Source organism: Orcinus orca, chromosome 5 (genome assembly GCF_937001465.1).
Source record: "Orcinus orca chromosome 5, mOrcOrc1.1, whole genome shotgun sequence".
NCBI lineage: Eukaryota > Metazoa > Chordata > Mammalia > Artiodactyla > Delphinidae > Orcinus > Orcinus orca.
Genome location: NC_064563.1, coordinates 103,246,396 through 103,318,484, shown reverse-complemented (window position 1 = coordinate 103,318,484; position 72,089 = coordinate 103,246,396). Strand labels below are relative to the sequence as shown.

General features: G+C 37.0%; 1 protein-coding gene and 3 pseudogenes across 1 annotated transcript in view; all 4 read left to right on the top strand.

Annotated features, from left to right (window-relative positions):
• The first annotated feature begins 23,702 nt into the window (after positions 1-23,702).
• LOC125964419 (olfactory receptor 5H2-like) lies at positions 23,703-26,354 on the top strand (annotated as a pseudogene).
• A 9,836-nt stretch (positions 26,355-36,190) lies between these two features.
• On the top strand, positions 36,191-37,189 carry LOC101276340 (olfactory receptor 5H8-like; annotated as a pseudogene).
• A 7,024-nt stretch (positions 37,190-44,213) lies between these two features.
• On the top strand, positions 44,214-45,285 carry LOC101276096 (olfactory receptor 5H1-like; annotated as a pseudogene).
• A 25,015-nt stretch (positions 45,286-70,300) lies between these two features.
• Positions 70,301-72,089, top strand: part of LOC101288480 (olfactory receptor 5K1-like) — a 2,264-nt gene continuing 475 nt past the window's right edge. The window contains 1 exon segment of the mRNA XM_012534068.3: positions 70,301-72,089. This exon segment is cut by the window's right edge and continues 309 nt beyond it. Coding sequence (XP_012389522.2) covers positions 71,636-72,089 — 454 coding nt within the window. The 5' untranslated portion in view covers positions 70,301-71,635.

Below are 72,089 nucleotides of genomic sequence, written 5' to 3'. Positions count from 1 at the left end.
ATTGGGTCTGTTTTATGATATGGCCTAAAAGATAACTAGGCTTAAAATTTTTGGTCTTTGGCCTAAGTGCAGTAGAAAAAAATTTACAAGTTTTAAGTGGAGACAGGAATGGATGGATGTATTAGTTTACTATGGCTGCTATAACTAACACCACAGACTAGACGGCTTAAGCAACAGAAATTTATCTTTCACAGTTCAGAGGCTGGAAGTCCAAGATCAAAGTGTCAACAGAGATTGGTTTCTGCTGAGGCCTCTCTCCTTGGCTTTCCAATGGCTGCCATCTCACTGTCTTCACATGGTCTTTCCCCTGTGTACAGGCATAGCTGATGTTTCTTTGTGTCTTCAAATTTTCCCTTCTTATAAAGACACTGGTCTGATTGGACTAGGACTCACCCTAATGGCCTTATTTTAACTTAATCACTTCTTGACAAGCCCTGTCTCTAAATGGAGTCATATTCTGAGGTACTGGAGGCAAGGACTTCTATTTATGATTTTTTTGGAGACAGAGTTCAGGCCAGGACAGTGGTAGGAATGAATGTGGGTAGTGACATAACAAACTCTACATTTTATCAGATTGGTCTTGGGGCAATGTAGAGAATGAATTGGATGAGTGTATTAGTGGATACAGATGGATTACTTAGGAGGTTTTTTAATAATCCATGCAAAACTTGGTTGTACCTATAGAGAATGTGAGAAGTGGATGAATATGAGAGATGCTAGGAGATGAAATTTACAACTTGACAATGGCTGATGCATGGAATCAGAGGGGGAGTTCAGTGTCAAGGATTTTTCTGTTATATGGTTTGCATAACTGATGGTTTAGTGGTGTTACTTCTCAAGATAGAGAACACTGGAGGGTAAATATACCTGGGGGTGGGATTAAAGAAGATTCTAATTTCAAATTTGGACATGGTGACTTTTAGGTAACTTTGAGAGTTTCAAAGAAACATGTAAAGTAGGGTTTTGGATGATACTATTCATTAAAAGAAAAAAGAGAAAGGAAAACTAATATTTCCTAAAGGCTGTTCATTGATGTTCTGTATAGATCTTCCACAGTAATCCCTGTGGATTATAAATACAGTTGTTAATTGTGACAACTAGTTGTGGTGGTGAACTGATGATTAACTCACAATGCCCAGCAGAATGAATTTAATTTCATCCTACAGGGAATCCTTTGGAAGTGTTGAGGGAATATTTGTCTTTCCTTTGTTTTTTAAAGAACAAGTTTGGAAATAGAAGTAATAAATATTATCACCATTCATTTTTGAGTTACTGATGAAAATCAGTGTGCCAGTAATCACTGCCTCATTTCTGTCTATTCTACCTTACTTCAGGAAAACTATCACTTTCCAATTTCCCTATGTTTTGCAGGAATTGGGTGAGAGTTCAGTGATTTCTACATTTTCCATTACTTAGAGTTTTGCAATTTGTCTTTAGATATCAAAATATCTATGCAAGATATTTATGTAGGAAATTAAAATTTCAGAAAGGCACTGAGATTTTTTTCAACAGTCATCAAAATCTGGACAGATGGGAGAGGATGGCTTACTGTAAAAGGAGACATAATTACCACAAAATTTTGTAAATAATAAACCTTAATAGAAGAATGAAGTAAATGGAAAAACTTAAAGTAACCACAATAAAAATGATTCAATAGCTTTAAGTTTTATTTTATAATACAGAGTTTAGAATTGAGACACAGCCATGAGGGTTGTATATACTTTATTTGTAATTTTGCAGAATGAAGATAATCCTGGAGTTTAAATTTGGTGGCTGTCTATAACACATAGCTTTTAAAACTTCATGGAATCATGAGGATAAGGGCTGCAGTAAGTAATATAGCCCTTATAATATATAATATAAAATATATAATAAATATATAATATATAGCTAGCACTGTCTGCTTTACTCTCATCTGCAGATATTTCTTTCATATTACTCTTAAGGAAAAAGCAATTCCCAAAGCTTGCTACTTCTTGGCTTAATTATGCTGAATTAATGAAGCAAAATTAAAAATGTCTATTACTTGGTAATTTGGGTTGCAAAGAAAGCAAGGTCACTTTATTTAGGCCCAAATCTCCACTTTGGAAAGAAAATGACATTTCGTTAACATTCATGTAGTCCATTTTCAGTAAGTATACTCCAGTGAATCTTTTTAGGTGTATATATTATAATAGGGATTCCTGTGGGTATGTGTTTGGTAATTTAAATGTATTAAATGTTTTGTTTTTTTTTTTTTAGCTTAATGAAGAGGGAGAATAACAACTCATTGTTCTTGCTACTGGTTAAACAAACCTAGTTCTTTTAATGCATTTTCATTCAATGTCTCTATGTACTGTGTGTCAAGGGGTATGGCTATAAAATTATGAAATTTATTTTTTAAATGTTACTTTTATTTTAACTGTTATTATTATAGTAAATGTATTTTTGTTTCCCTTTCAAAGAGCATAGGAAGTTACATTTTCACTGCAAAATATTTGGGAAATTCTATTCTGGATTTTCATTCAGATATAGTTTATAAGTAATAAAAGAAAATCAACCTTATTACTTCATAAAAATATCTGACATTATAGTCATAATACCAGTAAAACCTAAAAACCCCTTAGGAATAAATAAGAAAAGCATTGAAACTATATGAAGAAACTATAAAAAGGCCTACTATACTTGGATACCACCTTAAACAATTTCCAAATGCCTTTTGACTATTTCAAAGAATAATGCCTGCTCTCAGTAGTCTATTACTGAATATTTAAATGGAAAATATCATTAAGAATTAAAGACTGTTAATAGATATTTTCATAGAAAAATTTACAGATTTTTGTTCCTATTTTTAATTAGAGTTTCCAGTGTCAAATACTTCTTGTTTAAAGTAACAATAACATTTTATTTTTTCTGTTTCTATTAATATACTAGTGACCAACCTTTTATATATCTTTCCAGGCATACATATGCATACAGACAGACACACAGGCATAAACACAGACATACACGCATATATATATAACAAAATTATATACTAAAGGGTGTATGATATGTTTTTAGCATAATTTTTTTGTGTGTGTAGGACCAAAATATCTCTCCTCTGCTTTCACTATTCCTGCCACTACGTCTACTTCTGCACCAGAAAACCAGTGTTAGCAACTTGGTATATTATTCCACATTTATCCACATTCATATCATCATATTTATTTATATTTATAAACAAAAAATTTTGAAAATTATAAAGATGGGACCATAAAATTTAAACTTCTTTATATTTTGATTCCCTCAATCATACATTGAGAAAATTCTTCCACAGTTAACTGATACAATTCAAATACATTTCTTTTATGTCTGAATAATAATCCACAGTAAGACTGTACCATAATTTATTCAACCATTCTACAGTTGTGAGTGTCCTTTCTGTTTCCAGGCTTTTCCCTCATGAATAATGCCTTATTAAATATCCTTGTACTTTATTCTTGTATATGAGTGATATTATTTATAGAATATATATCCACGAATAAGCCTGGTTGATCAAAGTTTATATACATTTCTAATTTGACAGGTAATGTCAGATTCAAAAGGCTGTTACAATTTATATTTTCACCAGTTACATTAGAAAGTGCTTTCTTTTTCACTTTCCTGTCATCAACAGATATTATTTCTCATTTTGCTGTTTTGCTTATCTAACAAGTGAAAATATGCATCAATTTTAAAAACGTTCCTAATTATTAAGGAGGATGAATATTGTTTAATATATTTATTGGTCACATTGACTTGCTCTTCTATAAACATGTCTGTTCATATTTTCTGCCCTTTTTTTTTTTTTTTTTTTTGCGGTACGCAGGCCTCTCACTGTTGTGGCCTCTCCCGTTGCGGAGCACAGACTCTGGACGCGCAGGCTCAGCGGCCATGGCTCACGGGCCCAGCAGCTCCGCGGCATGTGGGATCTTCCCAGACCGGGGCACGAACCCGTGTCCCCTGCATCGGCAGGCGGACTCTCAACCACTGCACCACCAGGGAAGCCCAAGGTTCCATATATATGTGTTAGCATATGGTATTTGTCTTTTTTTTCTGACTTACTTCACTCTGTACGACAGACTCTAGGTCCATCTACCTCACTACAAATACCTCAATTTCATTTCTTTTTATGCTGAGTAATATTCCATTGTATATATGTGCCACATCTTCTTTATCAGTTCATCTGTCGATGGACAATTAAGTTGCTTCCATGTCCTGGCTATTGTAAATAGAGCTGCAATGAATATTGTGGTACATGACTCTTTTTGAATTATGGTTTTCTCAGGGTATATGCCCAGTAGTGGGATTGCTGGGTCGGATGGTAGTTCTATTTTTAGTTTTTTAAGGAACCTCCATACTGTTCTCCATAGTGGCTGTATCAATTTACATTCCCACCAACAGTGCAAGAGGACTCCCTTTTCTCCACACTCTTACCAGCATTTATTGTTTGTAAATTTTTTGATGATGGCCATTCTGACCGGTGTGAAGTGATACCTCATTGTAGTTTTGATTTGCATTTCTCTAATGATTAGTGATGTTGAGCATCCTTTCATGTATTTGTTGGCAATCTGTATATCTTCTTTGGAGAAATGTCTATTTAGGTCTTCTGCCCATTTTGGATTGTGTTGTTTGTTTTTTTAATATTGAGCTGCATGAGCTGCTTGCAAATTTTGGAGATTAATGCTTTGTCAGTTGCTTCATTTGCAAATATATTCTCCCATTCTGAGTGTTGTCTTTTAGTCTTCTTTATAGTTTCCTTTGCTGTGCAAAAGCTTTGAAGTTTCATTACGTCCCGTTTGTTTATTTTTGTTTTTATTTCCATTTCTCTAAGAGGTGGGTCAAAAAGGATCTTGCTGTGATTTATGTCAAAGAGTGTTCTTCTTATGTTTTCCTCTGAGAGGTTTATAGTGTCTGGCCTTACGTTTAGGTTTTTAATCCATTTTGAGTTTATTTTTGTGTATGGTGTTAGGGAGTATTCTAATTTCATTCTTTTACATGTAGCTGTCCAGTTTTTCCAGCACCACTTATTGAAGAGTCTGTCTTTTCTCCACTGTATATTCTTCCCTCATTTATCAAAGATAAGGTGACCATATGTGCATGGGTTTATCTCTGGGCTTTCTATCCTGTTCAATTGATCTATATTTCTGCTTTTGTGCCAGTACCATACTATCTTGATTACTGTAGCTTTGTAGTATAGTCTGTGGTCTGGGAGCTGATTCCTCCAGCTCCTTTTTTCTTTCTCAAGATTGCTTTGGCTATTCTGGGTCTTTTGTGTTTCCATACAAATTGTGAAATTTTTTGTTCTAGTTCTGTGAAAAATGCCAGTGGTAGCTTGATAGGGATTGCATTGAATCTATAGATTGCTTTGGGTAGTAGAGTCATTTTCACAATGTTGATTCTTCCAATCCAAGAACATGGTATATCTCTCCATCTATTTGTATCATCTTTAATTTCTTTCATCAGTGTCTTATAATTTTCTGCATACAGGTCTTTTGTCTCCTTAGGTAGGTTTATTCCTAGATATTTTATTCTTTCAGAAAACTGAATTTTTAATGAAAAATAGAACAGGCTTTTTAAAACAAAGGATTTAGAATTTTCAATGTTTGACTCTGTAAATTCCTTCTAAATTGATACAGTAGTTTGTAATTTTGCTGTGGCAGACATTTGCATGTTTCTTTGTTTGAGTTTGGTGTGACTGAGTGAAGATAATTGTCTACAGCTTGCATATCAAAACTCTTGCTGCTTCTCAACTGTTCAGAGACTCAGATGAAGTGACTTCTTGGAGGAGATTGTCCGTAAAGAGGAAAATTTCTTTGTAATAAAGAAAATGTTTAAAAAGCACAGATTATAAGAGACTGGTGAATTTTACTGGAGAATAATGGAAGCTGGAATAAAATAAAAAGTGAACTACTGAACATGGCTCAAATATATGCAAGTACATAGTGCATTTTATCAGGAAAATTATAGGTAATAGTGGTATTCAAGACTTTGCAGATATTAAAAGATTTCAGAATATATTTCCTCAGATATTAGCAGTCTACTGTATTAATCTTTACAATGTTTAATAAGGCAGAAACATAAATTTACATAATTTTCACGCTTCTTATAATCTCTTGTATGTTTACTATTTAAGTAAAAATAATTTATTTCTGCAATTACATGATGCAACACTTCTTAATTCGGGTAAGTGCCAGTATGGAATGGTTCTCATTTCTGAAGTGACTGTAAAAACTTACAATGTAATATTTATTGTTCTTTCATTGACTGCTCTGTACGGAACGTGTAGTGACTTTCTCTGTTGGCCATCTCCTAAATTTAAAGGAATTCTAAGGTAGAAAATGTAAAATTAGTTTGAATTTATATCATCATTGGCTACCTATTGCTGTTGCAAAATCCTTAGGTGACGACCTGATACTGCTGATCAGTAAGGAAGAATTAAAAGGAAGAATTACATATACAGAAAACCTGATGTATAGACACAACAGGTATGCAAGGTAGGAGGATGCAAGGCTGAGAACTGAAGCCAGAAATGCAGCTCCACTGCCCTGTCTTAGACTATCTTCAGGGCACAGAGAGTACGTGAACTTAAAATGATTATATAAATGTAATCGGCCATCTAAACAGGCAGTAACCAGAGGAATGAACACATTGAAGCCAAATGAATTTTAAAATTCTACAAATCAAATTAGTTCTGGGAGAAAACTGTCCTTGTTGTATAAGTGGAAGAATTTAATAGGGGCATCTTTGGTGCTGATAGAGATCAAAGTATCTAATCCATCCATGCTTCTGCAAGGTGTCCTGTCCTCTCTTCAACCAGATAGGGAGAAAGGGTTTAGATTTGTGAAAAAGGACACTGTTATTTCAAAGCACAAGTGTTGTAAAGCCATATAATATTCAAACTCATCAGAAAAATCTCATATATAGAAGAATTTCTTTTTTGAGAGTATTTTTGGAAAGAAATGACCACTGGAGGGAGTCTATTGTGTATTTACACCCTCTAAACTGGTGATTCTAGAATTGGCAAGTTAGGCTCACTCATTCTAAAATATAGCTCATCAAGCCATTTCCTAGAAACAAAGGAAATCTTGGATTCCTAAGCTAAATAATCTGCAATGGATAGCACTGATACTATAACAACCACAAGAGGACTATGCTCCTGGCAAACAGTCCCAGATTTCAGGGTAAAGAGAGGATCTTTAAACTTCTAGATAGAGAGACTGGGTTACTAACAAAGTAAAGGTACGTACAGTAATATTTGATTTCCCATTTGTTGCACTGAAAGTACAGAGACAATGGAACAACATTTATAAACTACTGAGAGAAAAATGGGTTCCATGAATAGTGTTATAACAAAGTGTGTACAGAGGAATTTTGAATGGCCATGCAAACTGTGTGCACTGCTTAACTCAGGGGCACTATTCACAACACAATATTGTATTGCTGACTGCCCTGTGTATTAGACACCATAAGCAATGACCCAATGGATGATGATGATGTGACTGGGAAGAGTATTTGCTTAGATTTTTAAAGACTACAAAACAAATTAAATAACATTCCATCACTACTTTAGGGGAGTTTTGGCAACTATCAGAGGAAACTTTATTCCAATTAAAAGGCCCTAATGTTAAGTGTTACATAGTATAAATTGTATGCCATGACTCACTGTGAAACACTGTTTTCCACTTTTCTAATACTGTAAGAGCAATTTTCATTGTTTCTTTTGTTATATGTGGACAAACCTAAATTTAAGGTTTTTGAGAATGGGTTGCTTGAGAGGTAGTCTGACTCACTATAATAGCTAGTGTTGAATGACTCATTCAATGTGAGTCACAGATCACACTGTCCATTGATTCCGATATATTCCCTGTTACAGATACTGTTGGTGCCTGCCCATGTCTTTTCTAACTATACATCTTCATCTGAGGGCTTTCTCTGATTGCCAGAGGCATTTAAGGCAGATTGGAGGAACTGGGAAATGACTACTGTTCATAGACTCTCCCCCAGACCATTTATCAACCAATGATTGGCAGGAGTTGGTGAATAAATACCTCAGATCCTTCGCCCTTTGGCTGATATAAATTTGACATTCATGCTCTATACTGGCTCATGGTGTTTCCAAAAATGATTAAGCTTGATTGCCCACAGTTGTAACTTGTTTGGTAAATTACCCTTTATTGGCTGCATTCCCTTTCCTGTCTCACTTCATTACTTTCTCACTCATCAACTATTCACAAATAAATTACTGCACTCAAACAATGTCTCAGTCTGTGGCAGAACACAAACTAAGATACCTACCCCTTTTCCCCTAAGGTAGAATTTAATGTTTTATATAGAAACCAGGCATACATGTACTATACTATTTCGTATGAAGCGATTATTACTTTACAGAAATCTCAATGGTTGGTGGTCCTCTCACTACTTTGGATATGCCCCATCTATCCAGATATTATTCAGATCTAAGCAGAATCTTAAAGTGGTTCTTCCTTTTACCTCATACCTTTAAGAGTCTGACCGCCACCACATACATATACAATACACTCTACCAAAGTTTATAGTCAATGTCCATTTTAACTTGGTATCTGAAATATACACTTCAGCTAATAAAAAGAATTTTAAGTTTTTATAATTCCGGATATTTCATTTGTCCTTTAAGTATGATTTACTTCCATTTTTATTGACCTACACATGAAGACCAGACTTCAGACAAAACCTGTGAGACAAACAAACAACAACAACAAAAAAAAAAACAAGAAAGAGACAACCCAGTGTCAAAAGGCAAAACAATCAAAAGAACAAGTGTCAGATATGACTCAGAAGTTGGGATTATCAGTCAGGAAATTTAAAATGATCATGAGTAATATGTTAAAGTTTCCATGCATGATCAGATTTAGAGAGAATTTAGAGCTAGACGGATAGAAAGTGTTTTTTAAAAGTCAAGTGAAAATGGTAGAAATAATTTTTTAAAAACATGAGAACAAACATAAAGGATGCCTTTGGTGAGCTCATCAGTAAATTAGACACAGTAGAGGAAACAACAGTGATGTTGAATATAAGTCAATAGATATCAAAATTAAACACAAAGAAAGAAAAGAGTAAAAAAAAAAACCCAGAATATTCAAGTACTGTGAAGGACTATCAAGTTATCTAACTTATGTGTAATTGGAAACTTAGAGGAAAAGAATGAGAGTTGGGCAGAAGGAATATTTGGAAAACATAATGGTCAAGAATTTTTCAAAGATAATGAAAGTCATCAAACGAAAGAATCAAGAAACATAGAACCTGAGGCAGAATAAACAAAACAAACAGAAACCAAATCATAAGAAAATAAAAACACAAAAACACCTGGACACGTTATATTGAAGTGGCTAAAAACCAAAGATAGAGAAAAGTTTGAAGGTAGTGAGAGGGGAGGGAAAAGTACACAGCCAGAAGATAACTGAGTAACTGAGTGACATATTTCAAACTGTGGGGGAAAGAGACCTGCCAACTCAGAATTTTACCTAACAAAAAATAACTTCCAAAAATTAATGTGGTCCAGGTCCCCAGCTTGGGGGACTTTCTTCCTCACTGCAGGATACCTACTTGCTTTTGAATTTTGTCTTTTTACTTCCACAGATGTAGGGGTAGGTGTAGGTGATGGGTCAGGAGGGTTGGAGCTGGGCTGGGTTGACCTTCTCACCTGGCTGGGCTTCCAGCACCCCGCTTCTGTGCCTCCTCCAATATGGTCCAGGAATTGGGCAGGGGTTGGAGAGTAGCTGAAGTTTTTGGGGTACTCAGTGCTATGTGAGTTCTGCAGAGGATGGCATAATGGGTCCTTTAGGTTGGAATGGGGCTGGATCCTCAAGGCTGCTGGAAACTTCTAGCCTGAAGTCTAGTCTGGGGCCAGGATTGAGAGCAACTCTGAAGGGGTCTCCCCCAAGCCTTGTGCTGTCTTCCTGGTGGCATGAAGCAGCAAAACCTGGAAGGGTCTCAGGACATCAGAACTTTACAGGAGCTCCAAAGCAGAAGAGGATCACCCTGTGGGAAGGTATTTAGCCAAAGGAGCAGCTACTGTTTTGAGACTCTGCAGCTCAGTGTCAGTAATGTGTGTAAGCTGCAGAAATAGGTGGAGGAAGCTGACAACAAGGAGAATCTTCAGGGGAAAGGCAAAGAGGATTCCCTCCTGCAGCAGGCTCAAAAGGGAGAGCAGATAAGCATTGAGAACTAAGTAGCTTGGCATCAACAAGCACATAGTCTGAGTGTGGCTCTGTATCTGGTACCAGAAGGGCAGTCAATCAAGCAGGAACTATTCCCAATGAGATTATTTTGACGCTGCTGAGTCTCCTTTCATGGGGTCACCAGTGTGCATTTCTCTGGCACCAGGGCCCATTTCAGTAGTCTAGACTATGGGAGCTCTCACTTCACTATTCTGTACTCCTTGGTCCCTTTGACCTTTGAGGGTGAAGTGTCCCCTTTTGTCCAGCTCACCACTCTGGGCTTTCTCATGCATTCAAACTGAGGTGCCTGCTTTTCTCTGAGGGGTGGGGGCAGGAGTGGGGGATGAGGAAAGCAGGAGAAACTGGGGAAACAGGACCCTGGGATTTGTGCCAGGGCTTTTGGAGTTAGGTTTTTCATTCAATAAATAGGAAACATTCAATTAATTGGGAATATGAAGAACGGGGGCAGGGAGTTTTGAGGGAAATAGTGGGAAGGAAGGTAAAATTCATTGATGTTCTTGATTTTAAACACAATGTCAGTCATCACTTTGTTTTTAAATAAAGAAGCCTGGGACACAGTGGGGAAAAAAGTGTAAAATAAAAACTTTTAAGACAAGAACCAAAAAAAAAATCATTACCCAAAGTGCTAGAGGAAAAAAAATTATGAAAGGAAGTTCTTCAGGAAGAAGGAATATGATATCAAAGAGAAACTTGGTGCTACACAAACAAACATCTCTGAAAATAGTTAAAAATTAAGGTTCATATAAAAAGGATCTTTCTTTCTTCTTATGAATTAATCTAAGAGGTAACTGAATGCCAAAAGAGTAGCAATATATCATACCTTTACAGATAAAAGTAAAATATATGATAATATAGCAGAAAAGATTGGAGGGAGAAATTACAATTTGTTAGATTATTGCCCTATAAATGTAGTGGTATGATATTATTTGAAGGTAGATGTAATTAATTAAAATAATATATTGCATACCCTAAGAGAATCACCAAAAGATAGACAATATATAAATAATAAGCCAAATGTAGATATAAAATGGAATCATAAAAAAGTTTCTATACTCCAAAAGCATGCAGGAAAAGAGGAAAGAAGAACAAAGAACAATGGAATGGATAGAAAAATATCCAGCAAAATGATAGATTTTAATCCAATCACATCAATAATTCATTGAATATAAATGGTATAATATACCAAAAAAAAAGACAGATTGTCAGATTGGATTCAAAAGCAAGATCTAACCACATACTATAATTATATACTGTTGAGAAGAAACACATCAAATACAAAGACACAGATAAATTAGGAATAAAAGTATGAAAAGCAGACATACTATGCCAACACTAATCAGAAGAAAGCTGGAGTGGCTAGCGAACAAAATAGGGATATTACCAGAGATAAAGAGGGACATTGCAAAATGATAAAGGATTCAATTTATCAAAAAGACAAAATGATACTAAGTCTGTAAGCACTGAACAATGGAGCTTTAAAATACTTGAAGCAAAAACTGATAGAATGGGAAGGAGAAAGAGACAAAGAAGAAAGAGACAATTACAGATTAAGACTTCAATACTCCTCTTTCAATAATTGATAGAACAAGTAGAGAGAAAATCAATGAAAGTAGAGAAGACCTAAAGAACATTATCAACCAACCTGATAGTTATAGAATACTATATCAAACAACAGTAGAATACACATTATTTTTTTTATGTGTGCACTGAACATTCACCAAAATAAACTCTATTCTGTGTAATATTTAAAATAATTGAATTAGGGGAGGGCCAAGATCATGGAGTAGAAAGACCCTGAGCTCACCTCTTCTTACGGGCCCACCAAATTTACAACTATTTACAGAACAACCATCAACAAAAAAGACTGGAACCTACCTGAAAGATCTTCTACAGCTAAAGATATAAAGAAGGAATGACAACAAGATGGGTAGGAGTCATGATATAGTCAATTCTCATACCCTCGGACCCACAAATGGGAGAATAATTACAATTGCAGAGGTTTTCCCAAAGGAGTAAGGGGTCTGAGCCCTACATCGGGCTCCCTAGACCAGGGGTTCATCCTAGAAAGGTGAGACCCCAGAAAGTTTGGCTTTGAAGGTCAGTGGGGCTTATTTTAGGAGTTCCAGAGGGCTGTGGGAAATAGAGACTCAACTTTTAAAGGACACCACAAAATCTCACATGCACTGGGACCCAGGGCAGAAGCAGTAATTTGAAAGGAGTCTGGGTCAGACCCACCTACTGATCTGGAGAATCTGCTGGAGAGGCAGAAGGCAACTTCAGCTCACCTTGGGGACATAGACACTGGCAGAAGCCATTTTGGAGAGCTTGTTCTACCATGTGGACACTGGTGCTGGCATTCACCATTTAGGAATCCTCCTTCTAGCTTATGAGCCTCAGGACCCAGCCCCACCCATGCCCACCAGCCCATAGGCACTAGTACTGGGACATCTCAGGCCAAGCAATTAAAAGGGCAGGGACACAGCCCCACCCATTAGCAGACAGACTGCCTTAAGACCCTCTGAGCCCAAAGCCTGAATAGACAATTTTCCAAAGAAGACATACAGATGGCTAACAGGCACATGGAAAGATGTTCAACATCATTAATCATCAGAGAAGTGCAAATCAAAACCACAATAAAATATCACCTCATACTTGCCAGTATGGCTGTCATCAAAAAGAACACATATAACAAATGTTGGCAAGGATGTGGAGAAAAGAGAACCCTCATACACTGTTGGTGGGAATGTAAATTGGTGCAACCACTGTGGAACACAGTATGGAGGTTCCTCAAAAAACTTAAAATAGAACTACCGTGCAATCCAGGAATTTCACTTTTGGGTATATATCTGAAGAAAGTGAAAACATTGATTTGAAAAGTGTATGCACCCCAAGGTTTATAGCAACATTATTTACAATTGCCAAGATATGGAAGCAACCCAAATGTCCATCAACAAAGAAGATATGGTTTATATATACAATGGAATACTACTTGGCCATAAGAAAGAATAAAACTTTGCCATTTGTACAAACATGCATGGACTTGGAGGGCATTATGCTAAGTGAAATAAATCAGGCAGAGAAAGACAAATATTGTATGATATCACTTACATTTGGATTCTAAAAAAATTAAACAAACTAGTGAATTTAACAAAACAGAAACAGGCTCCCAGATATAGAGAACAAACTGGTGGTTACTGATGGGGAGAGGGAAGGGGAGAGGGACAATATAGGGGTAGACGATTAAGAGGTACAAACTACTATGAATAAAATAAATAAAGTACAATGATATATTGTACAGCACAGGGAATATTAGCCAATATTTTGTAATAACTATAAATGGAGTATAAGGTTTAAAAGTTGTGAATCACTAGGTTATAGACCTGAAACATAATACTGTATATCAACTATACCTCAATTTTTAAAAAAGGAAAAAAAAAAAGAAAACAAAAAAATATATAAGGTATTTTGTATAGATACCAAGTCTTTGAATATAATAGCAAAACATACTTTGATAATTTTTCCATTTAAACTTCAATAATGGGCTTTAAATAAAATTTTAAAGAATTAGAATGAAATAATTGAATTAATACAAACTATAAACCCATAACATAATTAAATTAGATATCAATAAGAGAAAGATATCTCTAAAATCTCCATGTATTTGGCAATTAAAAACCATCTTTCTAAATATCCATGGATCAAAGAAATAGTCACAGGGAAAATAAGAATATATTTTAAATTCAATGATAATGAAAATACAAATATTTAAATATGTGGAGTATAGCTAAGAGAACATTTAAAGAGAAATCTATAGCATTAACTACGTACATTAGAAAAGAAGAAAGGACTGAATCAATGTTTTAAGCTTCCACATTAACATACTATAAAAGAAGAGCAAATTAAACCCAAAGCAAGCAGAAATAAATAATAAATATAAGAGCAGAAATCAATTATATTGAAACAAAAGTAATAGAGAAAATCAATAAAATGAAAAGCTGGTTATTTGAAAAGATCAATAAAATTGATAAGCTTCTAGCCAAACAGGCCAAGAAAAAAAGGGAAAAAACTTAAATTACTAAATGACAGAAAATGCAAACATCAGAAGAGAAAGAGGAACATTATTACAGAGGCTATAATGTTTAAAGGACAGCAAAGAAATACCTTGAACAGTTTTATGTCTGAAAATTTGTCAATCTAGATGAAGTGAGCAAATTCCCTAGAAAAAATATAAGATATCAAAGCTTATTTAAGAATAACTAGGTAATCTGAATACTCATATGCTTTTTTAAAATTTGGATTTTTAGTTAAAAGTTTTCAAACCAAAAAAAGTCCAAGTCCATATATTTTATATAAAACAGATAAGCAGAAATAGCTAAATTATCTTCTAAGAGTTTTGGGGAAAAGTACCTAAACATTCTTTTTGATGTTCTAGAGAAAGATATAAGTGCAAGGAAAAGAAAGCAAAGTAAAATGTATTGCTACCTGAGTCTTGGTCAAAATAAGACAGAAAATTGTGGCCTAGACTAGAGGTCCAAGGAATTTTTCACTGTTAAGCCAAATCTGAACCTTGATTTCTAGCTCTGAAAGAGATGGAGCCAAAGGTGTACAAGTTAAGCTTTGGTGCACAAATCTGGCCTGCACTGGCCAGACCAAAGCCTGGTGGCCAGTTTGGAAAAGAAAGAGTGAAGTGGAGCTGGCTGTGTTTGGAAAGAGAAGTCCAGGGTGAGCTTATTTCTCCAGTCAGGAAGAAGAGATAATGGAGAAAAGGGAACCCTCCTACAGTGTTGGTGGGAATGTAAATTGGTACAGCCACTATGGAGAACAGTGTGGAGGTTCCTTAAAAAACTAAAAATAGAGCTACCATACGACCCAGCAATCCTGCTCCTGGGCATATATATGGAGAAAACCATAATTCGAAAAGATATATGCAACCCAATGTTCATTGTAGCACTGTTTACAATAGCCAAGACATGGAAGCAACCAAAATGTCCATCGACTGAGGAATGGATAAAGAAGATGTGGTACATATATACAATGGAATTTTACTCTGCCATGAAAAAGAATGAAATTCTGCCATTTGCAGCAACATGGATGGACCTGGAGATTATCATACTAAGTGAAGTAAGTCAGACTGAGAAAGAAAAATATATATTATCACTTATATGTGGAATCTAAAAAAAAATGATACAAATGAACTTATTTACAAAACAGAAACAGACTTGCAGACTTAGAGAGTGAACTCATGGTTACAGTGGGAAAGGGTGGGAGGAGGGATAGATTGGGAGTTTGAGATTGACATGTACACACTACTATTTTTAAAACAGATAACCAACAAGAACCTACTGTATAGTACAGGGAACTCTGCTTAATATTCTGTAATAATCTAAATGGGAAAAGAATTCAAAAAAGAAGAGATACATGTACATAACTATTTTTTGTACATACATAATGGAATCACTTTGCTGTACACCTGAAACTAACACAACATTGTTAATCAACTATGCTCCAATATAAAATAAAAATTTTAAAAATAAAGTGAGATGTTACTAGGGATTAATGTACAACATGATAAATATAATGAACACTGTTATATGTTATGTATGAAAGTTGTTAAGAGAGTAAATCTAAGAGTTCCAATCATAAGGAACAAGTTTTTTCTATTTAACTTTTATCTATATGAGATGGTGGGATGTTCACTAAACTTATTGTAGTAATCATTTCATGATGTATTAAGTCAAATCGTTATGCTGTACACCTTAAACTTATACAGTGCTCTATGTCAATTATATCTCAATAAAACTGGAAGAAAAAGAAAAGTGAAATAAAAAAGAAAAAAGAAGAGGTGACTGGCCTGTTTCAAGGGAGCATGCCTGGAGACTATTTAGCATTCTGTTAAAAGAAGAGACAAGCTATGGTAAATCAAAGCCACAGTCTGACTTTTAGATACCCCTTAAGCCCACCCATGTGGTCCCACCAGAATCTTGTTACTTCACACAACACATTAATATCTCCTTACTTTGGGAGAAGAAAAAAGGGAAGTGCAAAAGGGATCAGAGTAGGAACTTGAACTCCTTTCTCACTCTTATCACTCCAAATATAGTAATCAGGAATAGCAGGTTGCAAAACTGTATGTATTTGCATAATTTCTTTATCAGAAAACATGCATGTTTGTATAATATATGATAGAAAAATTTAAAAGATTCATACTAAAATATTAGTAGTATGTATTTCTAGATGATTATAAAATATTTTTATTACTTAGCAGTATTTTCAAATATTTCTGTAATGGACAGTTTTATTTGTGAAATAAAATAATTTTAGAGTGAATGGAAGATATTGACAAAGATTCTGTCATTGATCAAACTCTACTCAGGTTCCTTTGAGCTCTCTTTCAACCAGGCCTGATTTTTGGACTTCCATATTCGTCCCTGAATTGTCCAGTTTTATCAAAATTCCTGCTAAGTCTGACCAGTACCCCTACCCTTGATATCTGATCATCCTTGATACACAATTAGGTTCCTTATCCTCCACCATACCCCAGGTGATGTCTGATCACCCTAGACTGCCTTCAGCAATACCATGAGGTGGGTTTAGCCAGAATCCCCTTACTTCTGTTGTTTCTTCTTGGTAATTTTCCATCCACTGCCCCCCTCCCTGCTCCTTGGCTATAAATACCCACTTGCTTATGTTATATTCAGAGTTGAGCTCAACATCTCTCCCCCACTGAAGTGGTCCCTACACCTAGTAAAATAGCCTATGCTTGAATAAAGTCTTCCTTACCATCTTCAACAAGTGTCACTGAATGATTTTTTCTTTAATAGCATCCAGATTGGATGAAAAGAAATAAATGTATTTTAAACAGATAATATAATAATCTATGCAGAAAAATCAAATGGAATCCACAAAAAGCTACTACAACTAACAGATGAGTTTAGCAAGTTTCCAGAATACAAGATCAATATTCAAAAATCAACTGCACTTCTGTATAGTGGTAATAAACACTCAGAAATTGAAGTTTAAAATACTGTGTACAATTATAATAAGCATATGAAAACTCAGTTTTAAATCTGGCAAAAAATGTGCAAGACCTATAAATGGAAAAAGAGCAAAAGCTTTTCTGAGGAAAATTAAAGAATACCTAAATAAATGGAAAGATGGGTTAGAGGATTCAATATTGAAAAAATGTCAATTCTCCCCAAATGCATTTATACATTTAATAAAATTCCAATCAAAATACCAGCAGGATTTCTTGTAGATATTGACAAGCTGATTCTAATACTCACATGGGAATGCAAAGAATATAGAATAGCCAAGACAAGTTTGAAAAAGGAGCAAAGTTAGAGATCTAACACTATCTGATTCTAAGATTTAACATAGAACTTTATTATCAAGATAGTGTGGAATTGTTGTAAAGATAGACAAGCAGATGAGTAGACTAGAATACAGTCCAGAAATAAACTCATAAATATATGGATAGCTGATTTTGAACAAAGCTGAGAAGGTAATTCAGTGAAGAAAGGACAGTCTTTTCAACAAATGATGCTGGAACATCTGGATACCTATATGAAGAAAAATGAACTATAATCCAAATCCTATACAAAAATTAACTCAAGATGGATCATAAACCTAAATAAACAACCAAGAAATATGACATCAAAAGCACAACCTATAAAAGAAAAAATATTGATAAATTAACTTCATTAAATAAAGAATTAAATTAAATATATTGCTGTTAAAAATTGCTAAAATGAAATGACAAACCATAGAATTTCAGGAAACATGTTTAAATCATATATCTGATAAAACACTCATATGTAGGATATGTGAAGAACTCTCAAAGCTCAAAAATTAGAAAACAAATTTTAACTACTGAAACAGTTAAAAATGGGCTAAAAAATTTGAAGAGACACTTCACTAAAGATGGCCTACAGATGTCAAATAAGGGCAGAAAAATTCTTAATCATCATTAGCCATCAGGGAAATGCAAATTAAAACCTCAATGAGATACCACAACCCACCTGTTAAAATAACTGAAATTGAAAGGACAATCCACTCCAGAAGCAGCAATACAGACCTTTGTACCATAGATAGGCAACACAATAAATTAGAAGATAATTACACAAAATTGAAGGGGGCAGTAAATTTACGTCAAATTTTCTTTACGTTAAAAGTTCCCTTGGCACATTCTAGTTACCTCTGCACATCCTACTGCTTACTCAGCCCTTCTGCAGAGTTTTCACAGTGAATCCTCTTTAATCTATGTTATTTTTTCTCCACTTTTTTGCCTTTCATTAGCAAAATTCTAAGGAAGCAGGAAAAGGATTAATGCATCTATCAAACAATATGTCCTTTTTCCCTGGTATGTTGCCAGACACATTTTAATTTTTAAAAACTTTTTAGATATAAAATCAAAATGTCACAAGTAAGTAAATTAAGGTTTATTTTATGAATGTCCATGGATAATTTTCTCTGTTAATGCACAAAAAGCAAATCTGAACACATTACCACCATGTTCAAAATCATGTTAATAATTTTTCTTTAAGTTGGGGTAAAGAACAAAGTCCCTGACCTGGCCTCCAAAGCCCTGTGTTATCTAAATATGCTGGCCTCTCCGACCCCATAGGGCTCCTCCCTGCTTCTCTTTTTGCAAGCCACATTTACCATGCTGTGCTTCTCCAGTTACCTAGGTTCTCTGATAATCTGATAGTCCCTCCAATGATGAAGGCCCTGTGGATGGGACCTGTCCACAGGCAACAATCACTTTGTTAGAGTTGAAGACCCCTGGGCCCCACACAGACCTACTGAAACAAAATCTGCATTTTAACAAGATTTCCAGGAGGTTCACAGGCAATAAAGTTTGAGGAGCACTGATCTAGATCACCTCTCACTGTGATCTTTTTTTCCTTTGCTCCTCCCCAGATCTTTGCTTAGTAAGATTTCTCATCAGATTTCAGCTTAAAGTTGGGAGTTAGGTGTGAGTCTGGAATGTGAGCTACAGTTTGCACGAGGAGGACAACTTTACTTGGGGTTCAATCCTGAAGGGAGTCTAGAACTTTGACCTCATTAAAATCATGTATGATTAGCTCAGACAATAGGATACTAAGCAGAGCATCAAAATTTATAGATAAATTGAAGTTTTCATAAACATATCAGATGTGTCATCTGTGGTGAAAAGTAATGGCATAAAGTGTGGTTTCTACTGTTAAAACTGGAACTATCTACAATGATTGATGTTTATAATTTCAGAGCCTATGATGCCCCATGGGACAACCTGCCTTTCTCATACATGTCCAAGTCCACAGTGCCCAGTAAATGCTTAGCTTTGCCCTAAAGGGAATCCTTGCAGGGGGTATCAAGGGAATTTTAGTTCTTCAGTCCTCCTTCTTCTGGCAAAAGTACACAGTTGTATAATTGTTTGACCCTTCTGTTCAAAGCAAATTAATATAAACTATAATTTCCTGAGCTTGGGAAGTCTCCAAAATGAATCAGTGTGCAAAGAATTGCTACCTATGTTATTGTCATTTCTGTGCTGTTGTAGAGAAAGCCTAATGTATTGACAGGATATCCACAATTTCTCATAAGATATGGGTAAGAGAGAAATGATTTGTATAATATTCATTATTCTTTATATAAAAATTAAAATACTGTTTATAATAATTTTAGATTGGGTTCATAAGATGTCAAAATAGCCGCGTAGAAATGAAAAACAGTGAATTAATTGTGTATTTTACTTTTGTGATTAAAATTTAGACATGTAAAATAGCTGTAAGACAGAATTGTTCCCTTTAATTTAATGATGTTTTATTATTTTGTTAACCTAACTATAAAGATTTATAAGGTAAATTCTGGTGAACCAGAAAGTTAAATAATTTTAAATTGGGTTTAATGTTTCAGGTCATATGATTCTTATATAAGAAATCATTTAGAGCTTTCTGACAAAAAGACCCACTCTGATTAGTTAACTGATTAAAACTTTTAAGGTAAATCACTTAAATATTAATTCCTATATTCCTTCACATACTTATGAGAAAAATTTTATTGAATATTTTGTACATATAGCATAGAAATATATACATGTATTGGAATATAAATGAAAAAAGTATATAAATCATATATATATATGTTAGGAAATATATAGACAATGTTTCTCCACTATGTTTTCCAGCATTTATGAATTAATAAGTACCCACACACAAAATAAATTTGAGAACTTTCAATTACTTAGTGATTGGGATTGAAGAGAAGGAAGGAAATTTCATATAAAAATCTTCTTAACAACTGAAATTCTTGATGTTCATTATTTATATCACCTATATTCAAGATCCGGTTTGGGATCAGTTTTTGATTCTCCCCGCAAAACTAAAAAGCCCACAATTGGTGGAGAGTAAAGTGCTCTCAAGTTAAATGAGCAGGATTTCTAGATAAGGTAAGTTCTAATTACTCTAATAACAGAGAGAAAGTAATTTTAAATATGGAAAGAACTTTCTGTCAGTGCCAATATATTTATTAACAACACACAATTTGTAAGATACAATTTAAAATAGAAGTCTCTTTTTCATACACAAATTCTAGAGGAAAATAAACTTTGCACAAAAAAAAGATTCAGGACAGACAACCTTGGGGAACACCAGAGTTAAAACAAACACTCACCCCCAAGTCTCTGAGCCTTTCCCTTTACAGGTTTCCCCTGCTATCTGAAAGTAGAACATTCCTGTGAAACCTTTTAAAAGCTGAAATGGCATAAAGAGAAGAAGCTATTACCTTAAGACACATCTTCCTAACAGACGGACAAAATAAATCAAGATAAAGCACAGATACAGACACAGTTCAAAGATATGATGGCTTGATGCTGATAACGATAAATGTAGTTCCCAGGGAAGGAGCTTGGTGGGGCCATTCTGGCTGCTGGGGGTGTGTGTTGTCTCTATAGCTGCTTGCTGCAAAAGAAATGCTGAACACTGTTTTTGCCTTTTATTGGTAATAGCAAAAATCCTTTTCGGATCTCTTTTGGTTAGTGAAAACAATTATTAATATAGTTCTTTCATAAAAGAGAAGTGGTGGTAAAGCAAACTTTTGAAAAGCGGGGCATACCTATATTTCCTCTTCAGCTTTTCTTGGACACTTGCTCTCTCAGATACTTCCTTCTCAGCTCTACTCTGGCTTGTCTTTCCTATACTTATCCATCTATGTCTCTTGATATTTTCCATCTGTTATCTCCCCGCTGTTTTCTTTTCACCAACACACATTATCTTCCCACTTTTCCTGTTCCCTTTCTCCTCTCAACTCCTTACTCTCCTCTCTTTTGAAAACTTTCATTAAAATATTCTAGAGGGAAAAAAAAAACCCATATGTGTCTAGGAGAAGTAGAAAAATGTCAATGGTTCTCCACCTTTCGTGGAGTACTCCAAATCCTTCCACCCACTTGTTTCCCTTTCACTTCTCATTAGTCTCTGGCCTTAACTCAATCACAAAATGCAAACTGCTCTCACTAAAGCCACTAAAAATACCTTAATTTCCACACTCAGTGAAATCTGATCACCCTTTGTCCTACTAGACCATTTATTTTGGCATTTGACACATCATTCTCTTCGTTCATTTTGAATATCTTTTCTCTAAGTTCATAACACTCAGCTTTCCAGTCTCCTTCCTGCTTCTCAGCTCAGTATCCTTTTCTGGTCTCACCCTAGTCTTTCTCTGTTGTGAACCAGGCCTCTTGGTTGCCACAGGAAACAAGTTAATTGAATGGAAATGGCTCTAACATAGAAATGCATGAGACAATGGAGAAATCAGGTGAAAAAATGATCAGGAAGAGAAGGAAGCAAAGGAGCTAATCAACAGCCCAAATCATGACCCAACACCAGCTCAATGAGACCTGCTGCCACTGATGTTGAGGTTGGAATGCCAGCTCACACTCACAGTGCCATGGTTGTGGATGCAGGATGCATTTGCTGGAGTCTTGATATTGCTGTCTTTGCAACCAATATTCTCTTTTGTCCCGGTACATTTTTTTTCTCTCTCTCTTCTTATTCCAAATGTAGGTTTTGTGGATTTGATTTGACAAATCTAGGTCAAGTTCCCTCACTCTATGTGCAAGGGGAATGGGAAAGTCAGTTTCTAGTTTTTTGGCTTCTTTTTTTTTTAATTAATTTTTTATTGGAGTATAGTTGGTTTACAATGTTGTGTTAGTTTCTGCTGTACAGAAAAGTGAATCAGTTACAAATATACATATATCCACTCTTTTTAGATTCTATTCCCATATAGGTCATTATGGCTATCATCTTTTGGCTTCTTGAATGGGTGATACCCTCTACCAGCCACCACGACTATGTGGGAGAAAAGGGGATCAGATGTTGGCTATCTAATATATGCTGTGTATCCACTGTGTAACCTCTTTAATATAAGTTCCTCAAGTTTCTTTCTGTGCCCTTCTTCTTCTTATGCATACTCTTCAATGGATAGGTTATCAATAAATATGCCTTCAGCTACCCCCAAAACTCCTAAGACATTATTCTATTAAGCTATTTGTAGACATATTACTAAGTACATCTCATCTTGATGTTCAGAGGATGCTCTCTCCACAAACTGGCCACTGCAGCTGAGATCTTGATTTCAACTTTTGATGTCCATCTAGCCAGTCACCAAGTGACTCTTCTCTCCTTCACTGACCACCCCTTTCACATCTAATGTCACAAGGTCCTAGTGTCTCTGCATTTTGAATTCTTTTGCATCTATCTCTCTGTCTTCCTCATGACAACCAAAGTTATATCACCAACGGACTAGGCACTACACATGCATTTGTGGAGCATTTTTTTAAAGTACAGATTCCTAGAACTGAATCTTGACCCACTGAATTAATTTCTACAGTAATGTCTCACAATGTATATTCTGCATAAAAAGCTCCACAATCAATTCTGATGTGTAATCTGGTTAGAAAACCATTGGACAATAAATAGCAATATCTCCTGAATAGTATCCCTGACTCCAGCTTTCCCTCCATGACACCTATTTTCTGTGCTGACAAAAAATTAATTTAAAATACTTTCTGAGGCCTCTCCCTGTCTTGAAAATTTTCAGTATATACATATTACCTGAGGCAAAGAGTTCATGATCCTTCACGTGGCATTCAATTCATTTTATAATCCAGATCCCTTAAACATCTATTCCCTTGACTAATAATCCATGTCCCAGACTCAGAATTTCCCTACCACACTCTATCAGGTCCCCACAAATTTAGCAAATGGTTAGAATGTCTCTTTTATATAAATCTATTAATTTCTGCACATTATTTGAACTGAAATTATCATATTGAGTGGCATTTCTTCAAATCCCCCAGTTTATATAGTGATATTTTATGAAATTAAAAGGGCATTCTGATAGGAGTATGATTTCGACTCCACTTTACAAGTTTTCAATTCATAAATCCATAGTGAATGTTATTTTTATATTTATTGCATTTTATTTCAGGGGACATCCAGTGAAGATATGGAAAAGGAAAATGCAACATTGCTGACAGAGTTTGTTCTCTCAGGATTTTCATATCAACAGGAGTGGCAAATCCCCTGGTTCCTGGTATTCCTGGGGATATACCTCATCACCATTGTGCGGAACCTTGGTCTTACTGCTCTCATCTGGAATGACTCTCAACTTCACACCCGCATGTACTTATTCCTTGGGAGTTTGGCTTTTGTGGGTACTTCAGTATCATCCATAGTGACCCCCAAGATGCTGGTCAACTTCTCCGCCGAGAGTAAGATGATATTTCTCTCTGAATGCATGGTACAATTTTTTCCCTTTACAGTCAGTGCGACCACGGAATGTTTTCTCTTGGCAAGTATGGCATATGATCGCTATGTGGCCATATGCAACTCTTTATTTATCCAGTGATTATGACCAATAGACTATGTATGCAACTGTTCATCTCATCATTTGTAGGTGGTGTCCTACATGCCTTTATTCATATAGGATTTTTATTCAGATTAACCTTCTGTAATTACAACATGATATATAACTTTTACTGTGAAAGTCCACCTGCCGATGCAGGGGACACGGGTTCGTGTCCCGGTCCAGGAAGATCCCACATGCTGCGGAGCGGCTGGGCCTGTGAGCCATGGCCGCTGAGCCTGTGCGTCCAGAGCCTGTGCTCCGCAACGGGAGAGGCCACAACAGTGAGAGGCCCGCGTACAGCAAAAAAAAAAAAAAAAAAAAAAAAAAAGAAGAAAGAAGTTTGTAAGATAAAGAGATCAGTAGTATGTAAAAGTTATTCAAATGTGTTGTTGACAACAAGGGGCTTTAAATGCATATTATCAAAGCTCAAATAATGTTAAGATGATATGATGCCATAGTTCCCAGTGGGTAGCTGAGAAATACTTGAAAATGAGCAAGAATTTGGCTGTTTCATGCTCTAAAAGTCCTTGAAAGGTTGCTCTCCTCACATGCCATACTATTTAAGTATAATAAGCAATCCATTTTCAGAGCCATTTTGCCTTTCCTCTCCTGACACTTAAATTCCATACACATTCCATATCACTCAGGTCCTAACCCTCAAAACTACCGACCTCTGTTATTTACCCCTTCCATCCTGCTGATATTCTTTTCCTTTCCAAACATACCTGCAGGATTAACCTTTATAAACAGGACTCTGATTACATGATATCTTTCTTCAATAACTTTTAAAAGATTGTCATTGCTACCAGATTTTTCACATATATGGGAAGTGTATCTAGAGCTGTATACATACATATGCATTATGATTATTTCTTCATTTATGTTAAGATTATACGGTATATAAATACAAGTAAATATATATGCATATATATCTATATATACAGACTTCTTCCTTCCTTCCTCCCTCCCTCCCTCCTTCCTCCTTCCTTCCTTCCTTTCTTCTTTCTTTTTTTCTGTTCTTTCTTTCTTTCCTTCCTTCTTTCTTTTTCTTTCTCTTTCTTTCTTTCTCTCTTTCTTTCTTCTTTTCTTTCTTTCTTCTTTTCTTTCCTTTCTTTCTTCTTTTCTTTCTTTCTTCTCTCTTTCTTTCTTCATATTTCACCCTGCATATGTTCATCCCGGCATTCAAATAAAACCCTGCTTTAACTCTGAAGGCTCTTTCTCCACAATTCTCCTGTGGACTCTACACTATACCCAAACTGAGTTACTGAAAGCTTTCTGGACAAACCTCTCTCTCTCAGGTTCACGCTTTTGCTCACACAGGTCTCTCCACAGAGAATTCTCCCCACCCAACTTCTCTATCTTCATTTAAAATTGAAAAGGTATCATTTCCTCAACGACTCTCTCAAATTTTACAACTTCTGCGATGTTTTTCCAGTGTACCTCAAAGATAATAGGAATGCTCACTCATCTCAAATGTTTAGCAGTTTATTTATTCTTCTTGGTCACACTTGGCCTCGTATAATAATATTTTTGGCCTACAAACTCTTTTAAATTACAATTTAGAAATCCTTCTGTCTTTTGTAGTAGAGAGCACAGTGGCTTACTCACATGAGCTCCTAAATAAGTATTCACAAAATATTTATAAACTTAAAATGATCTGACAGCTCACATACATAGAATACAGTAAGAGTGCATCACTCTTTTTCAACCCGGTAATGAGCCCAGAGAAATTACTGGACCTGGCATGGCTGCTGCATGCCAGCTCACCTTCTTAAATTTCTTTCATGACAATTGAAAATATTATCAGTAGGATTGGTTCCTGGGATAGAGTATGACAAAATATCAGGGAGAAGCTTAATCAGAGGTTTGGTTTAAAGATGCAAGACATATAATTATTTAAAACAAAAATCATTACTCTATATTCCTGGAAGTGCGAGTCACAAGATTAGACCAGGTCATCTGCCTTCTTTTTACTCCTCTGAGACATCCCCCTATGTCCCAAAAAGGGAATGCATTCATCACATTCCAGTTGCTTTTACTGTTTCTCCCTAAAGAGTCTTTTTTTTTTTTTTAAGGAAACTCCATACTGCTCTCCATAGTGGCTATATCAATTTACATTCCCACCAACATTACAGGAGGGTTCCTTTTTTTCTGCACCCTCTCCAGCATTTATTATTTGTAGACATTTTGATGACGGCCATTCTGACTGGTGTGAGGTGATACCTCATTGTAGTTTTGATTTGCATTTCTCTAATAATTGGCGATGCTGAGCATATTTTCATGTGCCTTTTGGCCATCTGTATATCTTCTTTGGAGAAATGTCTATTTAGGTCTGCTGCCCATTTTTTGATTGTGTTGTTTGTTTGTTTGATATTTTGCTATATGAGCTGTTTGTATATTTTGGAGATTAAACCCTCGTCAGTCTCATTGTTTGCAAACATTTTCTCCCATACTGTAGGTTGTCTTTTTGGCTTGTTTATAGTTTCCTTTGCTGTGCAAAAGCTTTTAAGTTTAATTAGGTCCCATATGTTTATTTGTTATTTCAATTCCTCTAGGAGGTGGATCCAAAAAAATATTGCTGTGATTTATGTCAAATAGTGTTCTGCCTATGTTTTCCTTTAGGAGTTTTATAGTAACTGGTTTTACATTTAGGTCTTTAATCTATTTTGAGTTTATTTTTGTGTATGGTGTTAGAGAATATTCTAATTTAATTGTTTTACATGTAGTTGACCAGTTTTCCCTGCACCACTTATTGAAGAGACTGTCTTTTCTCCATCGTATATTATTGCCTCCTTTGTCATAGATTAATTGACAATAGGTGTGTGGATTTATTTCTAGGCCTTTTATCCTGTTTCATTAAAATAGAGCTACCATACGATCCTGCAATCCCACTCCTGGGCATATATCTGGAGAAAACCATGACTTAAAATGATACATGCACCCCAATGTTCATTGCAGCAATAGCCAAGACATGGAAGCAACTTAAATGTCCATCAATGGATGAATGGATAAAGAAGATGTGGTATAATATATGCGGTGGAATATTACTCAGCCGTACAAAAGAATGAAATAATGCCATTTGCAGAACGTGCATGAACCTAGAGATTACCATACTAAGTGAAGTAAGCCAGACAGAGAAACGCAACTATCATATGATCGCTTATATGTGGAATCTTTTAAAAAATGATACAAATGAACTTATATACCAAAGGCCCAAAGACATAGAGAATAAACTTATGGTTACCAAAGGGGAAGGTGGTGGAAGGATAAGTTAGGAGTTTGGGATCAACATATACACACTGTTATGTATAACATAGATAACCAACAGGGGCCTACTGTATAGCACAGAGAACTTTACTCAATATTTTGTAATAACATATAGGGGAAAAGAATCTGAAAAAGAATAGATACTTATATATGTATAACTGAATCACTGAATCACTGAATCAAGTGTCAAAACCTCTCTGGTATAGGCTTTCATTTTAGCTCTTTTTGTTGGTCTTTTAAAACTAAGGTTTGAAAATTTTAGTGGGCATCAGAATCACCTGAAGAGCTTATGAAAACACAGACTGATGGGCATTATCATTAGAGTTTCTAATTCAGTCATGCTAATGCTGTTGTTTTGGGACTATACATAGCAAACTACTGTTGTGAACTGAATGTTGATTTCCCTCCAAATTCATACATTGAAGCACTAATCCCCTAATGTGGTGGTATTTGGAATGAGGACTTTAGGAGGTAATTAGGGTAGGAATAGATCATAAGGGTCAGGTTTTCATGATGGTATTAGTGCCCTTATAAGAAGAGAAAGAGGCAAGAGAACTAACTCCTCCCCACCACCCCCAGGAATACTCAACCTGCAAAGGCCAAGTGAGAAGGCTGCTGCCTACTGGCCAGGACGCAATCTCTCACCATGTACAATAAATATCTGCTGGCCCCTTGTTCTTGAACGTCCCATCTTCCAGAATGTAAGAAATAAATGTTGGTGGTATAAGCAACACAGTCTATGATATTCTGTTACAGTAGCCTGAGCTAAGATAATCACTGCTTTAAAGTAATCAGTGAAGCAAAATTGTTATAGTATTAGGATATTTTGATATCAGATGAAACAGAGTTTCCATATACTCTATTCCCTACTTAAACAGCACTCTGAAAATATTTTGACAGTTTGCACCCTCTATTTATACTTTCCTTTCAGTTTTGGACAGAAAGATGCAAATAGGGCATCTATTTCAAAGGATGAATTATTGTGGATTTTTAAATAATTTTTTCTCGGGGACCATGATTGATAGTGATGATAGCCAATAAAAACCACATTGTCTAATTTCAGTATGGTTAATGGGAGGGTTCTCTGTCCCTTTTGAAAAATTAATTACCAAGCCAGATCAGCATTTAGATCACCCCTTTCAAGTACAACTCCATATACACAATATTCCTTATGCTGTAGTACGTGACGTTTACCTCTTCTGAAAAGGTACCTTCATAGTGAAACTTATTTAGAGCAATAGCTAACAGTTACATCATGATATTTCCCTCACTTTGCAAGATAAAACAAGATGTTCACTAAACATACAGTGAGTTTTGGTTATAGTCATGGCTGTCCAGAGTAACAGAACCAGGAGAATCTATCTCTCTATCTCACTACCTCCCTATATATCTATCTATCATCTATTTATCTATCTATCTATATTTATACCAAGACATTTATTATACGATATTGGCTGACATGATATGGAGTCTGAGAGGTTCCATGATTTTCCCTCTGCAAGCTGGAGAGTGAGGACAGTAGTGTCCTACTTCAAAGGTCTCAGGCAGTAGGGCCAATTGTATAGATTCCTTTCTGAGTATGAAGTCCTGAGAATCAGATCATCAAGGGCAGGAGAATATCAATGCTAACCAGTCAAACAGAAAGTGAATTCCACCTTCCTCTGCCTCTTTGTTCCATCCAAGCCCACACCAGACTGGCTAATGCCCAGCTACGCTGCGGAGAGTCATCAGCTTTACTGAGTCCACCAATTCCACACTAATTTGGAACTTCCTCACAGAAACACCCCCAAATAATGTTTAATTAGATATCTAGACAGTTCACGGACCAGTTGACACATAAAATTAACCATTACAGGTTCACCTTTTGTCAACTTAGCACCCATACACATATCTCAAAACTATTCTATTTCTAAATAATGATAATAGCAAGGTCACCTAACATGATACAACTATGCTATGTACAACCAAAAATGTATTACTTCTTCCCCGGAGAGGAGGTAAAATCTTTGAGTGATGTTTACTATTGATTCTCCTTGATATCTGGTAATACAAATACTAAGATGTCAAATGAACAACACTCAATTATTATACTATAAAGTCAGTACATCTTATGTCTCATGATAAGGGAATAAGAGTGGAAAGAAAACAAAGCTGTTTGCTATACACACCCACAAATGTTTTCATATCAAACTAAGAAGGAAATCTCTTGGCAAATTACACCTCATATCTGTAACTGGACATGTGATTGTTGCTGGCATTTTAACTAACTTCTTTCACTACCCATTCTGCATTCTCTTCGCCTCCAGCAAACACCTCACTCAGGTGGTCATTGTTCTTCACCTTGTGGAATAAGCCAAAGGTTCACTCCTGAAGAGTCTGGGCCATTAGAACTACTATGTGGTTTGGCCTGTTAAAGTTTTCCATTGATCTTAACCATGGGAATGATAATGCTAAGAGATAGCCTAAGGTATCTTCTGTATGCCAGACATACTCTTCCTTACCCTCTTTGTGGAATAGTCCAGTTTCCTCTTGGTAGTTGCCATCAATCACCTCAGACAGCACAGTAACTCACTTCTTTGTCTCATGAGTCAAAGGAATGTAAAGTCAAAGGGACCAAGGGGCAGTCTACTTTCAGCTCAACGGAAGCATTGGTGTGTGTCCTGGTGGAAGCAGGACTGCCCACTGTAAGGTTTTCCCTTCACTACTGTCCTTCCTAAATGTCACAGAGAGGAGTTGTCATGCAACAGCTGTCCACTTTATGATGGTGCCTGCATACCATGCAGAACCATCTGTAAATCAGGCCCCAGTCTTCTCTTCTCTGTCAACTCATCATAGAGAATTCCCTATAGGACCACAGGTCCAGGCTGGGAGACAGAAGCCATTGCAGCAGAAGTAGAGGCCAATAGCATTTGAACCACTTCTTCATGTAACTTACTTGTGCCTTCAGGACCTGTTCCTGCCTTGATCAAGTGTCTACTACTTCTATTCGACGAAGGAATGCTGCTGTGCACACTGAACTTTATGGTTAGTGGGTCAAATAACATTCAGTGTGTCAAGGGCAGCTCTGGTATCATGGCAAATTGGTGGCCCATTGTTAAACGTTCATGTTTTACCAAGGCTCACTAGCAGTCCAACAGCTGTTTCTCTAAAGTACAGTCATTATCCACAGAGGATGGCAGTGCTTTGCTCAAAATTCTAAAGGCCTGCACTGTGATCAACCTCTAGAGGCTTATTAAAGGCTCCAAGCATCTGTCACTGCCATTTCAGGCTCCACTGGATCTGCTGGATACGGTTCAAGGAGCAGAACAGCTTGCACAGAAGCCAAGACATGTTGCAAAACCTTCTTCTGCTCTGAGACCCACTCAAAACTAGCCACTGGTAAATGGGCTGGAGTAACACACCCAAATAATGCTAATACTGCTCCAAAATCCACAGGGGCACATTATGTGTTGTGCCTCTCTTTTGGTTTCAGGAAGGGTCAGGTGTAACAACTTATCCTTCACCTTAGAAGGGTTTTCTTGACATGCCCTATATCACTGGACACCTAGAAATTTCACTGAAGTAGAAGCCCCCTGAAATTTTGTCAGATTTGTTTTCCACCTCTGTCCTACAAATGGCTAACTAATAAATATTATTTCTTGCTCACTAAGACCAATCAGCACAATGTCATCCATGTAACAGACTAGTGTGATATAATATTTACAAATCATATGTGTGATAAAAGGCTTGTTTCCAGGATATATGAAGCACTCTCAAAATTCGTAATAAAAAACAACTAAACCAATTAAAAATGGGTAAAATACTTGAACACTTTACCAAAAGAGATATACAGATGTCAAAGAAGGATGCAAAAAGATGCTTTATAAAATTAGTTACTAGGGAAATGCAAATGAAACTGCTATGAGATATTACCTATTAAAATGACCAAAATTGAAAAGACTACCCAGAGTGGAAGCAGTGATACAGGCCTTTGCGCTCAGAGAGAGGCAACCAAATAAGTTAGGAGATAATTATACAAAATTGAAGAGGGCAGTAAATTTTAGTCAAGTGTTGGTTATGTTGAAGCTACCTCTGCACATCATACTCCCCACTCCACTCTTCTGTGCACTTTTCACAGGACTCTTCTCTTCTATGTTATTTTCTCCTCTACTTTGGCTTTCATCAGCAAAATTGTAAGGAAGCAGATTAATTGATCAATCAATCTACTAAAATGATGCTGTTTGCTTTCCCCCATCTAGCCATCCAAGTCCCAAATGGAGGCTAAGCATTTTCTTTTGTTACTCAGATATCATACCAAAATACCACAAATAAGTAAGTTAAGTTTTATTTTTCTGAATGAATGTACACTGACAACTTTCTCTGTTTATGCAAAAAAGGCAAATCTGATCATCATGGTACCACCATTTCTAAACCCCTCAATAGCTTTCCTTTAAATTAAGGTATAGAACAAAGTCCCTGATCTGGCCTCCAAGGCCCTGTGTTACCCCCATATGCTGGCCTCCCTGACCCACCTGGCTCCTCCCTGCATCCCTCTTTGCAAGCCAGCTACATTTACCAAGCTGTGCTTCTCCAATTATCTAGGCTCTCCATGATAAAGACCCTGTGGATGGCACCTGTTCACAGGCATCACCTCTTGGAAATGAAGACGCTCAGGCCCCACCACTGATCTACTGAAACAGGATTCGCTTTTTAACAAGATCTCCAGGAGACTCACAGGCATTAAAGTTTGAGAAGCACTGCTATAGGTTGTCTCCCACTGTGGTCCTTTGTTTTGTTTTTCCTTTACTCCTTCCCCAGATGTTTGCTTGGTGAGATTTCTCACCAGATTTCAGCTTAAAGTTGGGAGTTAGGTATGGGTCTGGAACGTGAGCTACAGTTTGCATGAGGAGGACAAATTTACTTGGGGTTGGGTCTTGACAGGAATCTAGAAATTAGGCCTCATTAAAATCATGTGTGATTAGCTCAGATAAGACCATACTGATCAAAGCACTCAGAGCATCAACACTTATTGATAAACTGGAGTTTGCAAAAACATGTCAGAAGTGTCCTCTGTGGTTGAAAATAGTGCCATAAAGTGTAATTTCTATTGTTAAAACCAGAACTGTCTGCAATGACTGACGTTTATGATTTCAGAGACTGTGGTGCCCCATGCAGCAACCTGGATTTCTTGTACCTGTCCAAACCCACAATGCCCAGAAGAACAGCTTAGCTTTGTCCAAAAGGTAATCCATGGGTGCTATCAGGGGAATTTAAGTTCTTCACTCCTTCCTCTTCCGGCAAAAGCACACAGTTATACAATTGGTTAACTCTTGTGTTCAACACAAATTTATATAAACTTATGTAAACAACATTTTCCTGAGCTTGGATAATGAAGCCTCCAAAGTGAATCAGTGTGCAAAGAATTGTCACCTGTGTTATTGTCATTGCAGTGCTCTTATATTAGTTTCTACTTCAGAAAGCCAAACACTGAAAGGAGCTCAACAATTTCTAACAGATATAGGTAAGAGAGAATGCTTTTTGTAATATTCATTATTTTTTCATAGAAAGTTAAAATACTGTTAAATTTGTAATAATTTTGATTTGATTTACAAGATACCAAAATAGCCAGTTGAAAATGGAAAACAAATAGTGAATAATCTGCATGCTTTATTATTGTGAGTAAAATCTGGATGAGCAAAATAGCTCTAAGAACACATTGTACTCTTTAAATATTTAACCATCTGGTTAGCATACTTACAATGACTCTATAGGATAAGTTTTGGTGAATTAGAACTTTAAACAAATGAACAGTAGTTTAAGGATTTAGGTCAATGTTTTCTACATAAGAAATCTTTCTGATAATTGCATTCAAAATATTTATTTGATTTAATTAACCATATTCTCTGATTAAATTTTAAGTTAAATCACTTAAATAATAACCTCTCTATTCTTTCACCTACTTCTGACAATAATTTCGTTATACATACATGTATATATACATATATATATACAGAAAAATGAAGAAAATGTTTCTCCAGTGCTTTTCTCAGGTTTATGACTTAATAAGTACCCACACATCAAATTGAGAATTTTTAAAATGTTTAGTGATTTGAGATTGCATGGAAGGATGTTCACTCAAAATAAATATACATTTAACAACTGCAGTTATTGGCACTGGTTATTTACATTGCCTGTATTAAGTCCCAGTCTTTGAATCAATTTTATTCCACTAATAAAACTTGTGGAGAAGCAAATGCTTTAATCGCAAACCAGGAGGATTTCTAAAGAAAGTCAGCTCTAATCATAGTAATAACAAAGATAAAGCATCTTTTATATATGAAAAGAACTTTGAGGCCATGCTAATATATTTATGAGCAAAAAATAAAATTAAAATGAAAGTTTTTAACACACCATTGTAAAGCAATTATACTCCAATAAAGATGTTTAAAAAAAATTCTTAATTACAAAACCTAAAAAAAATGAAAGTTTCTAATTAATACACAAATTCCATAGGAAAATAAACTTGGAGTTTTTAATAAAAGAAAAAGAAAGGTGACCCTGTGTTGACAACTTTTGTTGAAGCCAGAGTTGACAGATATTTATCCTCCAAACGCTGAGACTTTCCCCTTATTTCATCTTCAGCCTTTCTCTGATACTTCCTCTCTCTATTTGCTTGTCTTTCCTACACTTATTCATCTATGTTCGTTTGTCTCTTCCAGTTTTTTGTTGTTCCTTGTCACCCACACAAATTTTCCATTCCACTTCTCTATGCACTCTCATCTCAATGACCTCTTCTCTCTCTTTTGAAAACTTTCATGACATCGTTCTATAAGGAAAAATATCGCATCTGTCTATGGGCGGTGGTAAACAAATGTCAACTGTTGTCCACAACTTATATACTTTATTTCATTCTCCTCACTGCTATGCCATTTGCTTCCTTTTCATTTCTCATTATTCTCCGACCTCAACTCTATCCCAAAATGGAAATTGCTCTCACTAAAAACTCTCTTAATTCCTACACACAATGATCTCTATTCACTCCTTATCCTACCAGAGCAATTATTTCATTTTAGGCACTGTATTTTCCTTTGTCCTTCTTGAGTATTTTCCTCTCTTTAAGTTCCCAACACTCAGCTTTCCAGTTCCCTCCTGATTCTCTGACACTCTGCTCTGTAGCTTTTTCTGGTCTTTCCTTTTCTCCTTTTGTGTGAGCCAGAGCTCTTGGCTGCAAGATGAAATGAGTTAATTGAATGAAAATTGGCTTGGACATAGAAATGTTAGGGAAGTTGGGGAAATCCACTAGAGAAATTGGCAGGACACAAAGAAAGAAGTCAGACAGTCAACAGCCAAAATCATGTCCCATCTCTAGCTCAATAAGACCTGTTGTCATTGCTGCTGAACTTGAATGCCACAATTCACACTCTCAATGCCATTGCTATGGGTACAGGATTTTCTGGGGTCATGATATTGTTTCCTTGGTTGACTTTATAACCAAAATTCTCTTTGTCCACATTTGACCTCTTTCTCCCCTCTCCATATCCCAAATAGAGTGTAAATGAGTTTTTTGGGGCTAACCCTATATCAAGCCCCCTCATTCTAGGTACCAGGGGGATGGGAAAGATAGTTTCCAGAAACTTTGGCTTCTAGAGAGGTTGAGAGCTTTAGTCTGCCACCAAGACTCATTTGGTAGAAAAGAGGATCAGATGTGAACCATCTAATAAATGATGTACATCCATTTTTAATCTCTTTAATGTAACTTCTTCAAGTTTATTTTCATTCCTTCCTCTTTTTTTTTTTTACCTTATGCACACTGTCCAATGTATAAGCCATATATAAGTATGTTTTCAGCCACCTCAATGATACCCAAGTCATTATTTCTATTAAGCACTTGTAGAATCATACTGCTAAGTTTATCTCACCTGGATGTTCAGAGGATGCTCCTTGCAAAAACTAGCTACTGCATCTTCAATCTCAATTTTTAATGACTACCTATCCAGTCATTAAAGAGAGTGACTCTCTCTCCTTTACTAATTACTCCTTCACATTTAATCTGTCACCAAGTCTTAGTGACTCTACATTCTAATTTATTTTGATCTCTTTGTCTCCCTCATCATTCTAATCATATCACACATGAACCAAGAACCTCACATACATTTTAATCAACTGGGAGCATTTAAAAATGCATATTACTTGACCACATTCATGATCTACTAAATCAATTTCTACAGTAGTACCTCAGACCCAATGTTTTGCATGGAAAACTACCCCAAACAATTCGGATGTGTAATCTGGTTTGGGAATTACAGGACAAGTGTTATAACTTCCTGAAGAGTATTCATGACACAAGATTCTGCTTCCTGCAGACTATTTCTACAACCAAATATTTAATTTCAAAACTAACTGATGACACTCCACATCTTAAAAGTTTTCAGTGCTTGCCTATTCCTTGAAGAATAAAATTGAAGATCATTCACATGGCATTCAATTTGTTTGATAATCCAGGCCTTTCTAAGATTTTTTTTGATGTGCATCCATGTCAAACACACAGAATTTCCCTACCTCATTCAATAGCTTCCCCATAAATTTGCTCATGTTCAGAATTTCTTTCTTTTCTTCTAAATCTGTTTATTCCTATACATATTTTGAACTGAAATAATCACATTTTTCCAATATAGCAATTTCCTGAAATACTTTTCATGTATTAAAGAGTAAATAAAATAAATGGCATTGAGTCTAGTGTATGGTTTTATTTATATTAGCTTAACCAAATCTTCTTTTTAAACTTCTGATAAATGTTACTTTACATTTACTGCATTGTATTTTAGAGGCCATCTAAGGATATGGAAACGGAAAATGCAACAGAGCTGACAAGAGTTTGCTCTCACAGGACTTACATACCAACCAGAGTGGCAAATCCTCTTGTCCCTGCTGTTCTTAATGCTACACCTCATCACCATGTGGGAAACCGTGGTCTGATTGCTCTCATCTGTAATGACCCTCACCTTCACATTCCCATGTACTTATTCCTTGGGAGCTTGGCTTTTGTAGATACTTGGTTATCACCCACAGTGGCCCCCAAGATGCTGGTCAACTTCTTTGCCAAGAGCAAAATGATCTCTCTCTTTGATTGCAAGATACAATTTTTTTCCCTTGCAATCTGTAACCATGGAATGTTTTTTGCTGACCACAATGGCGTATGATCGCTATGTGGCCACATGCAAACCATTACACTATCCAGTGATTATGACGACTAGGCTATGCATCTGGCTATTAGTTTTGTCATTTATAGGTGGCCTTTTCCATGCCATATTCAGATTAACTTTTTGCAATTCCATCATAGTACATCACTTTTACTGTGACATTATACCATTATTTAAGATTTCCTGTACTGATCCTTCCATTAACTTTCTGATGATTTTTATTTTCTCTGATCAATACAGTTGTTCACAATTTTCATTGTTCTTGTGTCTTACACACTTATTCTCTTTACAGTCTTAAACAAGAAGTCTGCAGAAGGCATAAGGAAGGCCTTCTCCACCTGTGGAGCCCAACTCCTATGTGTCTCTTTATACTATGGGCCTCTTCTCTTCATGTATGTGTGCCCTGGATCCACACAAGCAGATGATCAAGATATGATGGACTCTTTATTTTACACTGTCATAATTCCTTTGTTAAATCCAATTATCTACAGCCTGAGAAATAAGAAAGTCGTAGATTCACTGACAAAAATGTTAAAGAGAAATGCTAATAGCTGTTCTTTTTTCATTAAAAGAACACATAATTGTACAGGTTAGATGTTGCTACGTGTTGACTAGTGTTCAAAGTTTTTTGCATTTATAATTGTCCTACTATTTTAATGACTTAAGATGTTAGTGCCTAACAAATTCCTTAAAGTATTTGCATATCTTATTCAAAAATATGTAAGGAGGGGGTGGAGGCAAGATGGCGGACTAGGAGGACGCGGAATTTGCGTCCACATTCCCTGTCGACTAGGGCACCTACCAGGCACTGGTAGGGTACCATGGACACCTAGGGTACGGGAGGAACCCCCCCAGCGACTGGGTAGGACATGGAGCATGGAGGGAGTAAAGGGGGAGGAGAAGTGGAGGCGGGACGGGACTGGCACTCCTGAGGGGTAGCTGGGGGAGGAGAAGGGATCCCACGCCCGAAGGGGGAAATTGCGGGACCATTGGGAGGACAGAGGATCAAAAGGGAGCACAGCCAGGTTTCCCCTGCCCACCTGGGGCCCCAGGAACCTGCTGAGATCCTGGGCCTGATCCTCTGCCCACCGAGGCCCCCTCCAGCCGCGCAGGTCCTGAAGGAGTGGGGGGAGGGAAGAGGCAGCAAGAGTAAAGGATAGACCTACAGGCCGGCACCTCTGAGGGGCGGCTGGGGGAGGAGTTTCTACACCCAGCGGGATCCATCCATGGTTAGGGGTCCAGGGGGGATGGGGGAGACCCTGTGGGAGACCCTGAGAGGGTAACGGAGGAATGGAAGGGAACGTGGCCAGCACTCTCCCTGTCCACTTAGGCACTGGGGAGCCTCTTGGGCTCTCAGGCCTAATCCTCTGCCCTCGGAGCTTCCCTCTTACCGCAGAGAGCCCAAGCCCTGTCCGTACACCCCCACCCAGGGCCCTACCTCTATACTCAGAGACCCCCTCCAATGTGCTGGGCCTAAACCCCACCCACACACCCTCACCCAGGGCCCTACCTCCAAACTCCAGAACCCCACACTCCACTCATGCTGCCTTTCCCCTTCCACACAGGTCCTAAGCAGAGGCCCTGCACCTCGCTTTAACATCGCCCTGCCTAGGCCCCGCCCCAAAGGCCTTTTCTGGCTGTGTCCGCCCTGAGCCTAAGTCCTGCCTAGGCCCCACCCCTGCCTAAGTTCCACCCCCGCCTAAACTCCACGCCCCCTATAGCCAAGGACTTTTTTTTTTTTCTTCTTCTTTTAGGTTGGGGTTCTGTTTTACCTTGTTGTTGTTGACACATTTATATTTTTATTTTTTCTAATAAATCTTTTATTTTTCAAAATTTATTTTAGTCTTTATACTTTGTTATTGTTCTGCTCCTTTTGGCTTGTTCCCCCCCCTTTTTTCTTTTTTCTGTTGTGGTTTTGTTTTACCTTGTTGCAGTTGTTTCAATTATATTTTTATTTTTCATAATATATTTTTTACCTTTCTAATTTTATTTTTTATTCTTTGTTATTGTACTGCTCCTTTTTTTCTTTTTTTTTTTTTCCACTGAGCCACGTGGCTTGTGGGATCTTGGTTCCCAGGCTGGAGGTTGGGCCTCCAAACAAACAAAAAGCAAAAGCCCAAACAAAATTTGTCCTCAAAAATTATATTAAGATTTAAAGGGTTTTCTCTTCTAAATGTTAGAAAAACTAAAGTATAAAAGCAAGCTTTTAATCTACTCTGATATACTTCAGAAAATTTTACACAATTTTCTTAGAATCAGAAAAATTGTAGATGAGTCCATTCAGATTAGGAATACCACTAACCTGGACTGATTCCAATTATGAGTACTGATATATGCATAGCATTAACAAAAACCTGGAGATGCTGATCAAGCATATTGAGATATAAAATGTTAAAAATTCTACATTTATAAACAAAAACACTTATTGATCCTTACAATTATGAAAGAAAACAATAATTTACTGAGAACCTACTATCTGCTAGGCACTAAGCTAGAACTCATATATATTACCTACTAAAGAGTTAGACATGATTTTTCATGATTTTCCTCAGTAAAAAATTTCATACTTTGAAATATCAAGGAAAGGATTTATTACCAAAAGACCAAATCTAGAAATAATAAGCAGATTAACTGATGTATGTAATTCTCTGATCATTTGCCTTTTGGCCTCAATCCATTTTCCAACTTCCTCTCCTGTGTTTTGTTTTATAATTAGGGACCACTGTAAACTCTATTTCCCAGACTCCCTCCCTTTCAAATGTCTTCTGGCTAGATTTGGACAATGATGAGCACTGTAACTAAAGAGTGGGGGGAAACCCACAATATTTCTGCCCTGTTCCACTGCTGTAGGGAGTGTCTCCAGCACAAGCTGCATCTTATCACTGAGTCCACCTCCTGCAGGGAAACTGCTCATGCGGGTCAAATCATGGGTTCTGTTAACTAACCACTCATCCTCATGGGAGCTTCCTACCATTAGTAATCTCTGGGCTGCCTTACTATTCCCTGTTTGACTTTTTGATTTTACAACACTTTCAAACCATTTGCTAAATTAAATTTCCTCTTCTTAACTAGTGGGTAAGGTCTTTGTTTTCCTGAATTGTTCCTCTTACAATGACTACATAAAATTTAAAAACTTTTATATAATAATAAAATAGAAGAGTTAACAGCCACATAAAAATACAAGAAAAGATATTTAAGACATTTATGAGGGAAAGAAAAAGTTTAACACCTTTAATATATAAGGAACTCTTACAATTCATTAAAACATGCAAACATCTGAATGGAAGGAAGGGCCAGTGAACATTCAACTGAAGAATTAAAAATATCCAATAAGTTTAAGAAATATATTTAACTTATTTCAATTTAAATAAATGAAATTTAAAATTTTTGTTTTATTTATTTTACTTCTATGGGGTGAGGGGAAAGAAGAGCTATCAGTTTGGAAAACATTTAAAAGGATAATGATAGCCAATTTGTGGGAATATAATGGAGCAGTTGTACTGCTAAGATTGATAGTCTTTATGAGGACAGTAAACAAAATAGATTAGATTGGGGGTGGCCACAACTGGGGAAGAATCTTGATCATGGGACTTAGAGGTCATCCGGGCCCAGGGTAGAGCCTGGGTGGGACAGTGGTGGCCATTGATGGCACTTACTAAAGTGGCACCTCAGAAGCCACCCAGATCTCTTAGCAGAGCCATGGACACCTACACAGGCAGCACACTGAACCTCTGTGCATGTGACCCACTCATTTTAACACTCCCCTCTGCTGGGGCAAAGGTTCTAGCACAGGGAGAGGGAAAAAGACACACTTAAAGGGAACAGGGCCCCCTCAAAGCCCAATCCTCATGGCTTCTGAAAAAATAAATAATAAAACATAAATAAACAATTTACCAGATAAAAAATTCAAACATTGGTAGGAAAAATGTGAACTGAATTGGGGAAAATAATTGATCTAAACACTGAACAATTTGACAAGGGACTAGAATGCAAAAACGACCCAGTCAAAAATGAATAATTTAATAGCTGAAATAAAAAACACACTAGAAGAAATAAATAGCAGACCAACTGATACAGAAGAATGCATAAGTGATTTGGAAGACAGAATAATGAAAAGCAACCAAACAGAACAACAGGAAGAAAAACAAGTTTAAAAAATAAAAGCACTCTGGAATACCATGAAGTGTTTCTATATTCACATTATAGGGGTTCCAGAAGGAGAAAATAGAGAAAATGGTGAAAAAAATGTATTTGAAGAAACTGTAGTTGAAAATTTCCCAAACCTGAAGAAGGAATAGATATCCAGGTACAAGAAGCACAGAGGGTCCCAAAGAAGATGAACCCAAATAGACCCATACCAAGACATGTCCTAACAAAAGTTAAAGAGAGAACTCTAAGGCAGCAAGAAAAAGGAGAGCCATATTCAAATGAATCCCCATAAGACTATCAGCTGATTTCTTTGCAGAAACTTTGCAGGCCAGAAGAGAGTAGAATAATGTATTCAAAGCCCTGAAAGGGAAAAACTTGAAACCTAGGATACTCTACCCCTCAAGATGATGATTTAGAATAGAATGAGAGATAAAGAAATTCTCAAACAAGCAAAAACTAAAGAAATTCATCAATACTCAAATGGTGAAGGGTCTTCTCCGAATGGAAAAGAAATAAGAATCTGTAAGAAAGGGAAAAAATCTCACTAGGAAAGGCAAATATATAGTAAGGAGGGAGGACCAATCAATTAAATAAGCCAGTGTGTAGATTAAAAGACAAAAAATTGTAAAAGCAACTTTAACTACAGTAAATAGTCAAGGGATAAGCATGAAGATATAAAATATGACATCAAATACACAAAATGTTAGGTAGAGGAGTAAAAATGTAGATCTTTTAGATTGTGTTTGAGTGTAAACAACTACCAGTTTAAAGCAAGTAGATATACAGGTCAACATTTAGGAATCCCATGGTAGCCACAAATCAAAAATGTACAATAGAGTCACACACACACACACACACACACACACACACACACACACACAAAGAATGCAAGCATAATCTTAAAGAAAATAATAAAACCACAAAGGAAGAAAAAAGAAGAATGAACAGAGAAGAACTACAAAAACAACCAGAAAACAAGTAATAAAATGTCAATAATTACTGTAAATGACAATGGACCAAATGCTCCAATCAAAAGACAAAGAATGGCTCATTGGACCCTTCAATAGGCTGCTTTCAAGAGACTGCTTTCAGGGATAAAGACAAACAGACTGAAAAGGAAGGGATGGAAAAAGATATTTCATGTAAACAGAAATGACCAGTAAGTGGGGGTTAGCAATATTCACATCAGACAAAATAGACTTTAAAACAAAGGCTATAATGAAAGACAGAGAAGGGCATTATATTATGATCAAAGTATTAATACAAGAAGATATTATACTCATTAACATATATGCACCCAATACAAGAGCACCTAAATATATCAAACAAATACTAGCAGACATAAAGGGAGAAATTGAAAATGATACAATAATAGTAGGGTACTTTAACAGCCCACTTACATCAATGGACAGATCATCCAGACAGAAAAGCAGTAAGGCAACAGTGGTCTTAAATGACATGTAAGCCCAGTAGAACTTAATAGATATATACAGGACACTACAGCTAAAAATAGCAGAATATACTTTCTTTTCAAGTGCATATGGAATGTTCCCCAGGACAGATTACAGGCTAGGCCACAAAACAAGTCTCAACAAAATTAAGAGAATAGAAATTATATAAAGCATTTTTTCCAACCACAACATTATGAAACTAGAAGTCAATTACAAGAAGAAAAATGAGAAAAGAACAAACAAGTGGAGATGACAGAACATGCTACTAAAAAACCAATGGGTCAATGATGAAATCAAAGCAGAAATCAGAAAATACCTTGAGACAAATGAAAATGGAAGCACAACACTCCAAAATCTATATGATTCAGTGAAAGCATTTCTAAGAGGAGGCTTTATAGCCATTCAGGCCATTCTCAATAACAAACAAACAAACAAAAAGCAAATAAACAACCTAACCTACCAACTAAAAGATTTAGAAAAAGAAGAACAAAGCCCAAAGTTAGCAGAAGGAAGGAAATAATAAAGGTCAGAGAGGAAATAGACAAAATAGAGATCAAAATGACAATAGAAAAGATCAAAGAAATCTAGAACTGGTTCTTTGATATGATAAAAAATTGATAAACCATTAACCAGGCTAACCAATAAGAAAAGAAAGGACCCAAATAAATAAAATAAGAAATTAAAGCGGAGAAATAACAGCTGATAACACAGAGATCCAAAAAATCTTAAGAGAATACTACAAATGTTCATGTGCCAACACATTGGACAACCTAGAAAACATGGGCAAATTTCTTGAAATATACACCCTGCCAAAATTGAATCAAGAAGAAACAAGCAATTTGAAAAGACTGGTCACCAGTAGTGAAATAGAATCTGTAATTTTTAAAAGTCCCTTCAAACAAAATACAGGACCAATGGTCCTGCATCTTCTTGATTCAGTTTTGGCAGGGTGTATATTTCAAGAAATTTGCTACCTGCCAAAACTGAATCAAGTAGAAACAGGCAATTTAAAGATGTAGACATAGAGAATGGACTTGAGGACACGGGGTGGGAGGGGCAAGCTGGGGTGAAATGAGGGTAGCATTGATATATATACACTACCGAATGTAAAATAGTTAGCTAGTGGGAAGCAGCAGCATAGCACAGGGAGATCAGCTTAGTGCTTTGTGACCACCTAGAGGGGTGGGATAGGGAGGATGGGAGGGAGGCTCAAGAGGGAGGGGATATGGGGACATATGTATGCATATGACTGATTCACTATGGCGTACAACAGAAACTAACAGTATTGTGAAGCAATTATACTCCAATAAAGATCTATTAAAAAAAAAAAAAGTACAGGACCAGACAGCTTCACTGGGGAATTGTACTAAACATATAAAGAAGAGGTAATACCTAAACTTCTCAAAAAACTGAAGTGGAGGGAACACTCCCAAATTCATCCTATGAGGCCACCACTATCCTGATACCAAAACCAGACAAAGACACTAAAGAAAGAAAATAATAGGCCAATATCTTTGATGAAGATAGATGCAAAAATCCTCAACAAAATATTAGCAAACCATATCCAACAAATATAAAAAGGATCATATACCATGATCAAGTTGGATTTATTCCAGGGATGAAAAGATGGTTCAGTATTCACAAATAACGTGATACACCATATTAATAAAAGGAATGATAAAAATCATATGATCATCTCAATAGATGCAGAAAAAGCACTTGCCAAGATTCAACATCTATTCATGATAAAAACTCTCCTCAAAGTGGGTATAAAGGGAACATATCTCAACATAATAAAGTCCATAAATTTAGCACATATTTAGAATGTCTTTCATTTTTCTAAGTCTGTCCATTGATTCACATTTTTTGAATTTAAATGATTGCATTTATTTCCATCCCCCACGCAATAAAAAGATCCCATCTATTAAGGAGGTATAATAAACAAAATTAAGAGGAAATTCTGAAGTGCATGTTTCATTTCAACTCTCTTCCTCCATAGTTTCACTTTATAATTTCTTACTGACTATTCCTTTCATTTACTCCATGTATTTCAGACACTGCCCAGTGAGGAGATGGAAAAAGAAAATGCAATGTTACTGATAGAGTTTATTTTCATAGGACTTATATATCAACAAAAATGGCAAATCCCCTTGTTACTGGTATTCTTGGTGATATATCTCATCACTGTCATGGGGCACCTTGGTCTGACTGCTCTTTTATGTAATGACCTTCATCTTCACATCCCCATATACTTATTCCTTGGGAATTTGGTTTTTGTGGATGCCTGGATATCATCCACAGTGACCTCCTCCCGGCCCCAGCCACATGTTGGTGAATTTCTTTGCCAAGAGCAAAATGATATCTCTCACTGAATGGAAGATACAATTTTTTCCCTTTGTAATCAGTGTAACCACAAAATGGTTTTTGTTGGTAACAATGGCATATGATCGCTATGTGACCATATGCAAACTGTTACATTATCTAGTAATTATAACCAATAGACTAAGCATCCAGCTGTTGGTTTTGTCATTTTTAGGTGGCCTTGTTCATGCCATACTTCATAATGTTTTTAAATTCAGATTAACGTTCTATAATTCTATCATAATACAGGACATATACTGTGACATTGTACCATTGTTTAAAATTTCCTGTACTGACCCTTCCATTAATTTTCTGATTGTATTTATTTTCTCTGGGTCAATACAGTTGTGCATAATTCTGACTGTTCTTGTCCCTTATAAAGTTGCTCTCTTTACAATATTAAAAAAGAAGTCTGTACAAGGCATAAGGAAAGCCTTCTACACAAGTGGAGCCCATCTCTTAACTATCTCTTTATACTATGACCCTCTATTCTCCATGTATGTGCTCCCTGGATGTGCAGAAGCAGATGCCCAAGATACAGTGGACTCTCTATTTTGAACTATCATAATTCCTTTGTTAAATCCAGTCATATATAGTCTGGGAAATAAGAAAATCATAGGTTCTCTGGCAAAAATGCTAAAGAAAATGCTTAGATCTCATACTAATATCTGTTCTCCATTCATTAAAAGTCACATAAGTGTGCAGATTAGACATGTGTTGATTAGTGTTCAAAGTTTTTGCACTTACAATTGCCCTAGAGATTTTACAACTTAAGGTAGGAGTACTAATAAATATATTAAAATATGTGCATATATTAGTCAAAAGTATAAAAACCATAGAAAAATTTAATCAAGTGTTCAAGTCAAATTAATTAAAGAGGAAAACAAATTAATATACTTTACACATATGTTCTCAATGTGGCTCCATAAATGCATGATGCACTACAACAGCACAATTGCTCTGAAAAAAAACTGAATATGATTTTTTGATAGTAAAACAGCTGTGCAGCCTGGAAGCTCATATCATGTTTACCTCCACAGTGGAGGCAGGTTTGTGTTTAAGGAAACAGAGGCCAATTACAGGAATTTTGCTAGCCACCAAAAGGACTTTCATTACATTCTATTTGGGACATGGTGAAATTTATTTCTTGTGGGGACTTAATTCTCATATTACACAGAGAAATCAGCAGAAATGAGAAGGCAATAAGAAAAAATGAGAAAGGAATTAAATAAGTGAAAGAACAAATTGTAAGAGGATGCTTTTAGCTCAGTGTGTGCCTATAAATAATGAGAAGAGGGAAGCTGCCTCTCACTGTCTATGATGCCTTGAAAGGCACTGTCCGGTTTTCTTGTATGTTGTATGGTAATCTGAAAAGCTTTACTAATTCAGAAAGCTAAGAGATGAGATTTCAGATTTAATTGGGATGGGCATAGAGAAGAAAAGAGAAATGATAGAATAGGAAGGAAATGGATTAATCCTTCCTACAATTTAAAAATAAAGAAACTGATAAGAAAAAAAGAAGTAACATGTAAAGGTTATTAGAATATATTGTTGAGTAAAAGAGGCTTCATATGCGTATTACCAAAGTTCAAATAGTTTTAAGATGATATGATATTGGTGAGTCCAGTGAGTAGCTAGAAAAACATAAAAATGAACAAGAGTTGTTCCCCCAAAGTCCCCCAAATCATGGGGGCATGATTTGTGCCCCCCAAAGTCCTTAAATGTTAGCTTTTGTCTCACTCCATACTCTATGAATAATAAGTGATTCATCTTCAGGTCCATCCCTGACCTTCCAATCTCACCACTGATTCCATACACATTCCTACAGACACCACTGAGGCCCTCACCCTAAAATTACTCATATTTGTCATTTGCAATAGTCTTGTTACTTCCTTTATACTATGTTGATATTCTCTTACTTCCCAAACATTAGTGTCAGATTATTCTTCATAAACAAAACTCTGATTAAATAATATTCCTCTTCAATAAATTTTAGTGGATTGCCATTGCTACCAGATTGTGTGTATATATGGTACATGTATGCAGAACTTCATATATGAATAGACATGTTTAATTTTCAGATTTATGTATAGATAACATGATATATAAACACACCTACATCTAAATATATTACCTTGCATTTGCTTATGCTGGCATTATTTGAGGACTTTCCCCCCAGATTTGATTTAATTCTGAAATCTCTGCCTCCACAATTTTCCTAATGGACCATATGTTATACCCAAAATGAATTACTGACAGCCTCTGCACAAACCTTCCTCTCAGGTACATGGTTTTGTTCATACAGGTCTGTCCACTGAGAATGCTCTCTACAGGTACATCTGTCTTTGTTTACAATTGAAATGGTCCTTTCTTCAAAGTCTACCTTAAATGCTACAGTTTCCATGATGCATTTCCAGATTACCTCAGAGAGAATAGGAATGCTTCCTCGTTTGAAACACTGAGTAGTTTATTTGTTCTTTTAGACCACAAATGACCTTGTGTAATACTTATTTTTGGCCTACAAGCATTTTTTTTCAGACTATGACTTACAAGTCTGATTATTCTTCAATCTTTTGTGGTACTTAGCACAGCTGTTTACACACATGAGGTCCTAAATAAGTATTTATGAAATATACAAACAATTGAAATAAATATGACTTCAAAAATACTTCAGATGAAGTAAGAGTGCATCCCTTATTTCCAATCTTGTAATGAGTTCAGGGAGATCACTTTGCCTGGGATGGCTACTGCATGTCAGTTCACCACCCTGTTTCTTTTAAGATAATCACAAGTATCATACACATAAAGTGAATTAATCTTATTCTTTTTATCATGCGGATTAGCTCCTGGGATATATCAGGAGAAGCCCTTTAGTTAGATCTTTGGATTAAAGTATTTCTAACAATGTCATTATTACATATTTCAGGAGGTGGGTACAAGATTAGACCAGGTCAACTTCCAGGAGAGATACATTGATTTCACTAGAAAAAAATTAGTTGTCAGGCTGGATCAAATTTTGGACCACCATTCTCAAAGAAGTTTCATATACAAGTTATTCCTTGTGCTATAAAAATATGATGATACCTTGTTTGAGAAGGTACCTTCTAAGTCAGTTTCATTTGGGGGTTATAGTTAACAACTGCATCATGATATTTCCATTTATTTTTCAATATAAAGAATGTGGTTCACTAAATAGTCAGTGTTTGTATTAGTCAGAATTGTCCAGGATAGTACCAATAGGAAATCTATATCTATATCTATCTCCACAATACATATACACACATACATACACATACATGTAGACAGATATAGAGATCAACCTATATCACTCTATATAAATCTACATCTTCATGTACTTCCATATCCATATCTACACCTATATCTAAAGACTTGTATTATTAGATGTGACTCACCTTATTATGGAGGCTTAGGAGACCCATGATCTGCTATCTGCAAGGTAGAGATCCAGGAAAGCTGATGGTAGTTTTAGGCTTGAAATTGGAGAGCCAATGGTATATATTCCACTACATGTATGAAACCCTGAGAAACAAGAGCATGGAGGGCAAAATAAGATTCATGTTCCTGATCAATCAGCCTTCCTCTGCCTTTCTGTTCCATTCAAGCCCATAATGGATGAGATGACACCCACCCACAAAGGGTGCTGCAATCAACTTTACTTAGTCCACTAGTTCAGTACTAATCTGTTCTAGAAACACCCTCACAGACACACAAAAAAATAATGTTAACTGGATATCTGGGCATCCCTAGGCCATGTCAAATTGACACAAAAAATTAACCATCACAAGTTCACCTGTTGTCAACTTGGCTACCACACATAATTTCTTAAACTATATTTAAACTTCAAACAGAGACAATAGGTTACCTGGGCCAACATGGCAGAGTACAAAAATCCTGAGCTCACCTCTTCTTACAGACACATCAAAATTACATCTATTTACAGAACATGATAAGAAAGACCAGAATCTACCAGAAAATATCTACAACTAAAGATATAAAGAAGGAACCACATAGAGATAGGTAACAGGGGCAGAGTTGTGGTATAATCAAGACCTATACCCCTATATAGATTGCTACATATAAACCTCATGGTAACCATAAACCAAGAATCATAATAGATACAACACATAAAAATAGAAAGGAATCCAAACATAACACTAAAAACAGTATTCAAGTCATAAGGGAAGAAAACAAAAGAAGAAAGGAACAAAAATGAAGTACAAAAACAACCCTGAAACAATTAACAAAATAGCAGTAAGTACATACTATCAAGAATTACTTTAAATGTAAAAGGACCAAATGCTCTAATCCAAAGATGTAGAATGGCTGAAGGGATACAAAAACAACACCCATATTTATCCTGCCTACAAGACACTCCCATCAGATCTAAAGACACACAGTGACTGAAAAAGTATAAAAAAGTTATTCCATGCAAATGGAAATCAAAATAAAGTTAGGGTAGCAATACTTATATCAGACAAAATAGACTTTAAAACAAGGACTGTAATAGGAGACAAAGAAGTACATAACATAATGATCAAGGGATCAATCCAAGAAGATACAACAATTGTAAATATGTATGCACCCAACATAGGAGCACCTCAATACATAAAGCAAATATTGGTGAACATAAAGGGAGATACTGATAATAACACAATAATAGTAGGGGACATTGACACTCCACTTACATCAATGGATGGATCATCCAGACAGAAAATCAGTAAGGAAACACTGGCCTTAAAGGACACATTAGACTGAATGAACTTAATAGATATGTATATAGAACATTCCATCCCATAACAGAAGAAAACACATTGTTTCAAGTACACTTAGAACATTCTCCAGGATACATCACACATGGTAGGGCACAACACAAGCCTCAGGAAATTTAAGAAAGTTGAAATCATATCAAGCATTCTGACCACAATGCTATGAGACTAGAAATCAATAATGAGAAAAAAATCCCCCAGAAAACACAAACATGTGGAAGCTAAACAACATGCTACTAAACAATCAATGGATCAATGATGAAATCAAAGAAGAAATTTTTAAAAACAGGAAAAAATGAAAATGAAAACACAGTGATCCAAAATCTACGGGATGCATCAAAAGCAGTTATTAGAGGAAAGTTTATGGCGAAACAAGCTTACCTCAGGAAGTAAGAAAAATCTCAGATAAACAACCCATCCTTACACCAAAAGGAACTAGAAAAAAGGAACAAACAAAAACCAAAGTTACTAGAAGGAATGAAATCATACAGATCAGAGCAGAAATAAATGAAACAGAGACTAAAAGAAAAAAATAGAAAAGATCAATGAAACTAAAAACTGGTTCTTTGAAAAGATAAACAAAACTGTTAAATCTTTAGCTAGACTCATCAAGAGAAAAAGAGAGAGGGCCTGAATCAATGAACCAGAAATGAAAAAGAAGAAGTGACAATCAACACCACAGAATTACAGAAGATCATAAGAGATTATTATGAACAACTATATGCCAATAAAATGGACAACCTAGAAGAATATGATAAATGCCTAGAAATGTACAATCTCCCAAGACAGAACCAGGAGAAACAGAAAATATGAACAGACCAATTGCCAGTACAGAAATGAATCAGTTAAAAAAAAAAAAGAAACTCCCAACAAACAAAAGTCCAAGACCAGAGAGCTTCACAGGTGAATTCTACCAAACATTTAGAGAAGAGTTAACACCCATTCTTCTCAAATTATTCTAAAAAATTACAGAGGAAGGAAAGCTTCCAAACTCATTTTACATTGCCAGGATTACCCTGATATCAAAACCAGAAAAATATATCACACACAAAAAAAATTACAGTTCAATATCAATGATGAACATAGAGGCAGAAAAATTTTCAAATAAATATTAGCAAACCAAATTCAACAATACATTAAAAGAGTCATACACCATGATCAAGTGGGATTTATCCCAAGTATGCAAGGATTGTTCAAATTCTGCAACTCAATCAATGTGATACACCACAGCAAAAAAATTGAAGAATAAAAATCATATGATCATCTCAATACATTCAGAAAAAACCTTCTGAAAAAATTTAACATCAATTTATGAAAAATACTCTCTAGAAAGTGGGTATAGAGGTACATACCTCAATATAATAAAAGCCATAAATGCTAAGCCCACAGCTTACATCATACTCAATGGTGAAAAGCTAAAAGCATCTCCACTAAGATCAGGAACAAGAGATACTATGCTCTATTGCCTGGAGGGAGGAGAATCAAAAAATCTATGAAAATATGTTAACACCACATTAGCAATTAATAAATATTTGGTAGAGATATTTTGAGACTATAAACTATCTTGTTTCTCCTTTAAGTTTTGCATCACTGGATCTTGCCTGTAGCAATTACTTTACTTTCATAGCAATTTTACTTTCATAGCAATTTTACTTTCACAGCAATTTTCTATTTCCCTGATTTTTTCTAAATGTATTAATTGGAAAATATAGCTTATAAATAGATATAAAACCCTTGGCTTACACTCTTTTCCTTGAATTTATTGACAATAAATTATTGACAATAGTGATCCACTATTATCTATTTTTTTAACATCTTTGAGTATAATTGCTTTACAATGGTGTGTCAGTTTCTGCTTTAGAACAAAGTGAATCAGTTATATATATACATATGTCCCTGTATCTCTTCCCCCTTGCATCTCCCTTCCTCTTACATCTCCCTCCCGCCCACCCTCCCTATCCCACCCCTCTAGGTGGTCACAAAGCATCGAGCTGATTTCCCTGTGCTATGCGGCTGCTTCCCACTAGCTATCTATTTTACGTTTGGTAGTATATATATGTCCATGCCACTCTCTCACTTTGTCCCAGCTTAACCTTCCCCCTCCCCATATCCTCAAGCCCATTCTCTAGCAGGTCTGCATCTTTATTCCCAACTTGCCCCTAGGTTCTTCTGACCATTTTCTTTCAGTTTTTTTTTTTTTTTAGATTCCATATATATGTGTTAGCATACGGTATTTGTTTTTCTCTTTCTGACTTACTTCACTCTGTATGACAGTCTCTAGCTCCATCCACCTCACTACAAAAACTCAGTTAAGTTACCTTTTATGATTGAGTAATATTCCATTGTATATATGTGCCACATCTTCTTTATCCATTCATCTATTGATGGACACTTAGGTTGATTCTATGCCCTGGCTACTGTAAATAGAGCTGCAATGAACAGTTTGGTACATGACTCTTTTTGAATTATGGTTTTCTCAGGGTATATGCCCAGTAGTGGGATGGCTGGGTCGCATGGTAGTTCTATTTTTAGTTTTTTAAGGAAACTCCATACTGTTCGCCATAGTGGCTGTATCAATTTACATTCCCACCAACAGGGTTCCCTTTTCTCCACACCCTCTTCAACACTTATTGTTTGTAGATTTTTTGATGATGGCCATTCTGACCAGTGTGAGATGATATCTCATTGTAGTTTTTTTTTTTTTCTTTGCGGTACGGGGGCCCTTCACTGTTGTGGCCTCTCCTGTTGCAGAACACAGGCTCCAGACGTGCAGGCACAGCGGCCATGGCTCATGGGCCCAGCCACTCTGTGGTATGTGGGATCTTCCCGTACCAGCACAGGAACCCGTGTCCCCTGCATCAGCAGGCAGACTCTCAACCACTGCGCCACCAGGGAAGCCCTCATTGTAGTTTTGATTTTCATTTCTCTAATGATTAATGATGTTGAGCATTCTTTCATGTGTTTGTTGACAATCTGTATATCTTCTTTGGAGAAATGTCTATTTAGGTCTTCTGCCCATTTTTCGATTGGGTTGTTTGTTTTTTTGATATTGAGCCACATGAGTTGCTTGTATGTTTTCGAGATTAATCCTTTGTCAGTTGCATCATTTGCAAATATTTTCTCCCATTCTGAGGGTTGTCTTCGTCTTCTTTATGGTTTCCTTTGCTGTGCAAAAGCTTTGAAGTTTCATTAGGTCCCATTTATTTTTGTTTTTATTTCCATTTCACTAGAAGGTGGGTCAAAAAGGATCTTGCTGCGATTTATGTCACAGAGGGTTCTGCCTATGTTTTCCTCTAAGAGTTTCATGGTGTCTGGCCTTATGTTTAGATCGTTAATCCAGTTTGAGTTTATTTCTGTGTATGGTGTTAGAGAGTGTGTTCTAATTTCATTCTTTTACATGTAGCTGTCCAGTTTTCCCAGCACCACTTATTGAAGAGGCTGTGTTTTCTCCATTGTATATTCTTGCCTCCTTTATAAAACATAAGATGACCATATGTGTGTGGGTTTATCTCTGGGCTTTCTATCCTGTTCCATTGATCTATATTTCTGTTTCTGTGGCAGTACCATACTGTCTTGATTATTGTAGCTTTGTAGTATAGTCTGAAGTCAGGGAGCCTGATTCATGCAGCTCGGGTTTTCTTTCTCAAGATTGCTTTGGCAATTCTGGGTCTTTTGTTTTTCCACACAAATTGTGAAATTCTTTGTTATAGTTCTGCAAAACATGCCAGTGGTAGTTTGATAGGGATTGAATTGAATTTGCAGGTTCCTTTGGGTAGTAGAGTCATTTTCACAATGTTGATTCTTCCAATCCAAGAACATGGTATATCTCTCCATCTATTTGTATCATCTTTAATTTCTTTCATCAGTGTCTTATAATTTTCTGCATACAGGTCTTTTGTTTCCTTAGGTAGGTTCATTCCTAGATCTTTTATTCTTTTTGTTGCAATGGTAAATGGGAGTGTTTTCTTAATTTCACTTTCAGATTTTTCATCATTAGTGTATAGGAATGCAAGAGTTTTCGGTGCATTAATTTTGTATCCAGCTACTTTACCAAATTCATTGATTAGCTCTAGTAGTTTTCTGATGGAATCTTTAGGATTCTCTATGTATACTATCATGTCATCTGCAAACAGTGACAGTTTTACTTCTTCTTTTCCAATTTGTATTCCTTTTATTTCTTTTTCTTCTCTGATTGCTGTGGCTAGGACTTCCAAAACTATGTTAAATAATAATGGTGAGAGTGGACATCCTGTATTGTTACTGATCTTAGTGGAGATGCTTTCAGTTTTTCACCATTGAGGATGATGTTTGCTGTGGGTTTGTCATATATGGCCTTTATTATGTTGAGGAAAGTTCCCTCTATGCCTACTTTCTGGAAGGTTTTTATCATAAATGGGTGTTGAATTTTGTCAAAAGCTTTCTCTGCATCTATTGAGATGATCATATGGTTTTTCCCCTTCAATTTGTTAATATGGTGTATCCTGTTGATTGATTTGCGTATATTGAAATCCTTGCATTCCTGGAATAAACCCCACTTGATCATGGTGTATGATCCTTTTAATGTGCTGTTGGATTCTGTTTGCTAGTATTTTGTTGAGGATTTTTGCATCTATATTCATCAGTGATACTGGCCTGTAGTTTTCTTTCTTTGTGACATCCTTGTCTGGTTTTGGTATCAGAGTGATGGTGGCCTTGTAGAATGAGTTTGGGAGTGTTCCACCCTCTGTTATAGTTTGGAAGAGTTTGAGAAGGATAGGTGTTAGCTCTTCTCTAAATGTTTGATAGAATTCGCCTGTGAAGCCATCTGGTCCTGGGCTTTTGCTTGTCAGAAGATTTTTCATCACAGTTTCAATTTCAGTGATTGTGATTGGTCTGTTCATATTTTCTATTTCTTCCTGGTTCAGTCTCAGAACATTGTGCATTTCTAAGAATGTGTCCATTTCTTCCAGGTTGTCCTTTTTATTGGCATATAGTTACTTTTAGTTATCTCTCATGATCTTTTGTATTTCGGCAGTGTCAGTTGTTACTTCTCCTTTTTCATTTCTAATTCTATTGATTTGAGTCTTCTCCCTTTTTTTCTTGATGAGTCTGGCTAATGGTTTATCAATTTTGTTTATCTTCTCAAAGAACCAGCTTCTAGTTTTATTGATCTTTGCTCTCATTTCCTTCATTTCTTTTTCATTTATTTCTGATCTGATCTTTATAATTTCTTTCCTTCTGCTAACTTTCAGGGTTTTTTGTTCTTCTTTCTCTAATTGCTTTAGGTGTCAGCTTAGGTTGTTTATTTGAGATGTTTCTTGTTTCTTAAGTTAGGATTGTATAGCTATAAACTTCCCTCTTAGAACTGCTTTTGCTGCATCCCATAGTTTTTCAGTCATTGTGTTTTCATTGTCATTTGTTTCTAGGTATTTTTTGATTTCCTCTTTGATTTCTTCAGTGATCTCTTGGTTATTAAGTAGTGTGTTCTTTAGCCTCCAAGTGTTTGTATGTCTTACATATTTTTTCCTGTAATTTATATCTAGTCTCATAGCGTTGTGGTCAGAAAAGATACTTGATACAATTTCAATTTTCTTAAATTTACCAAGGCTTGATTTGTGACCCAAGATATGATCTATCCTGGAGCATGTTCCATGAGCACTTGAGAAGAAAGTGTATTCTGTTGCTTTTGGATGGAATGTCCTATAAATATCAATTAAGTCCATCTTGTTTAATGTATCATTTAAAGCTTGTGTTTCCTTATTTTCATTTTGGATGAAATGTCCGTTGGTGAAAGTGGAGTGTTAAAGTCCCCTACTATGATTGTGTTACTGTTGATTTCCCCTTTTATGGCTGTTAGTATTTGCCTTATGGATTGGTGTGCTCCTATTTTGGGTGCATAAATATTTACTATTGTTATATTTTCTTCTTGGATTGATCCCTTGATCATTATATAGTGTTCTTTGTCTCTTGTAATAGTCTTTGTTTTAAAGTCTCTGTTGTCTGATATGAGAATTGCTACTCCAGCTTTCTTTTGATTTCCGTTTGCATGGAATATCTCTTTCCATCCCCTCACTTTCAGTCTGTATGTGTCCCTAGGTCTGCAGTGGGTGTCTTGTAGATAGCATATATACGGGTCTTGTTTTTGTATCCATTCAGCCAGTCTATGTCTTTTGGTTGGAGCATTTAATCCATTTACATTTAAGGTAATTATCGATATGTATGTTCTTATTCCCATTTTCTTAATTGTTTTGGGTTTATTATTGTAGGTCTTTTCCTTCTCTTGTGTTTCCTGCCTAGAGAAGTTCCTTTAGCATTTGTTGTAAAGCTGGCTTGGTGGTGCTGAATTCTCTTTAGCTTTTGCTTGTCTGTAAAGCTTTTAATTTCTCCGTCAAATCTGAATGAGATACTGGCTGGATAGAGTAATCTTGGTTGTAGGATTTTCTCTTTCATCACTTTAAATATATCCTGCCCTCCCTTCTGGCTTGCAGAGTTTCTGCTGAAAGATCAGCTGTTAATCTTATGGGGATTCCCTTATGTGTTACTTGTTGTTTCTCCCTTGCTGCTTTTAATATTTGTTCTTTGAATTTAATTTTTGATAGTTTGATTAATATGTGTCTTGGCATGTTTCTCCTTGGATTTATCCTGTATGGGACTCTCTGCATTTCCTGGACTTGATTAACTATTTCCTTTCCCATATTAGGGAAGTTTTCAACTATAATCTCTTCAAATATTTCCTCAGTCCCTTTCTTTTTCACTTCTTCTTCTGGAACCCCTATAATTCAAATGTTGGTGCATTTAATGTTGTCCCAGAGGTCTCTGAGACTGTCCTCAATTCTTTTCATTCTTTATTCTGCTGTGCAGTAGTTATTTCCACTATTTTATCTTCCAGGTCACTTACCCGTTCTTCTGCCTCAGTTATTCTGCTATTGATCCCTTCTAGAGAATTTTTAATTTCATTTATTGTGTTGTTCATCTCTGTTTGTTTGCTCTTTAGTTCTTGTATGATACGTTTCTTGTATTTTCTTCATTCTATTTCCAAGATTTTGGATCACCTTTTCTATCATCATTCTGAATTCTTTTTTAGGTAGACTGCCTATTTCCTCTTCATTTGTTAGGACTGTTGGGTTTTTACCTCCTCCTTCCTCTGCTGTGTGTTTCTCTGTCTTCTCATTTTGCTTAACTTACTGTGTTTGGGGTCTACTTTTCACAGGCTGCAGGTTCGTAGTTTCCGTTGTTTTTGGTGTCTGTCCCCAGTGGCTAAAGTTGGTTCAGTGGGTTGTGTAGGCTTCCTGGTGGAGGGGACTAGTGCCTGTGTTCTGGTGGATGAGGCTGGATCTTGTCTTTCTGGTGGGCAGGTCCACGTCTCATGGTGTGTTTGGCGGTGTCTGTGGCCTTATTATGATTTTACGCAGCCTCTGTGCTAATGGATGGGATTGTGCTCCTGTCTTGGTAGTTATTTGGCATAGTGTGTCCTGCACTGTAGCTTGCTGATCGTTGAGTGGAGCTGGGTCTTGGCATTGAGATGGAGATCTCTGGGATATTTTCGCCGTTTGATATTACGTGGAGCTGGGAGGTCTCTTGTGGACCAGTGTCCTGAACTTGGCTCTCCCACCTCAGTGGCACAGCCCTGACGCCTGGCTGGAGCACCAAGAGCCTGTCCTCCACACGGCTCAGAATAAAAGGGAGAATAAAAAGAAAGAATGAAGAAGAGAAGATAAAATAAAGTAAAATAAAGTTATTATGTGCTGTATTGGGCGATTGGGATTGACATGTATACACTGATGTGTATAAAATTGATGACTAATAAGAACCTGCAGTATAAAAAAACTAACAAACAAAAGAAACACAATACTAAACTTTCTTTGGGTTATTTGAATGGAAATATGTTAATATAAATATTTCAGACATTACATGAAATTTCTAAAAATCTTATGTTCTGGTATAATGTTATAAGTCATAATTCTAGTTATTACTTTAAAATGTATATCTCAGAAATAATTAAATTTCCTTGTCAACTGCATTATTATGAACTTTCATCAAATCTTTAACCATGGTCATTTTAAAGTCTTTTGTTATGTACAGACAGTTCTGGGTGTACTTTGATGCTTTTGCAAAAATGTTCCTATAAATGGGTTTCATCTTCAAGAAATTCATGGAAAACTCTCTGACAAGTACAGGTTTCTGGTAACTGACTATGCTGCTGAACTGAATGAATAAGCATTTTCAGAGCTCTAATGGAAAACTGATGAATTCATAAAAGTGCTAACAAAAGATCAAGATGAAAAAAAAATTAATTACATGGGAGTGAGTGAACTGATGAGGATGATTATAATTTTTGTGGCTTTCTGTTTGAATAAAAAAAAACCACAAGGACTCAAAGGCAAAAAATATACAAATCAATTTTCACTGCAAAGTAAAGGAGCTGTTACAGTGGAGGATTACTGGACTGAATGTCAATATTATGAAATAGTATGAGTTTTTTTCGTGTTTGGTAATTGTAACCATTGTTGCTTTTGTTGTGGTTATCCAAAAAAAAAGAAAAGGAATGTTAGATTTAAAAAAAATTAAGAAAAAAAAATGTTTTAAGTAATAAAAAAAACAAAGGACACACAGAACCCTAGGACAAATGGTAAAAGCAAAGCTATACAGACAAAATCACACACAGAAACATACACACTCACAAAAAGAGAAAAAGGGGAAAAAATATATATATCATTGCTCCCAAAGTCCACCTCCTCAATTTGGGATGATTCGTCGTCTATTCAGGTATTCCACAGATGCAGGGTACATCAAGTTGATTGTGGAGACTTAATCCGCTGCTCCTGAGGCTGCTGGGAGAGATTTTCCTTTCTCTTGTTTGTTCGCACAGCTCCCGGGGTTCAGCTTTGGATTTGGCCCCGCCTCTGCGTGTAGGTAGCCTAAGGGCGACTGCTCTTCACTCAGACACGACGGGGTTATAGGAGCAGCTGATTCGGGGGCTCTGGCTCACTCAGGCCGGGGGGAGGGAGGGGTATGGATGTGCGGCGAGCCTGCGGCAGCAGAGGCCAGCGTGACGTTTCACCAGCCTGAGGCGTGCCGTGCGTTCTCTTGGGGAAGTTGTCCCTGGATCCCGGGACCCTGGCAGTGGTGGGCTGCACAGGCTTCCGGGAGGGGAGGTGTGAATAGTGACCTGTGCTTGCACACAGGCTTCTTGGTGGCTGCAGCAGCAGCCTTAGCGTCCCATGCCTGTCTCTGGGGTCCGCGCTGATAGCCGCGGGTCACGCCCGTTTCTGGAGCTCCTTTAAGCGGAGCTCTTAATCCCCTCTCCTCGTGCACCAGGAAACAAAGAGGCAAGAAAAAGTCTCTTGTCTCTTCGGCAGCTCCAGACCTTTTCCCAGACTCCCTCCCGGCTAGCTGTGGCGCACTAACCCCTTCAGGCTGTGTTCACGCCGCCAACCCCAGTCCTCTCCCTGCGATCCGACCTCCGAAGCCCAGGCCCCAGCTCCCAGCCCCCACCCACCCCGGGCGGGTGAGCAGACAAGCCTCTCGGGCTGGTGAGTGCCGCTAGGCCCCGATCCTCTGTGCGGGAATCTCTCCGCTTTGCTCTCCGCAGCCCTGTGGCTGCACTCTCCGTGGCTCCCTCCGCCACCCGCAGTCTCCGCCCGCGAAGGGGCTGCTAGTATGTGGAAACCGTTCCTCCTTCACAGCTCCCTCCCACTGGTGCAGGTCCTGTCCCTATTCTTTGTCTCGGTTTTTTCTTTTGCCCTACCCAGGTACGTGGGGAGTTTCTTGCCTTTTGGGAGGTCTGAGGTCTTCTGCCAGCGTTCCGTAGGTGTTCTGTAGGAGTTGTTCCACGTGTAGATGTATTTCTGGTGTATCTGTGGGGAGGAAGGTGATCTCCGCGTCTTACTCTTCCGCCATCTTGAAGCTCCTCCTGTATAATCCCATCCCCAACTCAGAAGAGATCGATCCACTGTTAATACGTGCTGTTGAGATGCCTATATGATTTCCTTTCTTTGTAAGTGAGGCTGTCTGTCTACATGGATTTTTCTTGAATTATTTTAAATACTATTTCTGTTCCATTATTTTTTTTTCTTTTTCAAGGATTCCAGTTTTGTTTGTGTATAACCCTTGCTTATTTTCCATACCATCATCCTCTGATTCTTTTTACACATTCATTCTCTTAGTCATTTCCTTTCCTCTCTTCAATTACCCTTTTAAAGATAATAGTATCTCTTACCTTTGAGGATCTTGTAATTTAATCTTAATTTCCAAAATGATTATGTAATTTTCTCCAAATCATTTCCACCTTTAGTCGGTTTTCATCTTATGTATTTTGTTTTCTCCATCTCTAATTTGGCTTTGGAATTTTTGATAAAAGATGTTTTTCCATTATCTTCAAATGCTTATTTAAAGGTAAAGAAACAGACTCTGAGATGGAGATGTGCATGAAAGAAGTCTGTTGGGGAATGCCCTCAGGCACAGTGCTTATTAACTGAATGAAGGAAGTAAGATCAGACAGAAAGATAATTTGAATGTAGTTACAAAACAAAGACCTTAGCCAATCCTGTGGGGAAGTGGGGTTTGTGATGTCTCTTCAAAGTTCCCAAGCCCTAAGTCGGGGGCCTGGAATTTATACAAGAATAGTCATTGGATACAGGCTGACCCCAAGGCAGTAATATGACCTTCATAAGACACTTATCTTCAGATAAGGATATTTCCTAGAGAGGGACTTAGTTGAGAGCCGTCAGCTACTAGCACTCTTACTGCTAGGGAAATAGGTGGGATCTGGGCTGTGAACAGTAGATCCGTTACTGGCTACCTCTTACACTGCTCAGAACTACTTATTTTTATAATAAGTTCTCGGGAAAGCCCCGCCAGAATTTGGATTTTTCTCTTTTCCTGGAGAATCTTAAAAAATGAAGGTTAATGGGACACCTGCAGTTCCAACGGCTACAGCTAGTCTCAAAGCCACACTAATATCCGTCTTCCTCCTCTTGGTTCCCTTCACATTTGCCTCATACCTCTGCTGGTCTAGGTGATAATATGGGAGGATAATCCAGAAGTCATATCCCTGGGGAATGTGAACCTTACATCACCATGCCCTTTTCAGTCCTCATTGCTGTATTTGTCTATTTACTATCAAACTTGAGCAAGGGAGTACCAGCCAATACCTATGGATCACCTGAATGCCAAACAGAATTTTTCCTGCTTCCATTGCATAATAGCAACCCTGTCTCTTCCTGAAAACAGGGTCAATTACCCCCTTCAATTCTCATGGACTCCTTTTCTTTCCTGGTGGTCTCTTGGACAAGGAATCCAAAGTGACTGGGTAGCTGCTGAGGCTTTATGTATAATAGAATTCTTGCTGCATTCCCTGGTAAGAGCATTTCCCCTCTGAGAAACAGGACTTCTAAACACATAGAGTGCAGATATGTGGGGACATAGAGTACAGATTCCCCAAGTGGGTCACTTAGGGAAGTCCTGGATTCAGGTATTGAGCCTACTGAAGACACAGCCCCATATAATGGTCACTAATTTCTGGTGGAAGGTACACTCTGGAGGTCATAGTACTGACACCTCAATTATACTTTCAACAGGCCGTGTCATCTGTTTATTAAGCTAGTAGTTTCCCATTGATGTGAAATGGGAGAGAACCAGTGTACCAGTCACTGCCCAATATGACACTTCTTTTACTGAAAAGTGGATTTCTGGCCCAATGCCATGTTATACACCACTCTATCAGCCTCAGATACTGGTGCTACCCGAGGTCTTGCCGATAGCAAAGATAACTCATACCTGAATTACGCTGATATTAGTCAAGATGCATTTCTGCCACTTTCAGAGTACAAGAGGTTCATAGCAGCAAACCTGACACCAGCGGCTGGCTGATCTTCTTGAGGGATGTTGCTATATTGGGGGCCACAATGGTTTCTGGTAAGTTAGGCATTTGGAAGCAACATTACCTAGATCAGCATGGAAATGTTGGAGCCTATGCATATGCATTCCTTCATCCCAGCCAATACAGCACTTTTTTCATGTGCCCATTGTGCCAGCACTGGCATGGCAGATGAACAAAGCAGGATGACCTCAACTGGCTAATTCTGTCTATTTGGTTGTTTAACAGCTCTTCCATGGTAGATGCTCTCTGGTGGACATTTATATGGAATATGAGGATCACCAAACACTGTATCCACTCTAGTAAAACCATTCATATGCCTCTTCCTCAGATTTCCTGGTCCCTGACCTTCTCATGTTTCCCCCCACAGGACACTGACCAATATCCAAACTTTACACCTCTACCCTGAGTCTATATCTTCTTAGCTTGGACCACTTCTCTTTCTATACAATGGAAATAGATGATGATTCCACTGCTCTAAGGGAGAATTTCCCCTTAGTGATGCCTTTCACGGTCAGCTTGGGTGGAGCTATAGTTCAGCAGCTGTACATTATGACATCAACACACCAAGATGACCATCCAAGAACCTACTTGGCTTTCTGAGGCCAGATGTGTGAGCTGAGGGAAAGATGTCAGTGCAATGGTGGTAGATGACAAGGTCTGGGTCACCTGCTGGTGAGGCTTATGGTATTCTCTGCCCTGCTGAGGCCAGATCCTTGAATTTGCCACCTTCAGCTTCTAATGAATTGCTCCTGGTTCTGCTCAACCTTATACTTGTTAGTGTGACAAATTCCAGCTCATGAAGGCAATTCTGGTTTTGGTCACTTAATGTCCCAAAGGCAGGAGCACTTCCTCTAGCATGTTTCATAGTACACCAGGGAGTTTTTGGGTTCGGGGTTTTTGTTGTTTGTTTTGTTTTGTTTCTGAATGGTTTATAATTCTCTGCTAAGAGAGCAAATCCTTGATCCAAAACCTTAAGGGTACCTGAGTCTCCAGTTAGAGGGTTTTTTTTTTTTTTGGCGGTACGCAGGCCTCTCACTGTTGTGGCCTCTCCCGTTGCGGAGCACAGGCTCCGGACGCGCAGGCTCAGCGGCCATGGCTCACGGGCCCAGCCGCTCCGCGGCATGTGGGATCTTCCCGGACCGCGGCACGAACCCATGTCCCCTGCATCGGCAGGCGGACTCTCAACCACTGCGCCACCAGGGAAGCCCTCAATTGCCCATTAAACACCTTTTTCTAGAAGTCTCAAAGGCACCTCTTACTAAGTAAATGTGAAATCAAACTTATCTCCTGCTCTCCTCTTTCCCCAAACCTGATCCTCTTCCAGGGTTACCTCTCTCAGTGGGTCATCATCATTCTGTTGCATTAGCCAGAATTTTAGATCCTTTGTCTTTAAACCCTACGTTCAATCTATCACTAAATCCTGCTCACTCTACAATCTAAAGAATTCTCTAAGTTCTCCATTCCACTCATCACCACCACCTGATCCATGCTACCATAATCTTTTTCCTGGACAGTTTCAATAGTTTGTCCATATCCAGTTTTGCCAGCTTCCAATCTATTTTTCATGCTTCATCCAGAATTAAGTTATAAAATCTAAATCTGATCATGTCAACCTTCTTTATAAGAAATTCCCACGGATTCTTATTGCTGTTAGAATAAAGACCCAAATTCTTAATATTGTTTACAATACCCCCATATTATCTATATCCTGCCCACCTCTCCACCCTCCCTTAGACCATTTTCCCCCAACTCTCTCTGCCTCACTGATTTTGTTTCGGTGCCTTGAAATTGTCATGTATCCTCCAGAAATAGGGCCTTTGTATATGTTAACCTCACAACTCACCCATCCACCTTTCCCTGAAAATTCTGTTTACCAAATTTCAGTTCAGTCATCACTTCTTTAGGAAATCTTTCTGTCACCTCCTCCCTACCTCAAGTGATAACGACAGTGGTGGTGGTGGTAGTGATAGCATTTAGTATTTATTGAACACTTACTATAACCAGGCTCTCTTCTGGTGTTTTACACATAATTCACTAAGTCTTCTAAACTACTTTTTAGTCTCAATTTTCAGAGTATAATCTATTATAATATCCATATTCTAATGAGGAACTTGACGCACAGAGAGGTTAAGTAAATTTCCCACTATCAGCTATAAAGTGGCATAGCCAAGATTCAAAATTAGGTCCTGTTTTCAAAACCCACAGGGTTAGCTACTACATTATTTGCGTTTTCAGACTAAGATAAACCTCTCTATTGTAAGTCTTATATCTCCAATAACCTTGCCTTCATAATAGCAAAGTTGTAATTTTCAATTCATCTGGGTGATTATTTGGTTAATGTCTGTCTCCCGTCTCTTCTTCCCAATTCTATAAGGTGAGGGGAGGCAGATACCACATCTGCTTTTGTTTATCGCTTAACCTTAGTGCTGAGTATTGTGGCTGACATAGAGTAGACACACAATATATGTGAATAAAATGATAAAAAACAGTTGTAAGTATATATGAAAGAAGAAAGGAAGGAAGACAGGGGAGGGAATGAGGGAGGGAGGGAGGGAGGGGGAAAGAATAAGAAAGCAAGTTCCACGTCTCCAGTTATGGATTATTCCATTGAGTACAGCTCAGTATACCACTTTCTATCTCTTAATTTCTACATTTGTCTTAGGAAGTCTTCTGACTATAAGAGCAAATTCAGAAATGCTGTCTGGTATGTACTAAATGACTTTAGAACTTCTCCCGAGTAATTACTTGATTATGAATAGCTGAGTCATTCAATATGTATTTCAGGCAGAAGATGTCAAAACCAGATCAAGCACTGAGTCATCCACCTATAACATAATTATGAGAATGAAGTTCGCTAATACACCCTACACTCCAGCCAGTCTGGGGACTGCTTTCCATTCCTCCAACACTTCATGAGATTTCATGCCTCTGATACTTAACTTAGCATTCCCTTTCCAACCTTCTCTGCTGAGAAAATGTCTACATATCTTTCAAGGCCAGGGTCAAATGTCCTCTCCTGAGTAATCCATAATAAAATACCCCCAACTGTTTTTGTTGTGTGTTTGTGTGTGTATTTCTTATAGAGATAGTGAGCCTAATCGTAGGATATTTTAATATGATTTCTCTGTTAAAGATGTGGCTCTATTCTTGTGGTTAAGGTTGGAAGCTTCCCTTAAGGGTTGGGCATTCCTAATGTCAATCTCAAGGGGAAGAACTAAGTCCTCAGACAAAATAACAGAAAGAGGGCTCCTGTCTCTCACATTCTTAGCAATAGATCTGTTGGGGTTTAGCCATGCCTAAATTTCCAGGCAACTGGGAAAAGACAAAATCTGCCCGTCAGAGATAGACTTAGGGATAGGTAAGGAGGCCTTGCTATAGGGAACCCTAAGGACAGGATGACTGACCCACTTATATAAACCAGATTATCAAGATCAGCAGCATTCAGATGATTTCAACGCCTTGATGTGTCACAATCAGTTATGAGATGCAACACAATTAATCCATTTCTAATAATAAACTACCATAGTTTAATATGATTATATATATATATATATATATATATATATATATATATATATATATACACACACATAAACTAGGATGGATTCCATATTATCTCAATAATACCTTCCTCATTCCTTTACATTATAATAGACTACCTTGAATGGGAGAAATGCAGGGGTATCATAGCTAGCCAATGAGCAATTATTCATTACCTGACAAAGCCCACAGGAATGTATCATGCAGTCAACATCATTTGCCAACTTGCTTTCTCAATGGAGAGAAAGGTTTGAGCACTACTCCTCTAGTTGCATATTACTACATTTCGTTTCCAGTGGTTATCTCTAAGTCTAGTCAGGGCATGTATGAATGATCCCTCTTAATCTTCTCTTTGCTACAGGAAATCACTTGGGCCAGAGTGATTGGGAGAGCAATGCCTTTTTGGCAGCCAATGCCATGGTTTTGGCAGTAGTGGTGACTACTTCCCCAGGGGGGAATATGAGAATCTGGGAAAAGGTTTCAAGGATGTGTTTTGCCCCTCCCACATGGAGATTTGCTCTACTGCCAAACTAGAATGTTATTTTATTATGAAAAAGACAGTTTTGTTCCAGAAAGCATTTTTAACACCCCCAGACAAATTAAGTCATTCCCATCTCTTCTCCCATAGTTCCAAACGTATGATTATACTATAGATTCTCTCACCTTGCATTCTAGTTATTTGTTTACATGACTGCCTCCCTAGCACATTGGGAAGTTACTGTAAACAGGGATTGAGACTTACACAGCTTTGAATTACTGTTGCTTATTAGCACTGTGCTTGGCATTGTAATAAGCACTGGCAACTCTTTTTTTTTTTCTTTTTAGCTTCGCCACACGGATCCTGTTCCCCAACCAGGGACTGAACCCGGGTCCTCAGGAGCGAAAGCACAGAGTCTTAACCACTGGACCACCAGGGAATTCCCACACTGTCAACTCTTGAACAAGGGGTCAGACCTTATCAGAAGAGCAAACCAAAAATTCATCATTAAATTTGGGGTCCTTTTTGTTGTCTTAGGGTTTTTTAATAACAATCTTAAAGTCATCTTTATTCCACAGCTTTAATCTTAACATGATACATGAGGGGCACCCAAACATTTGTTTATTAATTTATCATTTATCCCATGTCAACATGCAAAATATAGCATAGAGAATAAAGCAATGAGTCACACACAGAATTGTTTTTCTGAAACTCAGATTTGATAGAGTCAGTCCCTTGACAAATTTATTCAGGTCCTACTAAATAGAATTCAAGCTCCTTGATTTGGCATTCTGACCTCATCTTTTTCAGGATACCTCCTGTAATTTCTACACCACTGAATTCTATACCCACCAGGCATTTTGTATGGTAGATAATCTGGTCTAATCTAAACCAGAGAGTACCAGAGGGTTCTCTCTCAGTCACCCTTCTCTATTCTGTCTTCCCACCCTCCCTAAATGATCTCACTCAGTACCAAGGCTTTAAATGTATATGCTGATGACTCCTAATCTCCAGCCTTGTCTTTTATATTCGATTACCTGTTTGACATCTCCACTCAGATAACTGATAAGCATTTCAAACATAACATGGATAAAATGAAACTCATATGTCTAGGTCCATTATCCCCCCTAGAATATTTCTCCTGAAGTCTCCTTCAACTCAATAAATGCTACTATGTTCTCCTCAGATACTCAAGGCAAAAAATCCAGGCATTTTCCCCACTTGCTCTTTTTACCCCCCTCTCAAATAGAAATCATTAGCAAATCCTGCTGCCTCATCCTCCCAAACATAACCCAAATCCATCTACATTTCTCCATGTCCACTGCTATTGGCCTAATTCTGAACTACTACAGTGTCCTTTTAGCTGGTCTCCCCACTTTCATCCTTACCCTTAATGATCCATTTTCTGAAAAAATGTGAATGCGGTAATGCCATTTCTCTGCTTTAAAAAACTCTGGTTTGGGGACTTCCCTCGTGGTCCAGTGGGTAAACCTCCGAGCTCCCAATGCAGGGGGCCCAGGTTTGATCCCTGGTCAGGGAGCTAGATCCCGCATGCATGCCGCAACTGAGTCTGTATGCCACAGCAAAGAATCTAAAATAAATAAATAAATTAAAAAAAAAAACTCTGGTTTGGCAGGCATAATGATGGTCCCTCCAAAGTTGTCCACCTACAGTAATCAGAAATTGTAAGTATGTTATATTACACGACAAGGGTGAATTACATACGCCTGGATCATCCAGGTGGGCCCAGTGTAATTTTTTAAATGGTGGGAACAGAAGCAGAGGAGTTAGAATCAGAGTAGTACAATGTGAGAAAGATTAAACCGGCCCTTTCAGGCTTTGAAGATGGAAGGGAGCCATGAGCTCTAGATTCCCGCACAGAGGATCGGTGCCAACCGGCACTCACCAGCCCGAATGCAGACAGACCCTAGAAGCTGAAAAACACAAGGAAACGGATTCTCCCCTACAGCTTCCAGGAAGGATGTCGACACCTTAATTTTAGCCCATTGAGAATCATTTCTGATTTCTAACCTCCAGAACTGTGAAAGAATAAAAATATGTGTTGTTTCAAGCTACTGAGTTTGTGGCAATTTGTTAGAGCAACAATAGGAACTCAATACACCTTCCCAAGGATTCTCATTGAGCTGAAAATAAAACGCAAACTCCATACTCTGCATTACAAACTCGGCAAGATCAACTCTTCAATCCCATCATCATCCACTTTCCTCTGCCTTTTATGGGTTCCTCAAACATGTAAAACTTATAGCTGCCTTAAGGAATTTTCACTATAGCCTCTGTACCTAACATGCTCATCCCTAAACTGCCACAGCTGGTTTCCATGTCTCAGCTTGACAGTTCACCTTTCCTATAGACCTTTTCCAATCATCTGATCTAAAGTAACTCCCAGTTATTCTTTATCACACCACTCCATTTTACCCACAGCACAGTACTTACTAATTTTTGCTATTTTTCTTATTTATGTATTTATTTATGTTTGCTTCCCCAGTTTCCTCTATTAGAATGTAAGCTCCATGAGAACAGAATCTATAACTGTGATGATACGGAGTTGTTGGTTTGCAAACTGGCCCCTATACACAGAGGGCAAGGAGAGACCAAAGAAAGAGGCAAACAACTCTAGATTAGTAGGTGGTAGTTTTAATAAGCAAGAGAACTTATATATGAGGTTTGTCTTGGGCAGTTGGTTGCAAGACAAGTAGATCTCATACCATCTGGATGGTCTCAACAGCACCTTGCTCTCTCAAGGCTGCATCCTCGGAACAGCTTCCACAGTGGGAACAGTGGGCAAGAAGTACATTCTAAGGACGGGGAGGGGGCAATTACCCAACTGTCCAGGTCCAGGTTTCAGGTCAACCAGTGGTCACGTCCTCTGGCTGACTCCTCTGACAATAGTAGGCACTATAAAGTATTTATCGCATGAATGTGCAAAGAAATGATGCAAGAAACGGCAGCTGTTTTGTGGTACTGAACATAAGGACTTTTTGAAATGTTTAAGTAAGCCTAAAAATTGTTATATATTTGTAAGAAAATTAAAGTAACAAGAAATGAGCTACATGATCCTTTTCACTGACTCCATGAATATTTGGCTGAGCTCACATTGTTTCATGGGTAGGAGGTGAACTAGAAGCAACGTTCATCATTCTTCCACAGTTCCTTTGGTAGAGCCTCGTCCCAGGAAATCTTAACAAACTCTCATTATAGGAGAAAGTTTCCCTACAGTGTACTTCAGCACAGACTTGGTCCTGCATCGTCATAGTGATGTAGCCCTCACCTGAAATAATCATATTGCTCTAGAATTGAATTCTGAGGGAAGGGATTTATTTCTGCTTTGTTTTTTGGTGTATCTTCAGGGTACATCTCAGAAATACGCATAATCCTGATATAAGTGAGGTTGTAATCAAACTGGGGGAATAAGACTTACACCCATAAATGCCAGAGGACCACACAAGGCAAATATTGAGACTTGAGAAGGTGTTACATGGGTAATAAGAGCCTGGGAGGAGGGAAGAAGACAGATGAGCTTGTCCGGGGTAGACCTTGGATTGACCATTAAGGAAGGGGTAGGATTTGGATAGATGGAGGAAAATGGTGAGGATAATATAGATAAGGTAAAATGCACCACATGAAGAATGACAGTGACTTATTCAGAAAGCCATGAAGAGACGGGCTTGGCTTAGGGATGGTAAAGGGTAGTGCAAAGTACAAGAAGATAAAGTGAATTCAAATGATGCAGATTAGGAAAATCAAGATATGTAATTAACCAAACAAATTGTGACTAGTGATTGATGGGCAATAGGGATTCATTGCACTATAAATGATGAGGAAGTCCTAATAAGGGAATATTTTGAGGAAAGAAATATCTCCAGAAGGTGCTTCTGGATTTTCAAGGAAATTTTAATGGTTATTTTTTAAATTATTATTATTAAAAAATGTAAAGGTTACTTCTAGTAACTAAGGTATAAGATTAAAGATATTATGAATGTAATTTCAAAGGAATATTCTAGAAATTATATATTGACTTTAAAAAGAGGTGAGAAAGGTGCTACTTTAAGACCTCTGCTCACACAACCTCTCCTCTGAGTCAGTAAATCCTAGTTCAGTTCCCACTTCCTCTATGAGGCTTTTGCTGACCAATCCAGTGGGAATTTTTTTTCCCACCTAGAATTTTATATTCAGAGTGGTAATAAAGATAAATAGTATAAACTTATATAAATTAAAATCAAAACATGTCCCTTAAAATTGGCTTAGAAATGGGCATTTGCCTTACTCTTTAGGTTTCAAATGATACATTTAATTATTCCAACTTAGTAGCTTTGTAATGTTTAGGAGATTAGGTCTCTCAGGAAGTACTCTGATGTCAATGCCAATTAAATCTCTTTAGAATTATTTAAAATATTTGAACCATTCTCTAGCAATGATATAAATATTATCATTGACTTGTTGGTAGAAATATTCTTCTAAACAATCAAGATGATAGAGTTTTATTTCTGGATCTACTTTAATAACCATCATCAGGCAACCATCTAGCCTTTATTAAACTCTTATTGGAGAAATCCAGGTGGGAAAGAATTTAAAAAATTTTTGGTAGAAATATTAACCTCCAGAAACATTTATTTAAGTTCTTTAAGGTTTTTGCCTTGCAATTCTTATTTTTAAATTTTTTAAGTTCCTTAAAGTCTTTCCTCTACCCTAAGGTCCATTGTGTAAGAACTGGACAAATGACTATCATTTATTTGCATCACTTCTGAATTTAAGAGAAGGCTAAATTTACCCAAAAATAGATAAGTAAAAGCATATGTTTATAGTAATTACAGAAAACCTTATCAAAGTTTTGTGAACTTCTTTTAAAAATGTGGTTTGCCATATAACTTACAGCTTAACAGCCTCTACAATGAAATGTTGTTTAAAATTTTTGTGTCAGACATTCCCTATGTATTAAATAAATTATATGAGGAAGGAATATATTTTTAAACCATTCTTTTAAACCCCTGATGTAATTTTAAGGAGCTTTTTAGTTTATCTTTTGATTTTTAGAGAAATAAAATATCAATGTAAAACTTATTTCTGTCTGATTAATTATCATCAACTAGGGAAAATGAAGGAAAACTATGTTATGTGACTTCAAGTTGGCAAGTGTAAGGCATTTAATGAAAAAACTTATTCAAATTACCTAGATTTAAAATGTTCATTTTTTTTAGACTTCAGGTTATCAAGAGTAAGGCATTTAATGAAAAAATAATAATTCAAATTATATAGCTTTCAAATGTTCATTTCTAATATTGTTTCTAAATGTATCAGTCACAAATAGTCTGAGTTTAAAAGTTAGTAAACAGTTGCAGGAAGCCAAAGGAAAGAGATCTTCTCTCCAAAATGCAGGCAGCCTCTCAACCACTGCGCCACCAGGGAAACCCTGAATTTATCAATTTTTAACCCTTAAGGATGCTTCAATTTCTTTTGATAGCATTTAAATTTCTTTAGATTTTAATATGCACATGCACACAGGAGCAATTTTATATTGTGTGCCTAAATGACATCATAAATACCATAAAGACCATGAAAATAGTTTTTTTAAATGTTTTATAGTAGAAAAAATATATAACATAAAATTTATCATTTTAACTATATTTAAGTATTTACAGTTCAGTGGCGTTAAGTTTATATTGTTGTGCAACTATCATCACCATCCAACTACAGAAATTTTTCATCTTCCCAAACTGAAACTCTGTACCCATTAAACAATATTCCCCATTCCTTCCCTCCCCAGACAACCTTTAATTCGTGTAAGTGGAATCACACAATATTTGTCCTTTTATGCCTAGCTTATTTCACTTAGCATAAAGTCATCAAATTTCATCCATGCTTTAACATGTGTCAGAATTTCATCCCTTTCTAAGGCTGAATAATATTCCACTTTTTGTCTATACCACATTTTGTTCATTCATTCTTCCAGCAGTGGAGAGTTGGGTTGTTTCTACCTATGACTATCCTGAATAATGTTTCTATGAACATGGGTGTACAAAAATAGTCTTTCAAACAACACTGTTAATCTGTACAGATACTGTCACTGAAATTGTTTGGGAACATTGATACCAATTGCTGACACCTAAATTATGAATCAGCTTTAGCTAATCCATATAGAGAAGTTTTTTGCACTGAATATTCCTCTCAAGACCTCAAAAGCCATCTTTGTGCATCTAATCTGATGTTTTCTCTTGAAAATATGCTGGGAAAATGTTAAATAACTAGCTTAAAAGTTAAGAGCTCCTGGAGATTGATACGCCCAGAGAAATGGGCATACACCAAAATCCACGTGACTTGTGAAGGCATTATGGAAGATGTTCCTCGTCCTTCTGGGCCAGAGAGAGCTCAAGAGTTGAATTGGGCATATTATAAATTAGTACCTCATTTCTCCACAATTTTTTCTCAACAGCAGAGTCAGGAATGGCTAAAGAAAATCATACTGTAAAACATGAGTTTATCCTCACAGGATTTACAGACTACCCAGAGCTGAAGACCCTTCTGTTTGTGGTGTTCTTTGCCATGTATCTGATCACCATGGTGGGGATTCTTGGCCTGGTGATACTGATTTCAAAAGAGCATCATCTTTGCACACCAATGTACATCTTTCTGGGCAACCCCACTCTCGTGGATTCTTGCTGTGCCTGTGCCATTACTCCTAAGATGTTAAGGAACTTCTTTTCTGAAAACAGAACGGTTTCCCTCTATGAATGCATGGCACAGTTTTATTTTCTTTGCACTGTTGAAACTGCAGACTGCTTTCTTCTGGTGGTAATGGCCTATGATCACTATGTGGCCATATGCAGCCCTCTGCAGTACCATACCAGGATGTCAAAGGAACTCTGCATTCAGATGACCACAGGGGCCTACATAGCTG